This window comes from Cajanus cajan, chromosome 1 (assembly GCF_000230855.2).
Source record: "Cajanus cajan strain Asha chromosome 1, NIPB_CcT2T_4, whole genome shotgun sequence".
In the NCBI taxonomy this organism is placed as follows: Eukaryota; Viridiplantae; Streptophyta; class Magnoliopsida; order Fabales; family Fabaceae; genus Cajanus; species Cajanus cajan.
In genome coordinates this window covers 11357807-11429895 of record NC_138517.1, presented here as the reverse complement: position 1 = coordinate 11429895, position 72089 = coordinate 11357807, and the positions used below count along the sequence as shown (strand labels likewise).

The 72089-nt window shown below is 30.0% G+C and overlaps 6 protein-coding genes across 8 annotated transcripts in view; 4 read left to right on the top strand and 2 right to left on the bottom strand.

Moving 5' to 3' along the window:
• Positions 1–433: 433 nt before the first annotated feature.
• Positions 434–3751, top strand: LOC109801458 (WUSCHEL-related homeobox 1). The gene is made up of 4 exons (XM_020362531.3): positions 434–1618; positions 1734–2006; positions 2179–2255; positions 3011–3751. The coding sequence occupies exons 1-4, from the start codon at positions 1423–1425 to the stop codon at positions 3518–3520; spliced, it is 1056 nt and encodes a 351-aa protein (XP_020218120.1). The 5' UTR covers positions 434–1422; the 3' UTR covers positions 3521–3751.
• An 11681-nt stretch (positions 3752–15432) lies between these two features.
• Positions 15433–16616, top strand: LOC109801332 (putative calcium-binding protein CML18). Its single transcript, XM_020362379.3, has one exon. It carries the CDS (start codon positions 15701–15703, stop codon positions 16235–16237), a length of 537 nt encoding a protein of 178 aa, XP_020217968.1. The 5' UTR covers positions 15433–15700; the 3' UTR covers positions 16238–16616.
• A 7609-nt stretch (positions 16617–24225) lies between these two features.
• LOC109800844 (ras-related protein RABA6b) lies at positions 24226–28894 on the top strand. The gene is made up of 2 exons (XM_020361746.3): positions 24226–24542; positions 28389–28894. The coding sequence occupies exons 1-2, from the start codon at positions 24319–24321 to the stop codon at positions 28822–28824; spliced, it is 660 nt and encodes a 219-aa protein (XP_020217335.1). The 5' UTR covers positions 24226–24318; the 3' UTR covers positions 28825–28894.
• A 2393-nt stretch (positions 28895–31287) lies between these two features.
• On the bottom strand, positions 31288–41493 carry LOC109800300 (putative serine/threonine-protein kinase SIS8). Of its 3 annotated transcripts, none has more exons than XM_083074912.1 (13): positions 40298–41491; positions 38048–38491; positions 37546–37649; positions 35943–37153; positions 35808–35848; positions 35363–35431; positions 34640–34740; positions 34153–34231; positions 33948–34046; positions 33789–33857; positions 33163–33212; positions 32704–32880; positions 31288–31820 (listed from the first exon to the last, which is right to left on the bottom strand). In XM_083074912.1, the coding sequence occupies exons 1-13, from the start codon at positions 40790–40792 to the stop codon at positions 31667–31669; spliced, it is 3093 nt and encodes a 1030-aa protein (XP_082931038.1). In that variant the 5' UTR covers positions 40793–41491; the 3' UTR covers positions 31288–31666. The 3 variants fall into 3 exon arrangements, with proteins under 3 accessions (XP_082931038.1, XP_082931044.1, XP_082931043.1); XM_083074918.1 differs by having other exon boundaries at positions 38048–38510; positions 40298–40439; XM_083074917.1 differs by having other exon boundaries at positions 31702–31842; positions 40298–41493.
• Positions 41494–55572: 14079 nt separating this feature from the next.
• On the top strand, positions 55573–57960 carry LOC145958420 (uncharacterized). The gene is made up of 5 exons (XM_083075669.1): positions 55573–55701; positions 56011–56256; positions 56413–56573; positions 56873–57156; positions 57893–57960. The coding sequence occupies exons 1-5, from the start codon at positions 55573–55575 to the stop codon at positions 57958–57960; spliced, it is 888 nt and encodes a 295-aa protein (XP_082931795.1).
• An 11457-nt stretch (positions 57961–69417) lies between these two features.
• Positions 69418–72089, bottom strand: part of LOC109800218 (uncharacterized) — a 4834-nt gene continuing 2162 nt past the window's right edge. The window contains exons 3-4 of the mRNA XM_083074910.1: positions 70239–70307; positions 69418–70145 (exon numbers count right to left, since the gene is read on the bottom strand). Of these exons, the coding sequence (XP_082931036.1) occupies positions 69720–70145; positions 70239–70307 (495 nt within the window). The 3' untranslated portion in view covers positions 69418–69719. The remainder of the gene's footprint in view (positions 70146–70238; positions 70308–72089) is intronic.

Genomic DNA, 72089 nt, shown 5'->3' with positions numbered 1-72089 from the left:
TCATCAAACTTGAGAAAAGCCATCAAATTTGAGAAAAGAGACGCAAAAGCTAGTTAGTTATTCTAGCTTCAACGTAACAACATCATTCCTCTTGTCGTGACGAGTAATCGTGAAGAGTTCATCACAAAAATAACTATTTGTTGTTTTCATAGATGATGGTGAGTCATGCAAACACATCTTCCACCTTTCAAACATGATTTCTCATTTGTTAACCTCCACATTTCCATAGACGTTATAATAGAACATGTTTGCAAACTCTTTGGACATGTATTGATGTAGATCAGTGGAATGTTTCAATTTAACTGATTTTCATCAATTTTGATATGATTCTTACTAAAAACATGCACCATAGATATAAAGCAAAACATAGCGTATTAACAACTTCCCTAAACACATGAGTATAGTATATAAAATGGTGGAGAATGGAGATGCATGTGAGTGTGAAGGTGAGAGACAAAAATCCGTACAGTGTATGTGCAGATGAGAGAGAGAGAGAGCATATTAGACAAAGAAAAGGGTAAGGATAAGCAGAGAGGGAGAGAGGGGCAGTTTGGATTGAGAATTAGTGTGAAAAGCACGAGACATGAGGAGACCAATCAATAAATGAGAAGAAGGGTCAAGGTTGATGAGCCTCATCATAACCCTCATCATCGTTACGTCGTTTTACATTCTCTTCTCCCCAAAATATACCAGAATTTCACGCTTTCTCCTCTTCTTCCACACCCCTCTTTTTCCTTTTCTTTTTATTTACCTTCACTTTTGTCCCATGTTGCACCAACACCATCCTCAACCTTTTGCTTTATTACCATTCATCTATGCCAAATATATACACAATTAATAGGTCGATCAACTAGTATAAAATTATTTTAGTTTAACAGTGATCATGAATTTAAATCCTGTTAATTATATTAAATACTAATTAATAGAGAATTTTGTCGATCATGTTCGTTTCAACTGTATAGAATTGTCTACATTTTTGTAATGTATATATAAACATTGCGTACTTTTCATTTGAAATAGCTAGGACTTGCCATTTTCTATATGGTCCACCCTCTCTTCACATATTAACTTGCTTGCATGCTACCTCTACTCTTTCACACTTTTTTTACTTTCTATGTTCTTGCTTTTTTGATTTTTTCAACTTCAACACCATTCTTGTATGCTTTATCATTCCAATTCCCATTACCAAGTGACAAGGCAAGATAGAGACAGACAAACAAATCTATTTAAAGCACTCCCACTTTATATCCATATATCACACCTCTTTCATTGTTTTAGTGTATATATATATAACCTGGTAAAGGTAGTAGTACCTTGTAGCTTCATTCGGTGATATATTTATAACCTTTTTTCTACCATCAGTTCACCCTTGTCACTACACAAAAAGGAGAGACCAAAACCCTAGCCTTTTTACTCTCCAAAATGTGGATGGTGGGTTACAATGAAGGTGGAGAGTTCAACAATATGGTTGATCATTCACTCAGTGGAAGGAAACTCAGGCCTCTCATGCCAAGGCCAATGACTTCTCTTAACAACGCAACAACAACAACAACCACTCCTGGCTTAACTCACATCCATGGCAATGATTTCCTTTCACAATATCATTATCACCATCTTGGTAATATACATGCTCTTTCCTTAGTTGTTGTTTATATGCATTTGATGCTTTGCCTTTTATATGTTTATGTTATGTGTACAAAGAAAAAACTGCTTATTCTTTTAGAAACTGGCAGAACAAAACAAGAGAGAGCAATTGCCAGTTGTGGTGAGTTCAAGGTGGAATCCTACCCCAGAGCAACTAAGAGTCCTTGAAGAGTTGTATAGAAGAGGAACAAGGACACCATCTGCTGAGCAAATCCAACACATTACTGCACAACTTAGAAGGTTTGGTAGCATTGAAGGGAAGAATGTGTTCTATTGGTTTCAGAATCACAAAGCCAGAGAAAGGCAAAAGCGCCGCCGCCAAATGGAATCAGATGCTGAAACTCCAGAGAAGAAAGATTTAGGTAACACACCCCCATGCCATGTTTCTTAATTAGTTCATAATCATAACCATTCAGTTAACTTTGTTTGTTAGAGATCTGTGTTATATATTATTTGTAGCTTTGCTTTTTTACATATTCTGATTGTTGCTTGAGATGTCAAGTTGTGTTGATTTGTTTTTCTTTTTGTCTACAGCTGCAAGTAGGACAGTGTTTGAAGCTGAATGGACCAAGAACTGGACACCCTCAACAAACTGCAGTACCATTGCAGAGGTCTTATATTCCATGTCTAATATACTGCTTTTGTATTTGTTCTAGTTCATGGACTAATTAATAATTAATAATATTTACACTAGACTACTTGTTTTTTTTTCAATTTGGGATTTGTTTAATAGCTAAAAAGTTCATAATCTTATCCATCAAGTGGTGATTACTGGCATATGATTACTAGAGATCAAGTCGATGTTGGAAACATGTATATTATGGAAAGATCTGCACTAGGTATAGGGAAAAGACCCAACAAAAGCTTCGTTTGTTGGGAAATGAAAAGGGCCTAAAAGCTGAATTCCTTCCTTTCTGTCGGCTCTGCTGTTATGCTACTTAACTTTGCTTTTGGGGTTTGTGCTTATTCATGTCATTTAGGTCAGTAGTTTTAAGGGCATCCCAATACAATATTCTACGCAACTGAGCACCCTTGATGAATGAAAAGACAACCTTAACCCTACTTTTATTTGACTTCTCTTATCTTAGACCATGCATGCACCTTTTAATTCAATGAATAGGAATTTCAAATTTGAACAATCTTTATTGATAAAGTTGACATTTAAATTCGTTCAAAAATTACTTTAACCTTTTTTTTTTTTTGGTTATTGATTGTGTCTAGCTATACAAGTATTTTTCTAGGAACTACTTGTGCCCAATTGAAATATATGCTATCCAATACTTTTCTCTCCTTTAGTTTTCTGATTTTACTACATGTTGCGGTCTTCAATTTCATGTGTTTGCATGGCTGCAATTCAAACCCACAGGAATCTGTTTCAACACAAAGGACAGCAAAAGCAGTGTATGCAGAGAGTAGAACAGATGGATGGCTCCTATTCCATGAAGGGGAATTACAACAAAGAAGAAACCTTTTGGAAAGGAATGCAACGTGGCATGTGATGCAGTTACCATGTCCTTCTCCTGCACCTGTCACCCACCTCATAAACACCCCTCCTAATGCATCTGCAGCCACTACTACAACCACAGTAATAGCAACAACAAAAATGGACCCAAACCTCATTAAGGCACATGATCTCAGCTTTTTTTTTACACCCCAGAGAGAAAACAGTGTTATTCACTTGAGTAGTAGCAGTAGTACTAGTGAAGATGATAACTGTGTGGAGTCTCAAACCCTTCAACTTTTCCCTTTAAGGAGTGGTGATGATGGAAGCAGTGACAACATTAAGGATAAGGACACAGAGATATCAACTTCAGCAATGAATGCCAATAACTTAACCCCAGGCCAGTTTTTTGAGTTCCTTCCTATGAAGGACTGATAATATTATCAGAAACACGTATATGTGCGATGTTTGTAAGATGATGGGAACGTGTTTTGGTGTTGTTTTGTTGGAAAATGGCACTGCTTTTATTGTTAGTTGTTAGTGATGTTATGTTTCAAGGAATTGGTGTTGTAATAGGACGCTGACTCTGAAAGAAGGTATTGTATTTTACCTTAAAATGCATTTACTATGTTGGTTGAATCAAAAGAAGAATTATTTACATTTGAAGGGTTAGGTAAGTAATTGGCCTTATTTAAGTAATTTGATGGTTGATATATATGTGTGTGTCTGCAAGTGGTTCTGATAGAAGAGTGAAATAGGAAAGATAGTGGAGGAAGGTGGACTTTAATGAAGAATATTGTGTTAGGAATTTGATTTTTTAAGACATGAAAATGGAATAAGAAGTGACAGACTTGGATGTTGAAATAGCTATGAGTTTGGATTGGAGTGTTCTTTTGTTCTTCTGTTACATACATCGAAACAGTTCTGCGTTATGCATATGCATGCAGTGCATTAATTTAATTATAGGGGAGTAAGTAAACTTGGAAGTGCAGTTTATGACAATGATCACATCAATGCATGGGAAGGGTAAAGTGTAAAGACTAAAGAGGCAGGTGCATTTAAAGTAAAATTCATGTATTCAATTGAAAGATGCTTTGAATTGAATTTGATACAATAAGATGTTAAAATACAGATATACGTAAATATCATGTGAAAACTATCCTCGTGCATGGTCAAGATTAGTTTTATTCAATTCTAATCTTAATTAATTATCCACATTCATGTAATTGTAATTCACTAATTGATATTATTTATTCAAGTGCAATTTTCACAAACATGTAGTTCTCCTCAAGAACTATTCTGAAAACAATATGCCCACACAAATTTTTGTTTGTTTAAAAACACTGTTTTCTTATATATTCCATAAACAATATGACAAAAAATAATAATAACTAAAAGGGCTTTGGTCAAGGTTTTTCTTGTCAAATTGCATTGTCAAAGGTTGCAGTAAAATAAAGAATCCGCGACAAATTAATATTTTATTTATAGAATTGATAACAATATGTTTTAAAATTCATAGTTCTCACCAATATTACAAGTGTCTTAATATTCCTGGAACTTTAATTACATGCACAACTGATATATATATTTCCCAACCTTATATGGCGCTGGGTAAGAAACCAGATGATAAATACAACATTGATAACAATATGTTTTAGAATCCATTATTCTTACCTACATTCCTAGTGTCTAAACTTTAATTCCCAGAACTTTAATTACATACACACGATATATATTTCTCAACTGTATCGTATATGACGCTAGGTAAGAAATTAAACCAAATGATAAATAACAGTACAGCATATATATATATAGAGAGAGAAAGAGAGAGAGAGAAAAGAAAGGAAACTAATTAAAAATTGAAGGGGTCTTTATAGATATGTGAATAATTTTATTATGTATAAAATTTGATATCATTTTAATATCCCATAGATTACATTACATTTATTGATTGCATTATTGCATAGTATAGTAATTAAAGTATGTTTAGAAAGTGATCGATCACGGGTGGCAGTAATATTATATTTGTAAAAATGGTTCACCAGATGAGCAATATTTGTAAAGTGGTTAATTATGTTGATCTGTTACGTTACTGAGCTATGATTCCGTACGAGTTCAGTCTCTGTTGCATGTGTACCCAATGTCTGATCGCTGGCTAGCTTTCAAAGGTAACTGAACTCAACAAAACAATCAGAAGAATCATGTGCTACTTTCGGAAACTATAGGATAAAAAACTTTTTCATTTTTTTACTATACTTGTTACTTGTCGCCACCACTCACAACATTATATTATTATTATGTCTAACCCGTTTTTAGTGACAAACAAGACAAAATACTTCCAACCTTAAACCGCACTTGTTGGTTGAACAACACTCATGGGATTGCAAATTTGCAAGGGCATTCACTTGGTATAGTTCTCCAAGTACACATGAAGTTGCCAGGGTTTCGCTTCGCTAGCTTTTGGTCTCTTTCTAAGTTGGTGAGAGTGACATTTTAGAATATTTCTAATAATTTTTTGTGGGTTTTAATGGATTAATATTGCTTTTGGGATTCTGAAAAATGGATTATTATAATCGTCATTTAATATTGAAGTCCATTAATATAGTGATTATTTGATAATGAGATCTAAATATTTAATATAGACTCATGGAATATCAATGCATGTCTTAACCTTGAGACTTATGATGAGAAGTATCTAGATTTAATATAGACTCGTAGCTATATTTTTTTTAATGTGATGACTTTCTTTGCTCGTTGTAGGACTTGTTTCATTAATAGATGCGTCTTGAGTTGTGATAATAAAGTAAAACTTGACATGTTATCTACATTTTTTTTGTAATATCATAAACAAGTAGAAATTTATTTTGTCCTATTTTCAAATAATACCATAGTTGTTTTGTGCTTGTTTTTTTTTTTCTTTTTTAAATTTGGTATCAAAGAGCCTATATATGCTATGATTTAGGATCAATTTTGTGTTTTTTTTCTTACCATTTAGGGTTTGTTATATGAATTAATCACTCATACACTCGTAGTGTAAATTTTTTTTTTACACTGACAATCAATCATATTTTTTAATAGTGTTATGTCATTTGCTTATTTAATCAAATAAAAATAAAATAAAATAATTTAAAAGATATGATTAATTGTCTTTGTAATTATATTGGTAGTGTAATTATATTGGCAGTGTATAGATAATTAACTCTTGTTATATTATTATAAAATTTATTTTGAAGTATATATTAGTAAGTAAAGTATGTTTTACAAATCCAATTATTTTAATAGTGTATTTGTTAAAATTTAAGCTTAGAGCCCACCTCAATTCCATCTAATTAGCTTTAAAAGTGAAGACATCGTCTAAGGCTCATAAAAACTGTAATCGTCTTAAGTAAATATGTTAGTCTAAAATGGCTTATTAGTAATTACGCATTTTAATTATGTTTTTACATGAATTATATATAGTATAATATAAATAGTTCAAAATATTAAACATGTAAATAACTTCTATTTAAAGCCTTAAGGACCTATTTAATTTATCTAAACAAATTTCAAGATTGTAGTAGTGCTGCATTGCATGTATTTGAAATTTTGTTTATCTTAGAAATTTAGAGGAAAACTAATGCAACCTATCAAAAACTTTAGTCACTAAAGAAACCTAAGGCTCACTCTGGTCGGGCTGCGGTGCGTGAGGGACCTAAATGCCATGTGCCCGTGGACCTGCATGTGCGGTCACGTGATCTGAGGCACATGGTCGCGTGCTTACCTTCAACTCCCCGGGCCCGAGTTACTGTTGCGCATGGGCAGTTACGGAAGCCCACGGGCCTGTGCCCACCGCTTATTTCAGAATCTTCAACGGTCGTCAGTCCTAGGGCCTACTCCTATGCCTATGATGACCCCATCTGCCTCCTTATTTGCTCTAAGGATAACTATTTCCTCACTTTGTTGCCCTAATTAACAATCCTATCATTTAGTTTGATTTATTTAATGTTTTTCACTTTATAATATGTGTCAACTATTTTCTAATGTTTAAAAATTCATTCATCAGATAAATTTTTCTTAAATTTTTTTCCCTCATATATAAGTAAAAAAAATGTTTTATACTTGTTGAGAAAGTAAGTTAATATGTTATTTAATTACATAAATTTTGTTAAAAATAAATAGTCTTTCTTAATTATTTTTGATTAAAATTTGATATCAAAAATAAAAATGAGTACTTAGAAATAAACCCGCAATTAAATTATATTTGGATATATTAACATTATATTTTGTTTATATTTAATACCAATAATAACCATGTTTTTTTTTGTTGCTTAATTATTTTAATATATATTGGATGATGTGTTTCTTTTTTTTTTTTAAGCTACTCCTAACTTTAATGATACTTACTTCAACAACTATTTATTGAATTTAGAAAAATAAATTTAATTAGGAATTCTTTTTTGTAAAAAGTAATATATAATTAATTAATACAAAAGATATTTTACATTAGTTTTTATAAATAAATAAAAAACTAAAGAACACTTTTTAGTTGAGTCTTTAAAAAAAGAGGTGGGGAAGTACTGTTTAGTTCTTACATATAATTTCTTTTTATGTTTTAGTTGTTGTATTTAGTTTTCTGAAAGTATAATTAAAATCACTACGAAAATAGAGATATATAAAGACTTAAACACAAAAGAAAACTATTTGTTTGTCTATATTTACTTTAGATATAGGGACTCAAACAAAAACTAGTACATGGAGTGAAATATATAAGGAAATCTTAATTTAATTTAATTTTTTTGAATATATATTTACATATTTATAGTAAAGTTTATTCAAACTAAACATGTTAATCTTTTAGTATTTTAATATTAAAATTTTCTAGTGCCAATTTCCAAATTGGTCGTATTCTCTCTCTCTCTCTCTTCGTATATATATATATATATATATATATATATACTAGTTGTTGAGCTTTTATTTATTTGAACTTTCATCATTGAGTTCTATTTGGGTGGGTAAGGTTATATTATACTACTACACTTTAATTATTTTATTCATAACCACCTTTCCCTTTTACTATTTTTTCATTTGGTTGGTTGAGAGTGCCTCGCGTTTTGGAATGGTATTTCCTACTTGATAATAATGGGTATCAACCGTCTCTTTCTTGTAGTGTATATATCGCAATATATACTCTACGGTGGTTGTGCTTTAATTTGCTTCTTAATTTATTAGGCCATAGGCTTAAATGAGGCTGTGCTAGCTGCTAGTTTTGGTTTTGTGGTAGTTGTCACAGTATACTTCTACATCCATGGAAGAAATATTATAGTTTGAAATTAGGTAATCTTAACTAATCTTAAGTTTTGATTTTCACAAATTTTTAAAATTTTTTTTGAAGTAAAGTGCTTTGCGTTGATTAATTAAGATTACACGATTATATATATATATAGCTACTCTCTCACCAAATCAACCATAATTTATTCATTAAAAGTGTCTAATTGTGTAGAATTTTTTTGGAAACTTTTTTATAAACACTGATTAAAAAAAATATAAAATAAAATAAAATATTTTTTATAAAATAAAATAAACTTATGAATATATAAGTTAAAAATAAAATTTTAAAAAATAATATGAAAGAATTTTTATAAACTAACTTATATATGCATAGTTAAGAGAGTTTAACTTGGTTGGCTAAATAAAATATGTGAGTAGTTGTAATCCTTTTTTTTTTTTTGAAACGGCCAAATAAAATTATATTGTGGCACTAGGAGTGCCATAATCTCATATTTACAAGGTATTGGTTAGGGGTAATTTAGATTAACTATCCAAATTACGAACTAACCAAACAAAATCTTAGTATCCCACTTAAAAGTAATTTGACCCAACATTGCAAAGCAAAAAAGTGAATCCCGAATTCGCCCTTAAGATAAGAGTAGTTGACATTCACTCTCATTTGTTTTCTACCAATCATTTAATGCCCTGTATAGAACCCTTTTTTACACTCAACCACTCAGATTATTATTACCTCTTGTGTCATCCCTGGTGTCCCCTTGTAAGTCTTCCTATCTTTATCCTTCATCTTCTGTAATGCATACCCCTGGTGCTGACTCCCACTGCACATAGTTGAACGGAAAATCCTTATCCATTTTCAACCATAACCAAGTTGTAAATTTGATTTTCTGCTCCAATTGTTGTATATCAACTCCCTGCCCTCTGAAGATATTATTCTTTATTGTCATCCAAATATTGTAAACAGCTGCCGTCCACATTATTTTCCATCTTGATGCTTGCTTGTCTTTGTAGCTGTGTCCTGGAAGTTGTTGGAAGTGTTGAATTGCATTTGCTGGTAAAACTGTATTAAAATTAGCCCACTTGTAACATAATTTTCAAACCTGATCAACCTTACTACAGTGAAAAAATAAGTGTGTTGTTGTTTTTGTTTCATCAAGACAGAACTTGCATCTTTCCTCATTCTGAGCTATCTGTATGTTTCTCTTTTTCAAGTTATCTATAGTTGGTAGGCCCCCAAAGTACATTCTCCATGTTAGTATTTTTGCCTTAGGGGGGATTTTAAGTGACCACAACTCTTTTAGGAAAGGTACCTCTTCTGACCCAACTTTCCAAGATAGTAATTCACCATAGGTGGACTTCACTGTATATGCTTGAGTATTCCCCGACAACCATTTCCAGTAGTCCTTTTTATGACTGTCAAATTGTAACCCTTGTAGTCTCCTTTATAGATCCTCCCACTGCTCAGAGTCCCTCCCTAACCAGTTTCTTCTCCACCCGAAATCCCAGTTTCACTCCCCATCATTCCAATGTCCCATTGAATGTATTCTGGTTTGTTTTTTAGTAGAATTCAAATAGATTCTAGGATAGATTACTGCTAGTGGTTCCTGATCCAACCATGGGTCTTCCCAAAATAGAGTCTTTTGACCATCCATAACATTTCATTGGCATAGTCTTTCAAACCATTGTTCCTCATCCTTATTTTCACACACTTTTCTTAAGTCCTTCCACACCAGTATGATTGGAAGTTATTATCCTCTCCACTCGTTAGATCCCTCCACCCTCCGTATTTAGATTCTAGTATGTCTCCCCATAGGGTTTTTTCGTTGTGGAACATATTCCAACGCCATTTCCCCAATAGTGCCTTGTTGAACAGATTGATATCCTTTATTCCTAGTCCACCTTGTGCGTTTGAACGACATATTTTATCTCAACTGATCCAAGCAATTTTGTTGTGTTGATTGTCCTCTCCCCGCAGAAATTTACGTTGTATCTTCACTATCTTATGATCCACCTTCTCGGGTATTTTGAAAAATGATATGTAAAATAGTGGAAGTGATGAGAGAACAGAGTTGATTAAACAAACTCTGCCAGCAAGGGATAGTAGTTGTAATCCTTTGTTATCGTATTTGATTTATACTGATTAGTGAATAAAAGACACTCTGTGTCCTTGCTATAAAAATTAAGGAAAAAATTTGCTCAATTAACTTTAAAAGAGTGGATTTGTAATATTGTGAGTCTTTTAGAATTGATGTTGTTTTCAAATTATATGTTGTTGTGATTGATAAGTTGTTTAGTGCTCAAAAACTCTAGAGTTAACTAATTTCTCATGAGTTTTATGTTAATTAAAGGTTTCTTTGAGTAGAGGTTTAATTGGACCTTGAGGAATGAAGTATATAAGGTTTCTATTTAGAATAGGATCTCATAAGTTTTGTTCTCCAAAAATCTTAAAGAGATAAGACCTTAGAGAGAGAAGCTTTGAGTTCTAACTTCTTCTTCTTATTTAATGAAAGTTGAAATTCTTATTTAATGAAGTTGTTGAGTTGTTAATTGGATTATGAGTTGAATGTTGTAAGAATCTTTGATATTTTGTAGTTGTATGGATTGATTTCAGGGTGGGTTGTATGTTAAAATTGGGGTTTTGGGTGTTCTCTTACATAAGTTGAGCAAAAGTGGATAATCTTAATACTTTGATGGTTGCATGTGTTATTTTTGGTAATTAGAAATGAGCTGAGAATGTTGCATATATATGAAATTTGATGTTGCATGTGATTGATTTCTAAGTTCCATGTGTGAATTCAAAGTTTTGGAGTTGAATGACATGGTGATTGTTCTTATTTTGGAGAATTATGCATGTTTTCTGGGTTTGCTCTCTCAAAGTGTTGATGTAGTCGCTTACAGAGAGTAGGTACGATCAAGTCAAGTATGCTCTCTGACTTGGCTTGCTTTGAGCGAGGTGTAGAGGCTCAGAGTGAGGACTTGCTCACTCAGAGCAAGTTGACATGATGTTACAAGGGTAGTCTCCATCATTGTTGCTTAAAGCAAATTCTTGAATGCTTTGAGCGAATTATGCTTTCTTAGAGTAGGGATTGACCAGCTTAAAGCTACCAAATTTAAGACTCCCGATGGTGTTCTCTATTTGGGCTTGCTCCAAGAAAATTCTGGGCATTTAGAGCGAGTTTCTATTGCTCAAAGCGAGCCCAAGAGCACTTCAAGCGCTAGTTCATTACATATTTTGGAGTTGATTGGCTATATGTTGTATGATGAGAAATTAAGGTAATTTGTTGTGTGTTAATTGATGAACACAAATAGAGTAGACGATCTATTTCATGTGTTGAGATAAAATTCTTGCTCATGTCATACATGTTGATCTATGTAAATGATGGTTAGACTCTCGAGGGTGTTCTCTATCTAGGCTCACTCCAAGCAAATTTTGGGCATTTAGAGCAAGTTTCTGTCACTTAGAGTGAGCCCAAAGGCTCTTTAAGCGTTGGTTCACTATTTATTTTGGATTTGATTAGCTATATGTTGTATAATGAGAATTAAGGTAGTTTTTTGTGTGTTAATTGATGAACATGAATAAAGTAGATAGATCTATTTCATGTGTTAAGATAAAATTGTTGCTCATGTATCATACATGTTGATTTGTGTAAATGATGGTTAGGTGCATATGATGCTAGATGAAAGTGGAGTTGAATTGTATGAAGTATAAATGTGTAGCTGTGTTGAAGATGTACGATGTATATTGTGAGTTGTGAGTTGTGTGTTGGTTGTGCATATGTGATGAATTTGCAATATGTTATTGTGTTGTTGAGATGATAAATGTTAGGAATGTTTTAAGCATTGAAACATGGTGTTGTTGAGTTGTGTTGATCAACCTAAGACTAGAGTAGATGTTGTTTTAAAGTCATATTCTATTGTGTAAATATTGTATTGTGGTATTCCGAGAGTCCTAACTGAATATCAAAAAGGCATAGTATTTAGGGAGTAGTTGATGGGCTAATTCCATAGGAGGCTAGCTAATGTCGTGGTGGACTCATACCCAACTGTCCTACCCTGATAATGACACTAGACTTCCTTGCTTAAGTGGTGACATCCGAGAAACCAAGTTGGTATATTGTGGATTGATATTCAATTTGTTTTTGATCTAGCAAGCCAAAAAGATCATCCTGTGTTGTTAGTTCAATAAGGTCAAGCCACTTAAACTGTTCAACATCAACTTAAACTAGGAGGTCTCTTAATTGAAGTGTGTGACGACACACGTAGTTACTATGTTGCATAAATTGAGCTGAATTTTCTGTGTTGTATATATACCATGTTGAAAATGTTGTGTATATGTTGTGTTGTTTTGTTGAAAACCTAAGTTGTTGATGTAAAGATGTGCATGTTGATAAAGATGGTGGTGTTGTAGTGATGTATGTTGATAGGGCCAGATGTGAAGGTAGAATTATGATTTTAAGATGTGGTGATACAGGTGTTGTCTTTAATATGTTATTCATATTATATGTGTTGTATATATGTTTTCTTTTAACTCTAGCTTACCTTTACATATTTTCATGTAGTTTGGATTGCAATAATCATACGTGGTATGAGAATAGAACAAGGATAGGCTCAAGGAGAGAGGTAGTGGAGGCCACTAGTGGTGCTGGAGTTGATGTTTTGAGGCTACTCCTGTGTAGTCATTGTTTATATAGTAGAAGTTGTTTCATCGACAACTTATGTTGTATATTTTACTTTTACTGGATTATTTTCACATATATGATTCATAGTATATCCTCAAATATCAATAAACTATGACTCTAAGTGATTGGTTATTATCTGCTACTAGTAGTTATGTCATTAAGTGTAGAAATTATGACAAATCGTTATAGAAATAGTTGAGTAAATTAGTTAAAAGAGTAAAAATGTCTAAAAGAATGTGGACATCAAATTATATACATGAACACATAGAACTGTTTTTATATATAAATAAAAAATGTAATTTATACATAAATTAATTTTTAGCTTATATCTTTTTTAGCTTATAAATGTTAAGGAAAAATCATTACCCAAAAAAAAATCTTTAGAGAAAATTACGTAAAGAGGGCCTAAATAGGTTTGGTAATAATTGTTAGACTGCTGGTGGGTACGTTTTTCATATCGCCCCTGTGAATTTGAACTAATAGTTTGTTAATTTCTTTGAAAATATGCTAAAGTAATTAATTACGTTTTCTTGACTTAATAGTTGGTTTTAATTGCATCTAATGCTTGGAATTAATTACGATCTTGGCAGAAAACGATTATTGCAATTAAACAACGAATCAAGGAACTTCCGGAATTGGAGACATTTACGTGTCCTAAACACTTCGAAAACTGAAGTTACGCTTTTTTTTTTCTTTCTTTTAATCGGCAACAATTGTAATGACACTTAAAAACTATTTAGAGTTTAAATCTTATGTTACAGTTTTCAATAAAAATTAGTTATTATTTTTAATAATAAATACTTATATTTATATCATAATTAAAAAAAATACAAAATGGATCTTTAATGTTCCATCTCCTCTCCCAACCGTCCCTTACTATGTTCATCTCTAAATTCTAAACACTCCAACTCTTGTGTCCCTTACACTTTTTCTTTTAATTTTATTTTCATTTTTTATGACTTACCTTTTTACATCAGTTATACACTAAATTAATGTAAAAAAATTTTGATATCAGTTAAATTTATATCTGATATAAAAAAGTACTTATGATAGTCTCACATATAGAGAAACTAAAATCACAAAGTAAACAATTTTGCTCTTTTCTATCTCTTTCTTTCTCCAAATAACATCTGGTCTGCATAAAGCATTTTTCTATTAGCTATAAAACTTAATTTATGCTCAAATCACGTGTACATACGTTGAATATGCAAAATTGATCAATAACAAACACATTTCTATTACATATACATTTTTATTGTAATTAATTTATGTAAGCTAGCTTTATTGCACAACTATATATATATTTCTCCAAGGGGAAACCCTACTACTAAGTAATGGATCCTCAAGCATCGCAGCTGAACCACATGTAGTTATGAACAATAGCAGACACATGCATGCGATTTATTAATCATTGAGTGGGGACACTAAATTCCAATTGGTGAAGCAAGGAATTAAGGTTTTTGGCATGAGAATGAGAATGATGAATAGGGTTCCATTCTTGTTCTATCAGCAATCTCCTCTTTTGGGTTACATACGTGTCACACACGACAACAAAAATGTCATCGCATGCATGCATTTGCATATGCATGCCTCTGAGTTTGACTCCTCACACAAAAAAATCTTTAACACCCCATGTCGCCACATGAAAGCACCCCTTTATTTTCTGACACTCATTATTGCAAGAAATAATAAAGATTTATATCACATCTCCCATTTTTTTTCTTTCTTTTTTAAGAGTTCATATCATTATTATAATTAGCCAATAATTTTGTTCAAATTGAATAAAATTGTTATTAATATATATTTTTACAATGATAAGAAAAAATTATAAAATAACAAAATTCAAACTTAAAATCTTATATATAAAACTAATTTCTTATTATTAAAACAACTCTGAATGTAACTTTAAATTATAAGAATAACGATAAAATTTTATTAATATTTTGATTTTATATAAGAATTATCTAGTCTTTATAAAATTTTACTTATTTCTCTTTTTTACATGTATGATAGTATTTGGTTAGAAAGAAGTTGAAAAAAAATAATTTTTTTTTATTTGATTATGTTTAGAAAAGAGAAGAAATGAATAGGATGGAGAGAAATTTTAGCCTCTAAGTATAGAGGATAATTTTTTTCCTAATTACTTAAGGATTGTGTAATTAAAGAAAAATAAAACTAAACAAAACCGAATCATATCATAAAAATGAATTGTTTTGAAAAAAAAAAAAAACTGAACATAGTCAATATGTAAAGTGGTATATACGAGTGTAAAATGGATCATCAAAATACAGTAGAATGAACATTTAAAAAAAAAAACCCGATCATTTTTTTTAAAATTAAACCGATTCACTTCATTAAATAAAATAATAAAAAAAAATTCTTCACCAACCCCCTAATTTATTTATTATTTATTTTAAAATGTACGCATTGGATTTTTTATTTTTTTTTCTGTTTTTCAATTTTGACAAAGCACATGAACATTGACCTTCTTCCCAAATCACACACATGACACATGACACATGACACAACGTGCCATTTGGCGAATCTGTATTAAGGACCAGGACCCACTCCAAACACGAGAACTACCACAATCCAAACAGGTATAAATAAAACCCCAACCATACCAAAACCCGTTCATCCAAACGCCACTTTTCTCTTTCAATAAATAACGATGGCAAACAACCCACCCGCGCTTTCAGGATCCGACCCGAACCCAAACCCTAACCCGAATCCAGAATCCTCGCCGTTCTTCCAAGACATCAACGAACTCCAGAGAGTCTTCAACCGCTTCGACGCCAACGGCGACGGCAAGATCTCCGTCGACGAGCTCGACGCCGTCCTCCGCTCGCTAGGATCCGGCGTGCCGCCGGAGGACCTCCGCCGAGTCATGGACGACCTCGACACCGACCGCGACGGCTTCATCAGCCTCCCGGAGTTCGCCGCTTTCTGCCGCTCCGACTCTGCGGACGACGACGCCGCCGCCACCGCATGCGAGTTCCGCGACGCCTTCGATCTCTACGACCGCGACCGGAACGGCCTCATCTCCGCGGCGGAGCTCCACTCCGCGCTCAACCGCCTCGGCCTCAAGTGCTCCGTCGACGAATGCCGCGACATGATCCGGTCCGTGGACGCCGACGGCGACGGATGCGTGAACTTCGAGGAGTTCAAGACGATGATGACTGCCTCCAAGAATCGCTGCGTCCACTAGTCTTCGCCGCCGGTTGAGGTTCCGGCGCGTCTCCGGTGGCCGCTTCCGTCGGAGTACGATTTCTCCTTGGCTTTGGCTGGAACTTTGGGCGTAGATTGAGTTCGAATCATGATGGAAATGAAAGTTTTCGTATGGTTCTTGAATTATGTTGCGCATTCGTGAACGTGTGTTCTTCATGTTTTCTCTTGATTGTGGAATTTTTTTTTTTCCGCTTAGATTTCAATGTGTCGTGATCAACGTTGACGCCTTGAAGGTTTATAGGGTTGAAAACTTGAAATGATGAATTGAGGTAGAAAGCTGAGAGAAATGTAAAGGAGAAAATAGAAATCAAAGATAAATATTAATAAGTGATATGATAAATTGCTTCTTCATTTTTTAACATATGTTATTATTATTTTTTTTATATATATTTTAAAGTTAATATCTATTTTTTTTTATGACGTTACCATATTTTAAATTAAATATTATACATTTTTTTCTAAAGAAATTTTTGGAAAAGAAGAGTTGGAGTATATTTTACCAATGGATTCTAGCTCACATGATTGTAAAGCATGCTAAGTTATTATTAAACTATTAACGTGTAATATATTCTTTTATGTAATTAAAATTTTTATAATAAATACTTTTTAAAATACAAATTATATTATAATTAAATTTTTTTAATAAATGAATATTTTTGAAGTTAATAAATTACAATATATATTTTTATTTTTGATATACTATTTATATATTATAATACAAAGTTATTTTTAATTGTTAATAATTTCTTTTAAAAATATTGAAGTTTAATTAAAAAAATGAAAATTTATAATTAAAAAAATATATGAATAAAAAGATAAACGGAGATGTAACCAAAATAATAATAATAATAATAATAATAATAATAAACAATGATTTAAGATCAGTGACGGATCCAGAAACTTTAGATAGTGGGGGCAATATTTATTTATATATTTGTAATATTAAAAATTTTACATATAACTTTTTAAAATATAAATATATCATAATTATTTTTACAAACTTTTATATCTACGATTACAATTAAAGATGAAAATAAATTAGGTCAAACTAGATTATATTATAATTTAGTAGGTTTGAACCTAATTTTTTTTTAAAATTTCTTATCCTAAATATAACTTATTTATCTATCATAAACATTTTTTTTAAATGTTTGGTTAGAAATACAATTCACTACAAAAATGTTGTAGTTTAGAGTCGGCCAAAAGCTGACTCTAAATCATAAAAATCGATGTAATATTGTCGGTTATTCGTCGATTTTTGGCTGATGCTAAATAAGTCGACACAATTTTTTTTGTGTGTCAGCTAAGCCGTCGATAACAAATTTATTTATTTTAATTTTTTATTATCGGTTAAGCCGACACTACGTCGATACAAAATTTATTTTATTTTTTTCTTTATCTTCTTTTTCTAGTTTATCATTTATTCGTTCGTAATTTTAACATTCGTTAGTAATTTTAACATTCTCGGGACTCGATCTGTGAACCTTGAAGTCTTAAGTGAACTTGATAACCAAGTGATTCCAAAGAATAGCGTCGACTTTGAATAGCGTCGAGTTTTCCGACACTAAACTTAATTTAAATTTAGTTTCACAAAAGTCGGCGCTACATCTTAAAATAGCGTCGACTTTCCAACAGTATTTGCGTCCGCTATTAGTCGACACTTATTTTTCGCAGCTATTTCAGCGTTTTCTTGTAGTGATTCTAAAAACCCACTTTATAATAATTTAACACTAATAAAAGCATAAAAATAAATATGTTAAATTTTATAAAAATCAAGTTTAATTTATTTATGATATAAACATATTTTTAATATCTAATATAAATTTTTAGATGATAACTTATTTTAAAATATATTTTATATTAAAAATTCTAAATAGAACATAAATCTTCCAATATTTTTTATTTTAATTTTTTTAATTAACGTATACAATAAATAAAAAATACATAAGATAAACATGTATGCTATAAATTTTATTTTATAAAAAATTTATTTTTTCAATATATTATATTATATATATGAGTCTTAATATATATATATATATATATTATAATTAAACTTTTTGATTTTTTTTGACAAATATCAAATATATAAATATTTTTTTCAAATTTATATTTTATACATATGATAATTTAAATATATATTTATTTTATTAAAATATAATTTTTATTTTTAAAAATATATTAATTTTTTAATAAAAAAATTATATGTGTCAAATGATAGTGGGGCAAGTGCCCCCACTATCCTATATGTGGATCCGTCAATGTTTAAGATGACTTATAAATATTTTCTATTGGGTTAATTATGAAATCAAATTAATTTAAACTTAAAATTTATATATTGGAAAGAAATAAAAAAAAATTACTCTTTTATTCAATCCTGCAAAATATATTTACCTCAATCCTTTATTTTTGACTCGACTTTAATTCGAGTATTTTCACTTTAATTTTGGTTAAATTAATTTTTATCTCATCCTTATTTACAACATTTTCAATTTGGTCATTGATATTCAAAATGATAAGAGGCCCATCTAAAGGATTATGGCATATAGGTTCAACCTATAAGTAGTTCCACCTATTACAATTGTTCACATAACCCTAGGCACTAGGGAGTTTATCTGGCAAGGGTTTCCTACAAAGAGGAGAAAATAATGTCAATGAGATTTGAACCTCCAACTATGAAGAAGGTGAAAGTTTGGTGTGGAATCTTAATATATTGTATCCTCATTTTAGTTTCAATCACACCATCTTCAATTTAGTCTTCACTATAATATCTTCAACTCTACCTTCAATATAATATATTTGTCTTGACCTTGATTACAATCTCAACAATTCTAGTCAATTATAATATTCTTAGTTACTACATTAAAAAAATGAATTTTAAAAATTTGAAATAGGTTATGGGTTATAACCAGTTATATAAATAGTTTTTAAAAATTAAAACTGATTTTATAAAAAAAAAATGACAATGGAAAACTTGTTATGGTTTGGTTATTATATGCATTTTTCATGTATGGTTTTTAAAATTTTATGGCTGGGTTATTCAAATAACCTAACTATGAGCACTCTTACATTTCTTTTTGTATCAATTTTTTGTTCCCACTTTTAAATTAGGAGATTTTCACAATATATTCTTGGATTCTTTAGGCAGGGGTATTGTGTTGAAGTTTTGTATCAATTAATTTTATTAACTTAATCTAGAATATATATATATATATATATATATATATATATATATATATATATATATGAGTTAATCATCTATACATTGTTAGTGTAAAGTTTTTTACATTAGGAACCAATTATATCTTTTAAATTATTTTTTTATTATTTTTATTTGATTAAATAAGTAAATGACATAACACTATTAAAAGATATGATTGATTGTCAGTGCAAAAAAAACTTTACACTGACAGTGTATTGGTGATTAACTCTCTCTCTCTCTATATATATATATATATATATGAGTTAATCATCTATTCACTGCCAGTATAAAGTTTTTTACACTGACAACCAATCATATCTTTTAAAGTTACTTATTTTATTATTATTTCATTAAATAAGCAACTGACATGACACAATTAAAAGATATAATTGATTGCCAGTATCAAAAAACTTTACACTAGCAGTGTGTAGGTGATTAACTATATATATATATATATATATATTCTTTTTCAGTTACTAACATACAGTTTAAAAGTTTTAGTTAACTTACAGTTTTGAACTAACTTATTAAATTAATTTTATCAGATAATAGACTTTAACTTTTGATATAATATTAATTATTTTTTAATTATATTAATTATTTTTTAATTATATTAATTATTTTTTAATTATATTAATTATTTTTTTAATTATATTCTTAATGTTGTTGTGTTGCTTAGTTCCCAATAATGTAGATTAATTTCCTATAAAATAAACCATTGAAATAAGAAAAATAAATTTATAAAAATAAGATTAATTTCGTAATATTGCTACAGTCTTTAATTTATATATTTTTTTTTTATCAATCTCTTTATTTATTTACTTCTTTTTTTATTTGTGCAAAAGAAAATTCCTAATACGATACTTATGATAACACACGTAGAATATTACATATTTTTTACGTAGAGAGAATGTTAACAAGCTTTCTTTAAACACTAAAATTAAAGAATGTAACTAACAGTTTACTATCATTTTGAGAATAAGACATTAATACTATAGCAGCTGGTCACCAAATTGATGCAACTCAATTATTAAAAATAAAATAATAATAATAATAATAATAATAATAATAATAATAATAATAAGGCAGATGATAAACACACCTCCACTCTCGTATAGACACACCTCCTTTTTAAAAAAAATATATATAATGTCTAAATTATCCTAAAAAAAAAATGAAACTCCTAAATTTACACCTCCTTCTCCCCACCCCCCCTTCTTCCTTCTTCTTAAAGCCTCGTTCAATGTCATTAAATAACTTTAAAGATAGTAAGGGGTTCTCCGGCGCCGCCTCGTCCCGGGATGCCCGCTCCGCCACTGCCTCGCCCCGGCATGCCACCACCACCTGGAGGTGGTGTTCAGGTGTATGGTCCTCCTCGACCTGGGATGCCTCGTCCAAGCCCAGCCCAGCCTTGCCGGCCCCGTCTGCAGCGTCGGTGGCCCCGCTCCCGGCATGGTGCAGCCTCAGATCTCGCGCCCATAGAGCCACTTTAGTGAAATCTTTTCTTGTTACTTTAGCAATATTGTTTCTCATTCTGTCCCTCTTCATACTTGCAGCTTCAACATCGTCCTCCAATGAGGCCAAAGCAAAGAGTAATAATATTAGCCGCCAATTCAAAGAAGCCCCCGAATTCTACAACTCCCCGAAGTGCGCCTGGATGAGCGAGAGTTTGATATGTTCGGAGGAGGCAGTACAGGTGGCAATGACTCTGGACACGACATACATCCGAGGATCGATGGCGGCGATCCTTTCGGTCCTCCAACACTCGTCATGCCCGCAAAACATATTCTTCCACTTCGTGTGAGCAGAAAGAGGCTTTAGCAAGAAGGAAGAAGGGGGGTGTGGGGGTGCGGGGAAGGAGGGTGCGGGGAAGGGGGTATGGAGAAGGAGGTGTAAATCTAGGAGTTTCATTTTTTTTAAGGGTAATTTAGATATTTTATATATATTTTTTTAAAAAGGAGGTGTCTCTATACGAGAGTGGAGGTGTGTTTATCATCTGCCTAATAATAATAAAAGTTAATGCCACTGGCACGCGTGTCGTGGTAGATTAAATGGGCTAAATGGATTACAAGGCCCAACGAAGTTGAAGCATATTGGCCCATTGCTACTGATACTTTAACCGCTGGCCCAATTATCCACTTTGTGTGCGTTTCGGTTTTCAATTGGAAAATTCTAAAGTTTGAATAAATATTCCATTGTATAAAAGTAAAAAATAAAAAATTTCTTGTATTTTTATACCGTATCATAATCGTAAATAATTATAAACGATAAATTTATTAATTTTACAATAATTATATTAATAACAGATTCTAATTAATTCACTGTGAAACTTTTTACACTGCATGAAAATTAAACACACTTTTTGTACATATAATTTTTTTCCCCCCATTTCTAGATTAGGAAATTGTTTACTGTCTATTCTCGGATTCTTTAAATAAGATATCGTGCAGTGCTCAAGTCTTGTAAATAAATAAATGTAGGTGATTAAGAAAAGAAATTTCAATAAAAGTGATAAATAATATTTTTTAGTATAAATTAATTATTAACAAAGTTAATATATATTTTATAATTTTGAGTTTGAATCCTTATTATATAACTACATAAAATATTTGGAGAGAAAACTTTATTTTATTTGACTCAAGTAAAATTATTTTGAATAGTTTAAATAAATTAAAAAAAATAGTCACATAGATATGATTAAATATACAGTAACTATATTTTTCAAAGGGGAAATAATATTAGGAATCATTACCCTTGTAAATTCTACCACCATATGATATAATTAACCAGCAAGCATGAACCGATTAATCTGTTGGCCAAGATAGGCACAAATGAATGAGCAACCAATGAGTGAATGCCACGCAAGCACAATGGCATGGGCCCTTCTTTGCTAATGGGCTGGGCAACCACATGGTTGGCCCTTTCAATAGGTTTATGACATCCACGGGTCAGAAAAATCATAGGACCATTCATAATGTCTTTATCAATGGTTTCACATGTAACTTTTAAAACAATTTATATACTACTATAAAATTAAATGTTTCCCTTTTGTTCTTCGATTTTTTTTAATGCTAGTGGAGACCATGCTAGGTGATAGACATTGATTGGGATAAAACTTTATCTTCAAAATAATTAATTTAATTATCTACTTCATTATCAATTTGCGTCATTCACTATTTAAAATTAACGGAATACATAAATGATCTGATTACTCTGTTTTTCCTATTAATATTGTTTGTATGATTAGTATTAAATCTGAAAAGAAAAAATAGATTCGTAATATATTATGGATTGCTTTTCATGGTACGTCAATGGTGATACATTAACATTATTTTATCTATCTATAATCATTGATGAAATTTTGCACCTATACTTTTATTCTGATGTATCTTCACAAGTTTTAGTGCGTATTTGGTTTCACATTTGAAACGTGAAACCAAACACAAGCTTAATTTTTCTAGATCCACTATAGGAGCTAATTATTGGTTCGAGACTCGATTACACTTAAATCTCCTCATCCTTTCCTGAAGATTGTTCTTCTATGATATTTCCGCTTTTAATCATATTTTGAAATATTAACTTCTCCTATTTGGTGTGAATACTAAATAATATGTTAAAATTAATTAATAAAAAGAACTTTCTAATATATTTTTATCTTAAGGGCGTGCCTTCGAAAGTATGTCAATTTAAATTATTAAAAATATATTTTTGATAAGGTTTTTGTGAGCATTTTAAGAACATACATTAAGAAACAAAAAGTAAAAGTGTTACATAAAAATACTAAGTTGTACTTTTGGTTAATTCGCTATTTTGATCATTCAATTTTTAATTTCATAAATTTAATTTTCTAGTTTTATAAAATCTGGAAATTTTGTTTCTTTATTGAATGTTTGTCTATTAATTGTTAAAAGTTTAACTTTTTTCGAGATTTAGCAATTAGTATCCTATGTTTGATCTTCATTGTATGTGAAAACCTTTTGAATCAATGACAACTATAATATGAAAGAAAAAAATAAAATACCCGATATAGTACTAACATGAATTGACACAAGTGATTAAAGATACAATATGAACTCCTGACTTCCTATGGGTATGAGTCAAAATTTCAAATCTCCTGTATATCATTTTTCTTGAATGGTGGATAACTCTTTCTCAAATGATCTCTTGACTTAAATACTAGTTAAATAGTTATAATTGAATAAAACTGCTTATGATTTGAATTTATATTTAATTAACCCACTCAATAATAAGCATGTGCTAGCTAGTAGCCTCAAATTGTCATTAACTATTTACCCAATAGTATTGGAACATCTCTCCTTTCTACCAATTTTTCTCTCACACAAAAATTCAATATGCATGTTGTCTGGATATTAACAATTTTTGAATAAAAAAATGAAAATAATCATTTTACATTAATATTATTTTGGTATTAATTATTTATATTTTTATGTGTTTTAATTTCAAAAAGTTCAAGTTTAAGTTAAATTTCATTCATACATACTTATATTTTATTTAAGTGATAATAAAATATAATTTACTTTTCTATTAGACTAATTCAAATATAAATTATTAAAATTGTCCTAAAATAGTATACTCGATCTTAAATTTGAATATTATTATTGTTGTGATCATTATAATTATATATATATATATATATATATATAATTAAAGTAGGTGATGTATTAATTATTAGAATCGCTTTTATGTTATTCCCTTTCTTGAGTGCATGGTAAGTTATTAATAGGACATAATTGGAGAGTGGTTTGTAACCGTGTATAAATATATGATGATGAGTCTTGCCATATAAAATGTTGGTTGCTTACTAATTCTTTCTCACCTCACCTCTTCAACCTAGGTAGATGGCTGTGGCTGATGCATTTGATGAGCAGTGTGATTACCTGTTCAAGGCTGTTCTTGTTGGAGACTCAGGTGTTGGGAAGACAAATCTGATATCAAGGTTTGCAAAAGATGAGTTCAGGTTGGATTCCAAGCCCACCATAGGTGTTGAATTTGCCTACAGAAACATCAAAGTCAGAGACAAGCTCATCAAGACACAGATATGGGACACTGCCGGCCAAGAGAGGTATCTCATCTTTCCTTTTTTCCTTCTCTCTTCATCCATTCTTTATTCATCAATTTTGTCCATCCATGCTTATTTTATGTTCATTTTATCCATCATTAATCTCTACTAAAATTGAAATTATTCATCAACTAATATATCTAAACTTAACAAATTAAAATATTTATTGAATTTTTTAATGATTCGTTTTTTATGGACTTTCTTCTCTTAACTACACACTTTCATTTAGAGTTCTCTAACCTAAAACTTTGTTTAAAAGATTTGAGTTTAACTCAGTAAGACCAATGACTTGCTGGTAGTTAGATTTTGCTTATTAATTCGGTCATGAGAACAAATTAATTTAGAATTTGCCATGGGAAACCCTTTAGACTACATTAAAGAAGTGCATGATTATTATTTTTTGAATCTAATACAATATTAAATAATAAACAAATTGGCAAATTCACGAGCTAAGAAATACGTGAGAGAAAACCCTTTTGAGCCTGCAGAATGCAGAGCAGAACTCAGTTGCATGGTACTTTGGTATTTTTGTCTTCTTGTTGGTGTTGGTTTCATTTTTTCTTTTTTTTTCTCAATGAAAAGTTGGATGCTTTTGCAACTAGCTTTTTCAATTTCAAAGTAGGTATTCTTTGGGCTTGGGTTTGCTTAGTCTAGAAGAATTTAATGAATTTAAATTAATTTGACTTAATTATTATTAGACTTTCAATATTGTACTACTTTTCATCCCTTATCTACTTCCCCACAATATCATGTCCCACCACCTTTTCTTTTGGCTGCATTTTGTTAGCATCCTATAAAAGGTAAAGAAAATTATAAAAATTAAATTCAATACCAATAAATTTACAATAACTCACTCATTCTGTTATATCACATCGGTAGTTTTTTTTTATTTTTTTATTTACGAACAATAAAATTTGTTATAAATTATCTAAACTTTTATTTATCTCATCATGTACGGTATCAACATAGTTAGTTAATTGACATTATATATCATGAGATTTGGTTTCGGATAAAAGCATTAATATATTTAGAAATCCTTTGAGGTGGGACCAAAAGACACTTGATAACACTGAGATTATATCATGCATTGAATTTGAAGCATAGCATAGGATTTATATCTGTTTATGGTTAATAACAATAAAAGAAGAAAAAAGATGCTCATAAAATGAACATTGTAGATCATTGAGTTGTACAAGACTTGATTACCTTTTTCTAAAGTAAACGTTTAGTTATACATAAAAATAAATAAATAAAAAAGTAGACGCGGTTTGTTTGTGATCTCACCCAATTTAAGACAATTCAATGTCCATAAAACGTTTTAAATAAACTTCAGAAAATTTCAGCTTTTCGTTTTACTTTTGATAGAAGAAAACTTAAGTTAAAGAAAAGTAAACGCACTTTGCAGGGAGATTCTCACACTCTATGTTCATTTTAACGTTTTAAATTGAGGTTTTTTTTTGGATAAGTTATATTTTATAAATATTTATAGAAAACAAAAGTTTTTTTTTATAAATTAAAATTACTTTATGTATAAAGTAAAATTATTTTAGTAGAGAAGTTAAAATCATTTGTAATTTTAAAAAAATTAATTTAACATATGCATAAGTTAATTTTAGTTTATAGGAGAAACTTATTTTATTTTATAATTAAGTTGATTCTCTCCATTTTAAAAATTTCATAAGTTTGGGTAATTTCTCAACTTTCTTTTATATAAAACCTTCAAATGAATTCTTATCTTTGACTCAAGGTTTATATAAATTAAATCGATTAGTTTGCTTTTTATTTAAAGTTCACTAATCAAAAATATCAAATTTCATCCAAAAATATAACATTTTCCTCATTTTTCAAATCTTAATCTCACATCGTACGTAATCTATTAAGCTTTATTAAACTTTTGTGTAAAAAAAAAAGCTTATTAAACTTTCAATAAATTTCTTACTTTTATAGTTTTAAAATTATTTTATAATTGAATTCCATCATAAACCCTCAAATATTTGGATTAAAAATGAGAATTTGAATGTTTTAGATAAAAATAAGAGAAAAATTCACGGAAGATTAGGTATATAACTAACTACTAGGATTAGTCTAATGATTGAGTGAGTGGAGAGAAATTGGAGTAATTATAAACATGTGAATCTAAGTTTCATCTTCATTATGATCATCTTTATAATTTTTTTACTTTAAGAAAAAGGTATATAATTAACTTGAGGAAAAAAAATGAGAGAATAAAATACGTAGAATCCAAATTAGAGAAACTAACAGGGAAATTAGTATTTAACCACAAAAATGCTTTGACCTAATTCTTACCGACTTCCCTGATTTTCTACTATGATAAAATAATGTGAGGATATGTGGACATGCATTTTGGCTCACTTTAATATATTACATTAATATTTGAATAGACCACTACCAACCTCCATGTGACTTACAAAACATATTTGCGTCAAATTTTATATAGAGTTGGAATAAGAAACCTTAAGGGAGACTCTAAGAGAAGCTAAAAATACGTACTTTTGTAAGATGTAAATGATGAAATTGTTACAATACAAATAAGATTTTATATTGATAAAATAAAAATAAAAAGAAATAATAATGTATAAAATTATACATATTTTATTGGTCGATAAGTTTTTAGGTGATAATTAAATAAAATTGTGAGAACTTATATTCAAAGTAGATAATATCTCTTAATTATAAAATTATGTGTAAAATAAACTAATAAAAATAAGACATAATTCTTTCCTGTTTGATAGAAATATATAATCTCAAACAAATTGGTAAAAATAACTCTCACAGAAATAGAGTTGAAATTAAACTTGATATTACCAAATATGTTGATAGACAAAAAAAATGATATATAAAAAAAATTACTTATAAATTTATTTCAATTGATAACTTATGTCAAATTTTAATAATTTAATTTAATTTTTAATATAAAAATTAAATTTATAAGTTTAAAAAAAATTAAAAATTTATTTAATATTTTATTTTTATTAATTTAAATTGATATTATTGAGTGAAAGGTAAGACAAGATTTTTGTACATCAACTAATTTGAATATTCATTCTACCTCTACAGTCAAAGTAAAAAAGTACCGAGTTATAAGTAAGACATAGAACAATGTTTTGGTACTAGTACGGGTCCATGATAAAGATTGGACACATTCAGGGATGAAAATGATGGCGAGTAAGAACAAAATTAAAGTGACAAATTGACAATCAAATGCATGTGAGACGGTGAAGGTTTTGGTCACCAACCCCATCATCAATATTTTGTTTCTAATTCTCCTACCACACCACCCAGTCACTCACCTACACCCAAATCCATCATTCACCACCATAATCTTGTTCTCTTCCTAGTGTAAAGATCCAAAACAAATACTTTACAATATTTTTTCGTTATTAGAATAAAATATAAAATATTTATGTTAGTCAATGTTTTGTTTCAATTAATGTACAGTGTTTATAAAAAAGAGAAAATGGACTATCAATTCATCAAATTACAAACTTTCATGTGTGATAATTTTTTCAATGACTTTTATAATAACTAACTAAATAAGTCATCAATAGTAATCACAACATTCTATCATCTATTTTTACTTTTCAAATGGATAATGTTTGAAAGGAGTGTATTTTTAAGCTATATAAATATTGATTTTACAATATTGGTTGGTTATGTATCAACTGTGGCCATTGCTAAATTTGGAGTCCAAAAAAGCACTAGTAAATAGTAACAGAATCTCAAAGATTTTTGTTTTGTTTTAAGGATTTTGAGAGTGAATTTACATACATAGTAATGTATCTTGATCTTGAATTTCATCCTAAAACACAATGAACAATTTCATGGCAGGTTTAGGGCTATCACAAGCTCATACTACAGAGGAGCCTTGGGGGCAATGCTAGTGTATGACATAACCAAGCTAGCAACTTTTGTGAATGTGAGCAAATGGTTACATGAGTTAAGAGAGTTTGGAGGAGAAGACATGGTGGTTGTTCTGGTGGGAAACAAATCTGATTTGGGGCAATCAAGGGAAGTTGAGAGAGAAGAAGGAAAAGGGTTTGCAGAAAGAGAAGGGTTATGTTTCATGGAAACCTCTGCTCTGCAGAATCTGAATGTTGAGGAAGCATTCTTAGAAATGATCACTAAGATCCATGACATTATAAGCCACAAAAGTTTGGAAACCAAAATGAATGGTACAGCATTGAGTCTTCCTAATGGGAAGGAGATCCATATAGCTGATGAAGTCACTGCTACTAAACAACCTAATTGTTGTTCATCACTATAGCTTGCATCATCAATTTTTGCTATTTTGCAAGTATATTTCATCAACTAAGTTCTTGATTCTTCCTATTTCACTGCTTCTCTTTCATTTCCTCTCTTTATTTGGGCTTTTTTTCTTCTTCTTATTTTTGGGGTTTTTTTCTTTGACATATGATATAAGAAGGGTTATAATTACACCGATGTAACTTTTACTAAGTATTATACCGTTCAATAACTTTATATTAATTGTGAATTTTGTAAACCCAACCGTTAGATTGAAAGTTCATATCACTTTATACGTGTATATTAAATTTTGTTAAAATTGAACAACAACTTGAAGGTAATCAAAGTACTCATATTTTATTGTATTTTGAAATGAATATATTACATCAACTTTGTTTTATAAAAATGAAATATCAAATCATCTTGGATTAATATAAAATTTTGTATATATGATCTAAGAGATATGAACTTTCAATCTAACAGTTGGATTTATAAAATTCGTATTTAATATAAAGTTATTGAACGGTGTAATACTTAGTAAAAATTACACCGGTGTAATTATAACTTCCGCTCATGATATAGTTGTAATTTTTCATAAATGATGGAATTATATTATTTTTCCATTTTCTAAAATTAATAGAGATCTTTATTAAATAAATAACTAATTTAGTCCCTAAAATTAAAATAATTAGTTAAATTAGTTCTCGAAAAATTAATAAAAGGAGAAAATGGTACTTGAAATTATACATTATTAATCAATTTAGTCTCTAAATTGTAATGGATGGACAAATTGGTCTCTAAAGTATATAAAATAATAATTGTATTCATAAAATTATAAAATATCATTCAATTTAATCATTAAAATTTTAATGATTGGTCAAATTGTTCTCTAAAATTAAAAAGATTTAATTGTAATTTTGAACCCTAATTTTTAAAATTTCACAAATCATTATTTAAATTTTTTTCTCATACATTATAACCCTAAACTTATATGATTGTACCTTTTGTCTCTTTCAAAATCAAAACTTCACACGTTTTATCTCCAAAGTAAAAATTAAATTTTTTAAGAAATGGTAAAAATATTGGAAGTAGGATTTTAGTACCAAAATTACTAATGAAATCATTTGGGTTATTTAGATTATATATAAAAATATATTATATATTATTATTGCATTTGATAATTGAACTTTTGATTCTTTAAGTACATATTTTTATATTTGTATGAAAAAATGTTAAAAAAATTAACACGATAAGTTTATTTATTATTTTTATTTAATTTTACAAATTTATATATTATAATGTAAAAAAATCATTCGAATTCTTTGTGGCAAATTTGACTTTAGGCTTATCATTCTTACGAGGTCGTCAACTGAATACTTCATCTTCTCTCTCTTCCATTTTTTTTTTGTGTTTGAAGCTTTGGGTCCTTGAATGTGCTTAAATGGAGATATTGTGAATTGTTTTGGATAAATCCCTCTTTTTTTATTTATAATCCTATGCAGAGAATTACATCGTCTTTCTTTTTTTATTTTTTTTTATTTTTTTTTAATAAGATCATCTCCAATATTAAAATTTGATTTGAGATCTCCAATACATTATTTATACCAATAATTACTATGATAAACTTTAATTCTATCTAAAAATGATAAATTATAGACATAAATCAACTTTACAAAATTGTCTTGTAAAATAAAAAGACATTCTTCATTTATATATACTATTATAATCATATCGTTAGCTGATATAAAATTTTGAACACATTCCACTTATATTGAGATTATAATAAAATAAGTGTCAATTTTCATGACATGAAATATCAATATTATTGAAAAGTTATACTAATTTTTGGAATTTATTGTCCCTAGATGATTAATACTAATTTTGTATGTTTAAATATAATTTTAATCTCTTAAATTTAAAATAAATTTATTTTTAATTTTTTAAATTAAAATTAATATTTTTAGTCCTTGTAATTTCAAAAATCTTATTTCAGTCTTATACATTAATTTTGTTAAAAAATTCATCAAATACTGTTATAAAAAATCTGGTAATTTGTATCCTTATTAATAAAAATATCACATTAAACTCAATTGATGATAATAATTATTTCAATTTATTATTTTCAAATATATTATTAATAACTTAAGAGACTAAAATAAATTTTTTAAAATTACAAAAATTAAAAATAATTTTAAATTTTAAGAATTAAAAAATAAATTTATCTTAAATTTAAAATATTAAAAATATATTCAAACTATGTTCACATATTAGCCAAACAGTGGGAGGGAGAACTGCTGGCACAGTCCAACATCAAAATCTTTACTATGTTAAAGTCAGTTACATGAAATGCACGATGTCATTTGACTCGATTGAAAGACCAAAATATCAAATGTTATTTATTATAAGATATCTCTTGACAATATGTTGGAACAATCTAACTAAGCACAAAAAATTTGAGGTTATTGCACCATTTAAATGGTCAGTATTTTACAGCAACAAACATTTTTCATTCATTGTCCATCTTACTTCAACCGTTCAAGTTACAGCTGCAAAATTTTATAACTATTTATGGACATCAAAATTTAGAATTGATTACAACAATTACAAAAGAATTGTGTACAAACAAATGGTACAACCTGACAATGACTGCACTTCAGATTGCAAAAGGAAAACCAACAGCAAAAGAGAAAACAAAGGAAAGGAACAAGAGTGGAAAGAATCACAACTTGGATGAGAATATAAGTTAGGTGATGGCTTCAACCACTCACTTTTTTCATTCCAAAAATACTATACAACTTGACAACTTGTTCTCCACCTTTCAGCAGCAAAATGAACAAAGATTTGGTTAGTTGTATAATTGTTTCCTATATTGCTGAGTCTTCTACAGCACGTGATGACTGAGCCTTCTCATGCTTCCCTGAAGCGCTTGGCCGAGGCACCTGAGCTCCGATAACCGACTTCTGTAACGGCTTTAGAGCCGCCAATATTTCAGCAAATGTAGGTCTCAACTTTGGATCTCTATAATACAAAAGACAAACGCCTAGTTATGCAAAAAGAAAAATTTTCACAATAACATCCTTTGCAAAATCACTTGGTTGTGTTCTATAAGTACTTGAACAGAAACATTTGAATCATATCGTGCCTTCTACTGTTTTACCATAACCTTATACAGTGATGAACCTCTCAATAGTACATATAGGGCCAAAAAGTGTGATGAGAAATATAATTTGTGTTTGGCACCAGTAGAATGTTCAATTAAATAATCTAACATAGTGACATTCAGGTAGTTCTATTATAATTGTTGGATGAGACAAGGGAAATTGACAGACTAGTCATATTAGAGTGCTAGTTTTAAGTATGCAATTAAGGTTTAAGAAGAATGATGATGATGATGCATTTAAGGAGGGACACAATTATGGAATTAACATAAATTGTTGCTCCACTCTTGCTTTTTTTTTTCTTTTTCAAATAATAAAAGCTCATTAATGTGAATATTAATAGCTCACACTTCTACAGACGTACTACAATTTGACCTAATTTTTAGGCAACCAAGGATAATGCTCATGTTTGTCTTTTTCTCCCCATTTTTCAGTACTTTGTGATTTCAAAGTAAGACAAATTACCCATGATAATGCAAAATAGCCAACTTTAATGATTCCTACACCAGCTGGTTGCAGTCCCTTGTCAATAAGTTATTAAGAACCACGCTCTAGTTCATAGTATACTATCATTAACAAATTTTCCTACTAGGAGGATCAGACTATTTTATTTCAAACAAAGGCCTTTCGGCTATCCAAAATACATTGCAAATGCTGTCATGAAAAAAAAATGCACCAAAATGAACATATTTAACAGACATTTTATAAATGCAAGAATAAAATAATGAAAAAGGTATACTCACGTTTGCCAGCATTTCCTGATAATATCAGCAATGGCAGGGTCCATGTTATCTGGAATGTCCAGACGGCGATGCTGGAAGCCCACCGCACCAACAACTTGCATCGGATTCATTCCTCCCCATGGTTGCCGCAAAGTAGAGAGCTCCCATAATATGACTCCAAAGCTATAAACATCACACCTAGGTAATGGATCACAACTTATTAGCATCATAAACCATGAAAAATGGAAAGTGGCAAAGCCAATGTGGACATAAGTATGAGATGGGGGATCAAGCCAAAGAACAATATTTCACATGAAAAACAAAACCCAATTTGTTTAAATTCCCTGAAACTGCAGATGATTTAGCAAGTAAACAAGATCCATATTTTTCTTGATGAAAGATGATGATAATAAATAATAAGCTCCATATTTTTCTTGATGAAAGATGATGATAATGACAACCAAGAGTAAGAAAGATTACTTCTCATTTGAAGGTTCATTTCTCAACACCTCGGGAGCCATCCACTCGGCCTGAAACATAATATACAAAATGAATTAACTAATATATTTAGTTGCAGTGGGAAGCTTTTATTTACAAGTGCAGACACAGAAAGATACTGGACGAGAATGCGTATGAAATGCCCAAATAAAGAACAAGCTTACAACTGAGAATATAACCAATGACAAAAAAGAAAAAGAGGTGGAACAAGAGACATCCAAAACCATGTATATAGTTGCACAATTATCATCAGCTGAAATATTAAGCAGCATTTACCATCACTTGAATAAAGTGTATTACCTGCCTTATACTGTGATTGGTACTGACAGTATAATCACGCAATTTTTCAGTTTTTTTTTTCTTTAAATAATTGAATTTATGCACACTTTATCCACATTCCACACACTTGTTTGGACCATGTTTCAAATTGATACTATAGCATGTGCAAAAATAATCCTTGGCTTGAAGATAGTCATTGCCAGACCCAAAGGCTCAACATACTACACCAAGCATATAATAGATGGTAAGGCCAAAAGTTCAAGGCCTTCCAAAACTGTTTTAATTAAAATAGCAAGTGTCTACATTTGTGTGTAGACTTCATGACTTACTGTTCCTGCAGTTGATCTGGAAGAAAGGAATGTGCTGTGCTTCATACGTGATAATCCAAAATCACATACCTGTTGAACAGACAAAAAAAAATGTCATCATGTCAACACATAGCATCCCCCATGCTATCAACAAATTTTGATCATGAGATTAGATTGCACCTTCACAACCCAATTTTTGTCAACAAGAAGATTTGGGGACTTCAAATCACGGTGCACTACCACTGGAGTGCAGTTGTGCAAATAGTTCATTCCTCGAGCCTGAAAATTCAAAGAAACAAGTTATACAGCAAATGGGATTCACTGGTTCACTGTAGCAATTACTTTCTCAATACAGCAGTGTTGCATTAAAAGACAATAAGCTCACAGCATCAAGAGCCATCTTCAAACGCCTTCGCTCGTCTAATTGACTGTTTGGTCTATGAAGTAATCTATACAAACTTCCTCTGCATAAGATGATCTACATCTCAGTATTTAAGAGTCAAAAAGGAAAAACAAAAAATCCTCCAAAAAATTATTGATTTATCAATATGAATCATCAATACTTCAATTTGCTTCATATATCCATATCCGATACCGATACACTTGGATACTTCATCAATTGTATCAGTGACATGTCCAAACCTTTAAAAAATTATGGAAATCTTTTTGGATAGCAATATTCTTGGATACTCTTCCAATAATTCACCGGTACGCATTGGTGAGATATCCAAGCCTTTAAAAAATTATGAAAAACCAATACAGGGACATGAGACATACAAACATGCATAGTATAAGAACATAGAAACATTGTTAATTCGCAATGAACAATCTCATAACTCATGAAGCACTGGGAAATGAAGATTTCATGTTACCTGGGAAGAAATTCGGTAACAATTGAAAGATTTGGAGGCCTTGTTACAGCTCCCATGAAGAGGACAACATTTGGATGCCTCAATCTTTTCATTATTTTGACCTATTGAAATTAATATCATAAGTTTTCTGGTCTTTAATCTATATGATAGATTAAAAAAGCTTTTCCATCATCTAAATTTATTAGTAAGCAGAAGTATATATGGCATTGACAACAAGAATTACTACACAGAATTTCAATAAGGAGCAATATAAATACAAAAATTAGATGGTGGGACAACAAAACAACATTTTTCAGAATTAAAATTTAAAACAAGAAGTACATCTGATAATATTTTGAAATAATAACTACAACACAATGAAAGCAGAAAAATGAAAACACAAATGATTGCTCTAATCTAATGCGTTGTGAAGTATCTAAATATATATTAATGACATAATTAAAAATTCTCAAAGTTCAAAGACCATATAATGTATTAAATAATTAAATAAAAAAAAAGATAAATATAACCCCCTCAATAGAAGTGTACAACAAATTTCAAATCCGACTAGAAAGAATAACACAGTAATCTAAACAAGAAAATTGCAGCCATATATATGAGATTGTGAAGAGAACACAGATCACATTAATGAAGGCAACAGAAAACATAAACCACGAGATTACACTACAATAATGAGTAAAATTTGCAAAAGAAATACAGCAGGGAAGTAGAGATAGTCTGTACCTCAGTTTTGAATTCCTCAAGTGATTCACCCGATATATCTTGATCTAGAAACCTCTTTACAGCAACTTCCTACAAACCAAAGAGCAGAAATGTGCAGTAAATTAAAGAATTCTATACAATATAACAGAAAATTACCTAAATAATACTGACAAGAATAAAATAAAGTGACCTAGCGGTGAAAATTATAATAACATGGATGACTATTTTGTTCAGATCAAGATGAAACTAAAGCCCAAGAATTCTTGGCCCACATTCAATTAATAAAAAAATTACATTTTATAATTTGTAGCACATACACAGGTGCAATTGCAGCCATTATAAGTTTTGACACTGTTCATTCCATTTCAACATAAAAAGATAACAACAAAATAAGGTTTCATAAGCATAACATACGACTCAGCAAGAATAAAATGATCAATTATGTTCAAGAATATAAGAAACTCACAGTTCCACGCCATTCACCATGGTACACCTCCCCATATGATCCTGCATTTCAAACATGTGCAAAACCAGATAAATAGTACCTACCATCTAAGAGAAGAATGTAACCCAATCTTGCAGAATAAAGTACAGTTAATACCAATTCCAATACGCTCACCGAGCGTGATTTCCTCCCATGGAATGTCAACCTCAGCAACATCTTGATCATCTAATGCAGAACCAGACTTCGTGCTATCATTACTTACTACTGATCTATCAGATCTTCGGTCGCCTTCGGAATTTGCTCCTAAAGCTATATTCTCTCCATCACCACTACCTTTCAGGTCATAACCGGCACTGTCGGTATCTTCATCACTTCGACTGCTCTGTTCGTACTGTCTATTGACAGCAGCAGTCGTTGCTACAACAGCTGCAGCAGTAGCAGTAGCAGCTGCTGCTACTGGAAGCTCTATGTTCGAGTCAATGCTAGATTTCGCCACAGCAACTACCATAGAAGATGCAACAACAGCAGCAGCGGCAGCGGCAGCAGCAACTGGGACATTTTGCCCATATTTTACCTGAGTTGGTAAATGCTGTCCGGCTGGTTCCCTTGTATGAAGAGGAAGGTTGATTCCTAAACCTTCAACAGGTTTAGAATGCTCCAGCTGACTGCTAGTACTTGCTTTGGGATGAACACTCTGGTGAGACAAAGGAGGCAAAATTTGAGGACTAGGATTACCATCAACCTCGGCCTCTTGCTGTTCATTTCCTTGTTTTTGTTCATCTTTTTCTTCGCTTGAGGAACCTAAATCTTCGTCATAAATTTCAGAAAATAGATTTGGAGGAGCAACCACACCACTTTCAAGTAAAACATCATGAAGTTTCTGGGCTAAGTGAGGGTTCTCCTTGGCAGCATCAATCATGTATAGAGAAACGTCTTTAACTTTCATCCTGCGTACTGCAGGAGAACTGATCCCTTTAGTCCAAGAAGGAGATCTTGCATGTACATGTGGATGATTAGGTCTTCCAGGAGCTTCCTGCCCTGCAATCTTCTGAACATTGTGAGGACTTTTGAACTCATTCAAGGGTCTCATTGATTCTTCCTTTCCAGTAGACTGTCTGCTTACATCAGATTCTTTTCCTGTATCGTAAAATTGTTTTGATCTGTTTCCTTTGTCCAATGTCCCCAAATCTGAAGTTTCTTCATATGAACTTCCAACACCACTGCTGGATGATGCTACATGAGAGGAATCAAGGTCTCTTGATGAAGGACTGGCCACGTATGAAGATTCGTCATACTCTATATGTGATCCAGTTGCATAAGATGGAATAAGAGTTCCAGGATTTGCCATTAGGTCAACAATGTACTCCCTGAAATTCAAATCATGCACATCTTATAGATACTAAACTAGCTTGCAACTCTTACTTTGAAGATACAAAAAGAAAGGGATAATGTATAACTACTAGCACTTTTAAAAAACTAATTGAAAATTTAACAAAAAGCTACAACAGCAAAGGCAAACCAATAACAAAGACACATTGAAATACAGCTTCTAACTTGGGACAATATGACACAAATGAAGAATTGACAAACACCATTTCGTGTGTACTCTACCCAATACAAAATTGATGACAGGGAACAAGTAAAACAATTAATATCTCAATGCCAATGCACAAAGAATTATAAACAAAGAAATTCTTCCTACTTGACAATATCATAAATAAATAAAAAACAAAAAAAAAAACACTTTAATGGAAGTTACCTTCCATCATCAATCTTGACAAAGTTAATGGCCACGTCATTGGAACCTGTATATTGCAGCCCCTTCACCAACCGACATGGGATGCCCAAACTATCAGCTAAAACCTACATTTATTATAAATCAATAATCTTTATTGCAAACTTGTACTTCTTGGAATCAGAATTGAAAAGGCTGACAAACATAAAAATTCAATGTTACTACTATACAATGGTGTGCTGGATCCATGTACACAACCCCACCCAACAGAAAAAGGCTTTAGTTGCTATATCTTAAATGCATAGTAAACTTTTGCAGTGAGAATTAAGAAAATACAACAAAAATATCAGAGCTTGTAGTAGTTCACCCGGAATTGATCTTTCTCTTGAATCTTGATATATTCTAACAGTTTTTTTTTTTGGTGTAAACCTAACAACAATTTTTCATCAGAGCCTTCTATCAACTAATATGTGGAATCATTCTTCATTGAAATTCAAACCACAAACAAAAATGGTGGCATAAATACCTTAAATAACAATGCACGATGCCGAGCCAATCCAATAGTTAAAGAACCAAGTGGCAAAATCATGCTACCAACGGTTGCTTTCAGACTGTAACTAAGACTCCTCCATGCTCTTGTCATGCTTTCAGGATCTCCAACAGGTCCTCCCATATAATCAGCAACAAATATTGCAAGCTTGTGCACCACATTGCTATCTATAACTACTTCAAAATCGGGGCTTGATTTTCCAGTCAAGTCCTGAGCCTTTTGCACAAGTTTCAACAAATTAGAATCAGCAACCCTATTGACCAAGACAGCTTCCCATCTGCCACTACCCGATATTGATGTTCCTTGCAGTTGCAGATCTACAAGGGAAGGCATTGTTGCAGGGGTTGACACAGTTAAGTTCCCGTACAGATCATAGAAGCCATCCAAGGTCTTGTCATCATAACCAAGAGCATTGTAATTCTGTGAAGCACGGATAAATCTACGATATGAGATAAGTTAGAAAGGAATATATGTAGGACAAAATGGGATCAAGTAACCAAATGACATACAGGAATTAGTTCATCTTATATCAAAACCATTTAATGCATGCATCATCTAAAACAATCCAAACCATAATCTAAGTTAATGCTAAATCCTAAACCCTCTATGTATAGAACCAAGCAAAAACTGCATTTAAGCCAAACATAGAAAAGCAAGAGCAAAAGAGACCCAGGATTATCTCTGTAAAGGGAAAACCATGACTACGAATCTACAACCAAAGATATCATAACAAGGTTACAGTAACACTTTAATAATAATTCCAAATGCATATGCTCTAAGGAAACCAGCCCAGCAAAGTATACGAGGTAGCAACATTACATTTCATATGACCAAATGATTTAAAGATTAGACCACTAAACGAGAAAAATAGGAGACCTTTTGAAGATAAGAACTTATATGTTATACATAAAGGGAAATAAGTGACAACCAGGAAATCCCCAACAGCAAACAAATCTCTTTAGAAAAAAACCTTCTGCCTAATTCAAATAAAAATTATTTTTTTCTGATTATGAACCAATTATCCCAAAAGCTTAAGTTAGAAGAAGATACATAAATGGTTTATTACATATCTATTGTGCCCCCTCACGCACGAAACCTCTGGGCTTGATGCATTGATAATTTGATAATGCACAAAGCCCACCTACTTTGAGCTGAATTTCATCTTATGGGGGCGGCAAATCAAACTAGACATATATAAGCTTTGGTACCATTACCATATCATGAATCAATTATCCTGAAAGTTTATGCTGTTAGATGAAGACCATAAATGGTTATATTACATTTATAACAATATATCCCATCATTTTATCAAAATGATTTCAGAATCTTAAAAGAATTAATTTCTCATTTTAAGTAAAAGAACATTTAAGGGCTAAAGACCTTAAACATCCATTCAAATAAAGAGCCATATTTTGATCTCAGTTTTTAAACATAACCTTAACTATAAAGCCCAAAGGAGAATTTCTCTTATCTTCATATCAAGAGGCCAATCAATTTGTTATATTTTAAACCACCGTTTATATCAAGGATGTATGTCAGATTAGTCCAAAATGCAAGGATGCAATGCATCTTGCCTTGACTTCAACGTTACTTCTCAATACATACATCTGAGTGCTGAATGATATTGGAATTTCCAACCCAAAAGCATAGTTCAGAGAGCTAATAATATATTTAGCAACGTCCAAATTCTACCAACTATCATACTTGCCATCCGTCATTCCACACGGGTAAGAAAGGTCAAAGGATAAAACCATGAATAAATGTATATCACACGTGATATAAATACAAGCCCACATCCTTCTTTCCATTTTTCTTTTCTCTTCATCTTCAGGCTACGATCTATACCATACCTAAAATCCATGCTCCAAACAAAACCAATGAAGAATGAAGCCAGTCTACACATCTGAAATTTCTTACATAATGCTAGAAGCCTCTAAGAATGACCTGATTATCAAACTCATGACATCCAATATCTTTTCTGATGGGTTGTATTTGTTTATTGGGAGAATTTTTTTTTCAAGAGGAGTATTATATCTTGTTGTGTATCAGGTATTCACACATCTGCACATCAGTATGGTATTGTACAGTTTGGTATTCAACCTTTGTACTAAATGAAACTTTGTGTGTTTTATAAATCTATGTTTCTCATCCTTTCCCAATGATGTGATACTTAGTTTGTATCAGCACTAACGTGATAACAAGAAGAATGTGAATAAAGTGACTTACCCAATAACGGTAGGCCACAACTTCAGCTGGTGTATAAGCAGGGTCACAAGGTCCCATACTGATCTGCTTAACAGCTTCAATCTGCATAGCCTCAGGATCCTCCTTTGCACTCAGTTCTAAAGCCAGCTGAATCTGATACTCTTCCTCCACTTCAGGGTCCCTGGAAGCAGTAGACCCTGAATCAAGCCTAGCTGAATCTGACACAACATCCAAACCACCACTGCTCACTGCATCAGATGGCTCCATTCTCTCTCCCCTTGCCTGACTCAAAGATGGAGGAGGACTAGCACTCTGCCTATTGGCAACTGAATTCAACCAACTTGAGAGCCCAGAAAAGGGCTTGTGCTCAGAACTCTGAGGGGACTTTGAACGCAAAACCTTCTTGGAAGATGAAGATGAGCCAAGATTTGACTTGTTGCCCTTGGATGAAGAAGACCCTTGTTCATTCTCTGATCGGTTAGACATGAAGCCAAGCTTCTTAAGAATGTTCTTCATATCTGACCACTGAGCAACAGTACTGAATGCTAGAGAAGTGGAAACACCTCCATAGTGATCTTGGACCAAGCATCAAATCCAAATCCAAATCACTCTCTCATAGCTAAAAATCCATTAAAAAAAAACCTTCTTTTTTTGGTTTGTTTGGCAAAAGCTCATAAAACACAAATAAATACCAAACCAATCAAGTTTGAATCGAGCAATAATACCCTTTTTCAATCTTTGCCCAATCCAGGCGATCCAGATGCCCTGGATTGAAATGGAGCAGTTTCCTTTAGCCCAGACAAGAACAGATGGACTCTGTTGAGAGACAACACAGAAATACACCAACCAACAGAAACAAACATGTGCAGCCTCAACTTCAGATGTTCTGTACTACACCACTTCACACATCATCATCATCACCTTTAGGAAGCAGAAAGAGGTAAAAACGAGAATCACTGAGCATCCAAGATTGAGAAAGAAGGATCTTTCAAAGCTGAGCACAAAAATAGAAGGAGCGTGGGGAGTGCTGAAGAAGTAGTAGGGGCCACAAAGGATGACCCACTTGAGTAGAGGGGTAGAAGGATTTCAAGGTCCTAGAAAAAAAGTGAACTTGGTGGGAAACACAACAACCAATGAAACACCCCACTTGTTCCTTCTTCTTTCTTCTTAGTTCTCAGTTATCACCCTCTAGTACCCCCAAATCAAAATAGGGGTAGCATCAATTTGAACACAAGTTGAGTTTTTTATTTTCTCTCTCTCTCTCTATCATGAGTATTTTTTAATTTATTGGATTAGAAAATTATTTTCTCTTGTAATCCTATGATTGTCACTAATTTAATTAATTTCTATACATAACAAAAATTAAACAAAGTAAATATAGTGTTTAATCATTATGTTAAACTATTATATCACATATTAAATTTGAGTTAAACTTGAGAGAAATATAATATATTAAATACATAAGTTTCAAATAAAAGGGAAAAAATATGTGAATACACACAAAAAAAACTACTAATATTATAAAAAAAATCCTAAATTTTAAAAATCCTGTAATTAGTTAATTTAAATATACTAATATCATAAAAAATCGTTTTTCATGCATGTTTTTATACTATCAACCAATTAAAATTTATGTTAGATTTATATTATAAAGTGTTTAAAAGATCAACAGATTTATTATATACAATTATTTATAATTAGATATAGAATGTACAAACATTTCCATTATATATTTTAATTAAATAAAAAGAAAAAACCATTCCTCTTGAATTATGCATCCTTTGGCTATTGAAGCAAACCTCATTTTTGTCCTTGGCGATAAATTCCACTTTTTTTTCCAACTAGAGGACAAATGGTTTTAAAGTGGAAGTGGCAAAAACTCACTTTCATGCTTAAGCTTGCATAAGGACTATCTCACTCACCAACTAAAATAATTCCCACTTTGTAGCCACCAGCTATCTTTCATGCTGTATACCATATTCAATTCAATTCAACACTACTCAATTTGGCTATGCAAATTATTTAATTTCCCAATTTCAGTGTTGATCAGTTTAAAAAGTAATAAGCCTTTTATAAACACTCACTTTTTAGTCACAACTGATTAATTTCTTTTTCAAATACACTAAAATGGTTTTTTAATAAAAATGCCTTTTTACTTGTTATTTTAATGTATTTTAATTTTTTATTAATTATATTTAATAGGTTCTGTATTCTGCTAAAATTGTTCAAAAAAATAATCCGAAAATTAACCAATTTGATTTGTCACCAAATTTTCTAGTTTACAATATTTATTTGTTAATACTTTATATATATATATATATATATATATATATATATATATATATCTTTACTCTTAATAGAAAAATAAAGATCTGAGAAGAGGCTCAATAATTTAATTAATTACTATCCTTTAATTAGTTTTGTTTAGAGATGTGAATAAACTAGAGTTATTTGTAAATTGTTTAGACTCGATTGGTAAAATGTTTGATCATGCTTATTTAAATAAAACAAAATATAATGATATTAAACTGATTATTTAAGTAAATCAATTTCATTTTTATAAAACTTGAGATTAGCTGTCGGTGAATAGTTTAGACTTTTAGATACACACACGCACACACGTCATAAAAAATTAAAATATTATATATACCACTATTTGTATGCAAACAATTTTTATAGACTTTCTAATTACAATTTTGAAAAAATACTTTTATTTGTTATTTTTAGTTTTAAAGTGAGAGTTAAAATTTAAAAGACAAAAGATTATATTTAAGTCTTTTTAACAAGCAAATAAAAGGGAAAAATCTATGAATGAAATATATTAATAAGAATTAATATCAATAATGTAAGTAAAGTTATATTATAAATGAGTTAAACTAGATAAATTTAAGTTCTATCTTTTTTAACAAGTTAAGTTTTATGTAAAAATAAAAATAAAAAGTTAAGTTCAAGTTTTTAGCTAAGCCCTAAATAAATGAAAAAGCTTGAACAACTCATGTTTTCTCAAGAGTCTCATGGAGTCTATTCATTTACACTCTAATTTTACCAATAGTTATTGTAATTAAATTTTTTCACCAAAAATTACTATATATATATAATGTATCGATAACATTAAATATCAAATTTTAATTAAATTTTTTATAATATTTTAACCATTAACAAACAATTAGTTAATTTTCACTGTACTAATTTAAAAAGCCAAGAGATAAAATAAAATAAAAATTAAAAAAAGTAAGAGAGACTTGTTCTATTTTTAATTACGATATTATATATCAAGTGTAAAACTGATTCACCTCTTTTTTTTTTCTTATGGGAATCTTTTTAAAATGAAAAGAATATGCCTTGACTTGCATGCGGATATTAAGGTTTCATATATTGTAATTGTTTTAAAGACCTCTCAGCACATTGAAGTGTTAATTTCTCTTTAAAAAAAACAAATTATTGTTCATAAATGATGTTGAATTATTTTTCATAGTTTTTTTTAGCACATTTTCATCCGAGACTAATTTCGAATATTGTTCTAATTATTAAAACTGCCCCTTCAGAAAATACTTTTATTTCTTATATCGCTAAAAAAATTAAATCATTTGAAATTCAAATTTATTTATTACTCGAGTCACTTCTTAAAAGTAATGAATTATTTCATGCAGTTGAATAACGATTTTTTTTTGTTGTTGATTTATTTTCTACCAAATCATGAAGTTACACTCCATTAATAAAGTTTCACTTTTTTTTATCAATAAATTAAGTTTTAATTTACAACCTATCCACCCAAAAGAAAAGGTTTCAATGTTACGAGTGAAGAAGAAGGGATTCCAATTATGTTATTATAATGTATATATAAAACTAATTCTTTATTTCAGTGTACATATTATTTAAGACAAGTTTAATTTTTCATAAATATTATATAAATTGTATGATAGAAAATCAAAAAGTCTTTTTGCAAAAAAAATATTTTTGCAACCGATGATAACCGCATACTATTTCACTAACGTATATTTAAAAGAAGTTATCACGAAATAATAAAATACCTTCTTTTTTATTAGTTAATATTAAGGTTTTATTCTTTTTACCAAACAGATATATAAATCTCTAAAGTTGAACCTGAATCCTAACTCCTAAGACTAAAGACATTTTATCATTAGACTAAAGTAAAAGAATTTTATCAACTAATAACATTAATCGCATGTAAAAGAAAATAGTAATAATAATTCTAAAAATAAGTAATCTTAATTTATTTAAAAAATTTCCTCCTCGGACTACCCTTAACCCGAGAGGGAGAGAGCCAAAGAAAAAGATTCAGATAAACCCCGCAGCAAAGGGCAACAAAAAGTGCATTAACTTAAAGAGAAAGAAAAAATTTGAATAGGAGATTGGAAGAAAAAGTCATAGGGGTAGATGCAAACTCTTGTTTTCATATTTAATAATATGCATTGATGCTTTAATGTTGACCATTGATTCTATTGGTTATGGCATGGCATGTCTGCATCTAACAAGTCTTTACTCATGAAGGACAATGACTTGTTGTAATCCTTGCCCCATACTTTTATTATATATAAAATATGATAGGGACCCAATACACAGCTTTTCTAGGGTTTACTTGTTCTGGATCACTAAAAATGATTACTCTCCTCAAATTCTTGAGTGTTGACAACAAGTTCTGGTTTGGGATGATGCATCCTTTTTTATCTAATACATGTAAAGTAGTTGATCAGGATAACATCAATACATGTAAAGGTGTGCCTTCTTGCTTTTCTCTAACTTATGGTTCCCTAATTAAGAGGGTTTATGAGAGCAGCTTCTCATCCTCTTAAACTATTTGTTAATTTCTATCAAAATAATAATTCAATTTTAGTTCAAGGCCGAAATTGATGACATGTTGAAAATATCTCTTTCAATAAAATTTAGATGACTTAAATTTAATTTTTACTCTTTAAAATGGATTCCTATAATCTCATCAAATTTTATCTTAATCCTTTAAAATTATTAATAACATTGTTGGTATAGATATATTGAGTTGGATATACAACATTATTTATATTTAATATATTAATAAGTAAATTTTGTGTGATAAACTTTATTTAATAAACTTATTAACGATATTGGAATAAAAAACTGAAATAATTTTTTTTCATATTACATGACTAAAAAATTATTCTATATTTAAAAAATTAAAGGTATATTAAAGTCAATTCAAATTTTATTTATGAGATATGGAGTTGTTTCTTGTTTTAATCGGAAAAAAAAAAAAAGAAACATTGTTTTAAAAGAAATATTTATTTCCTTTTTCTTATATTTAGAATCCAATGAATATGTTACTATTTTTGAAAAGTCAAACCAAGCAACATGTTACCCTCTACCCTCTCAGGAGATCATACATGTCTTGTTTTGGTGAGTAAGAAATAGGATAGAGAGAATGGAAGTAAGAGAATTAAAATGAGATAAATTATTTAGTTGAGAAAAAAATGAAGAAAAGAGAAATTAAAAGATAGTAGATCTCATTTTTTTAATTTATTTTTTTTCTCTTATATATACTTTATTTATCACATATTTTTTTATATATTTTTCTTCAACTAAAAAAATTAAATTTCTATTTTATTTTTTACATATTTCTTTTCATTTTTTTATTTTTTTTACTTTATTTTTCATTTATTTATTTCCTCTCTACCAAAAACATTCCCAATATTAAATTAAATATAGAAATCCACACCCATATTGGGCTCTTTTTCTTGTACGAGTATGATTGTTTAAATAATCAATTTTTTCCTTTTGCTTTTCAAGTTGAAAGAATTTTATTTTTTTAGTGAAGATTCCTGTCCTTAACAAACCAATAAAGAGTTCCAGTTTTGATGATTTTTTGTTTTCTAAAATTAGACATTACGTGCCCATTCATCTAAACATTGTACAATGAAAAGAAAGGAAGAGTTAGCTCATGTCTTTAATTTCGAAATATTCAACTTTGCAACAATATCATATTTATCTTCAAAATTAAAGTAATCGTGTGAGTTCTAGAGCTTTGTGTTTATATGGCTGATGATGATGTTATGACAGACTAATAACAGTAAATTTGGCAAGAAGAGGATGATGAATAATAAATTATTTGCCTATATGTCAGCAATTTCATTATTCATTTATTTAAAACTAAAGATGTTGTTTACTTCCTCTTTGGTAGAAACCCTAATTCTAGAACTTGTCATGGCATATGTTCCTTTCAAGCCAAACTATAATTCGTGCAGAAAATTTAAAATGTAAATTTAGCCACTAATTGCCCGTAACAGGAACCTAACTAAAAATTCTACTATTATTTGAAATTAATTTAGTTACTTATAATAATATTATTTATTTATTTTTCACATCACTAACTTTGGTAGTATGATTTATATATATTCGTTAATATTTTATTTAATGACATAGAAATGGGATAAGATTAGGACAAATTTTTCTCTTCTAATCCTTATTAGAGTAAAAGACAAGATAGATTTAGATTTGAGTTTAAAAGAGATAGACTTATATTTTAAAAGTTTATCCTCATTCTTTTGAATTTTACTGACTTTAGATACACTTACGGAAAGCAAAAAAAATAAAATTAATTTGCTTATATATTTTAAATAAATTAAATTTTTAGTTATTAATTATATTAAATATAAATAATATATACAAAAATAATAAAAAGAAAAAACTAACAAATAAAAAAATTAAGAATCAAATTACATTTTTAGTTGAATGTATAATTTTAAATTTGTTATTTATTATTGTTATGATTTGAATTATTTAACCATTAAAATAATTAATTTATATTTTAATAATTATAGAAAACAAAAAATAAAATATGAACTTTTTTTTTGTAATAAAAAAGTGTAAAATAATATAGTGGATTTTATTCGTCTAATATTGGATCTAAGAGAACAAATATCCATATGTGTGAGTTTAGTTGTCATGTTTAAGGAGGACCAACATTACTTAATTAATTTTAAAAATTAAAAATTTAAATTTATAATAAACAAAAACTAAGAAACTAAAATTACAAACAAGGTATAGAAATCAAAAATAAATTTAAATCTATTAAAAATCACATAACTTTGTGAGTACATATCTTATTTAATAAATATCTCTTTTAATTTTGTAATTTTTAATAATTTTGAACCATAATAAAAATAAAATTAAATATATATTTAATCTTCATAAAAGTAAGTTTTGATATTAGTCATTATAAAATAATTTTTTTTAATATTTTCTGTCTCTTTAAATTTTGAAACAACTTCTAATCTAAATTAAAAAAAAATAGATTTTGATTTTAGTCCTAAAAAATATTTTCTTAGATTCTCATTTTTATAAAATTTGAAATCAAATTTTTTTTTTTGTATCATCTTAAGGTAGATAAATAATAATCTTATTTTAGAAATTCAAATAGTTTTTTTAGATAATGTATTAATATGATACTATAAATACTACTAAGTGTCACTTAAAATAATCACTTAACTTTTAGCTAAACACAAAAGTAGTTAATAAGTATCTCACAATAGATATTAATATAATAGTAATTTCATATTTTAAGAAACGAAATTCAAAGATTTTTTTTTTTTTAAGAACTAAAAATAAAACTACCTGAATGTGTAAGAAAAAACTATTTAAACCTAACAAAATATCAGTGTGTAAAATAAAATAACTATGCTTTTCAATATTCCTTTCCCTATTATATTTTCCTTAACATAATTAATTTAATGATCCATAATTTTCAAGTAGCTTTCGAATCCTATTACATAACACCCCAATTAAGTTGGGATTGAATCAAGCACGTGATTTTTTATTTTATAAATCTCAAAGACTTTGGAATCGTGACATCGACTTGATCCCATTACTTATTTCAAGCTGTAACTCAACTTCTATTATTATTATTTTATTTATTTATTTATTGGTGCAAAATAACCCATCGCATTAATTTTCTTTCTTAATTTTTTTATATGATATGCACAACAATTGAAACATCTCACATTCTTCATTAAAATGCTTAAATTCCATGCTTAAAACTTGTATCCGTTCTTTCTCTTCAGCACCAAGCCACGCAGAAGTAAATTTGCATTCTAAGCAATTGAAGAAGTTGACTCCACAAATTGAGAATTTGAGATTATACGCAACTGCTTAGAAAATTTCTTAATAATATTATTATATATTTTCGTAATAGTTGACTTTTAGCACACACCATTAAATTCAAATTGAAAAAAACCATTGAGGTATTTGGTCCATTCCCACTACAGCCATGGCTAGATGCAGAAAAAGTTCATAGTTTATGAGTTATGACTCATCTCGAGTTTAATGGCTCCCTTTTTTTCAATCATTATCTGCATCTATCCAAATGTTTTTTTGATACATATCTATCCATAGGTTAAATATGCTCATGTGATTTAAATGTTACATCAAATTAAATTTGATTTTTTTATCAAAAAAAATTACAATAATAACAATAAAATTTAAATATAAAATCTTGTATATACTATTTAATTCGATCTCAAATCTAAAATTGATCTTAATGCATCAAATTATAAAATTTATTATTTATTAAATGATATTATTTAATTAAATTTAATGCAGAATTTTTATGTTCACATTTGAGACTTTTAATTTCTTAAGATTGTGAAAACTTGTAATGTGTCTGAATTCGCGTTCAAAAACCACGTTAACGCAGAAGTAAGAAATTTTTACTTCTTATTTTCACGTTTTTGACATGAATTAAGTGTGACGGAGGTGAAACCAAACACGCCATTGGATCTCATGTGCTTCTTTTTAAAATTGAATAGAAAAACTGAACATTAGTGTTTTTTCTTGGATGAGCGAGGTTTGAATGTCGAAACCTAATTTATTGACGTCAGAAAGTAGTTAGTCACAAAATTCACGTGGTCTTTGAAGGAGGAACCTCTTAAAATGTGAAATGAAAAACAGCATTAATTGCTATATATTCTGAACGAAATTCCGAATTAGCGTCCGAATAAATAAAATATTAATATTTTTAAATAAATTTATTATAAAATAATTATTTAATTTAATATTTTATTATTTAAATTAATTTTTTATTCATTCGGAACAAGTTTTTGGAAGATGAAGCATTTTTCAATGAGAAATTGTTTAATACTAAAAACATTAGTTGACATGGTATTGGTAGGGTGGTACAGCACATGTTTATAACAAGACGGTTGACATATTAGGAGTGGGATGATTGACGGTTAAAACAATGGTTTTTTTTGAAGGGGCGATTAAAACAGCTTAAAACAAGTTGCGTCCCAAAGAAAATAAGGTGTTTTATGTAGCCATTTAGTTCAAATTTTTTCACTCAGACTAAATAAAAAAAAATTAAGTAGAATTTAATTTGAATAAATTATGAAATTTAAACAAAATTAAATCAATCTTGTGTGATTTGATATGGTTTGATTTTTATGGTTTTTAAAATTTATTATTTAAAAATAAACTAAAAATATATAATTTTGTATTATTTATTTAAGGATGTATGTTAAAAATAAAATTAAGAGTGTCACAATATTAAAATATTTTGGTCCTTTAATATATTTAGCATTAACTTTTATCTTATTATTTTAGTAAAAATATTTCTTTAATACAATTTTAGCTATCAAACTAATTTTAATTTTCAATGATATAATTTCTTACTTAAAAAAATATATTTTTGAACGTTATAAATATTTCATAATTTTTCACTCTAAAATTCAGTTTGGTATTTAGAATTTTATAAAATACTTTTTTAAATATTATGACATATATTTGAAGAGAAAAATACTTTTAGTAGCTTATAATTTTATAAAAGCATCTTTTATGTTATTGTCAATTATGTATACATGTATTATATGCATTTGAAAAAAGATATTTACAAATAAGTGTGTTTTGGTTTAGTTTTGAAAAGTTTCACATTCCAATCCAAAAATCGAACAAAATTACATAATTTTAGAAATTTAAAAATCAAACTAAATTGTTAATTTGTAGCTTTCCATCTATTTTTAATTATTTTTTTTATCAATTTGTAGTTTTTTTTTTGTTTGGATTAGTTGGATTTTGCCACTTTTAGCATGAAATATTGTAACGTATAAAAAAAATATGGCTGATTTAGTAGTCCAGAACGGGCCGTTCCCAATCTGGAACGGGCCGTTCCAAGCTATTAAATTGACTTGAAAATCGTAGTTGAGAACGGGCCGTTCTGGAGGGAGAACGGGCCATTCTGGATGGAGAACGGGCCGTTCTGGAGGGGAGTACGGGCCGTTCTGGATGAGTTCCAGAACAGGCTGTTCTGATTTCAGAATGGGCCGTTCTGCATGTGGTTTTTGTACGTGTTAAGGGAGTGCAGAACGGGCCGTTCTGGTTTTGGTACAGGCCGTTCTGGCCACTCCGGAATGTCTATAAATAGGGGTTAGGGGCAGTTGAGGAGAATGAGTTTTTAGAGAGAAGTTTTAGAGAGAAGGACTCTAGGTCTGTGAGCTCCTTTCTCTCCCAAATTTCTCTGTATAATTCCTTTTCTCCTCTAGATCACTAACACCTTCTGGCTTTTCTTGAAATTCAGATTAAGAAGCTTGTTTTGGGAGGATTGAAGTTCTGGTTTGAGCTTCGGAAAGGAATTCTACTTCTTCTCAGTTATTGGCTATTTTGAGCCAATCTTCAGGTGAGGGAAGCTAGAATGTTTGTTATTTAAGTTGCATGTGAGTTTAGAAACTCAATTGATGCATGAAAGTTGAGGATCCATGGCTGGATCGGAGAATTCACTCATTTTTCGAGGTTTTGGGAAAAATGAGGTTTTTGGGTGGAATTGATGCATCGGATGGGTGCATGTAGATTTTGAGTTTGTTTTTGTATTGTATGGAGCCTATGCATTGTGTTTTTGTGTTTGCATGTGGCTGGATTTGTTGGTTTGGATGAGAGTTTTCGAACTCTCTGACTGGGATTAGGCTAGGCGCAGGTTGAGCGCGCCAGGCGTGGAAGAGCTTAGGGCTCTCGGGTTGGATTTTGGGCCAGACGTGATTTGGTTCCGCCAGGCGTGGATACTCTTAGGAGTCTCTGTTTCAAGGACACTGAGCGTGAATTGAACGCGATGGGCGTGGATGAGTCTTAGGACTCTCAGGTTGGGATTAGGTTGGGCGAGCTCAGGCTATGCCGGGCGCGAATATGTTTATGAATGAATTGATGCTTATGCATGTTTAAAGTTGAAGTTTTAGATCATGTATGTATGATATATGATGTACGGTGAGGGGTGATTCATATGTATGCTTTGTGATGATACTTATGAATGTTTGAATATGATTATGTTTATTAATCATAATGGTGGTAGACCATGTATGATGTATGATGCATTATTGCATGTGATGCTTTATGGCATGAGTATGTTTATTGATCATGATGGTGGGTAGACCATGTATGATGCATAATTGCATGTGATGTCTTATGACATGTGTATGATTGTTGATCATGATGGTGGGCAGACCATGTATGATGTATGATGCATAATTGCATGTGATGCCTTATGGCATGAGTCTAGCCTAGGACTTGAGAAGAGGAAAAATATTTTCGAACTGGAAGAGCTCACATAGAGTCTCTTGAGAGTGGTGCTTGGATAAGCCACTGATATATGAGAGTGGTGCTCAGGGAGGCCACTGGATTTGGGAGAGTGGTGCTCAGATAGGTCACTAGGTTGGGTGAGTCTCCTCTAAGTCCTTAGCTAGTGTTGGAGCGGGGTATGAGTTCGAGGGTTATTCCCTTAACCAAGTACTCGAGAAGGTGCGTGGATCCTTGCGGATATTCGTTGGGCGAACTCCATAATTGACTTGGTTATGAATGCCAAGGTCGTGGTAAGCCCATACCCAGTTGTGTTCTACCTGACGGTGGATCTGGACTTCCAATTGTGTAAGTGACATCATCCAAGTAAATCCGAGTGAGGATTATATCATGTTTAGCTGTGACCGAGCGGGCGCATTGGGCGTGAAAACGGTTGAGATGGTTTCGGTAGGATGGAATGTCACTTATACAACTCTATTGTTATGGAGATCTCCTAGGTGTATGCGTGACGACACATTAGATGATTGATATGCATGGATATCTGTCATGAGATGCATTTATTGCATGATTATTAATATGATGAAGTGTGGTGTTGGACTTCATGATTGGTGGATTGTATTTTATGCATGAGTAGTGTTGGATAGAGTGTATGGTGTGACTCTATGAACATGATTGATAGTTGAATGACGTGTAGTATAGATTTTATTCTGTACTTGTATGATTGGTTTTGAACTCTAGCTTACCCTTTTGTTTCCATGTGGTGGAACTGCGATGATCATACTTGGTATGGGAGCAAGTCAGGGCTAGCTTGGAGTTGAGGTGACCGCTGCGAGACGGGGAGTTTGATCCTCGTATTAGGGTTACCATTTTGGGTAACGGTTTTGTCTGTGCTTGACCGGCACTAGGAAATATTATTTTTGGGATGACTGTACATATATGGCGTTCTATTTTGTATTTAAGAAATTTAGTTATTTTTATTCTTATCTATACCTGTATGTATGAGTTATCCAACTTAATATTTCTCTTAGTTCACTAGTAGTAGTGCAATTCCACTAAGTGTAGAGATCATGGCAGGTCGTTACAAATATGTTGTTAGACTGTTTTGTTTCAAGGCAAGAAGAATAATTCTTATTTACATGGTTGAAAGTAGGATTGTAATAGTTTTTGGACATGAGCGCCATGTTCCTAAAAAAAGAGTAGTAAACAATTATTTATTTAACCTAATAGCTAGGAAAAAGGATATTATAAACGGTAAAAGAAAAGTTGTAGATGAGATCAATGACTAATTGAAAGAAAATTGTCTTATTTTCTATCTTTAGTAGCTTTATTTATTATTTTTTAGCTTAAGCTTTCTCTATTAATTTTTTATTGTTTCTTTTACTTTTAATCATTTATGATTTTAGATATTTTGCTTTTAGACCTTTGTAAATCATGATTGATAGGAAGCTTTTTGGAGTGAACTAGGAATCCAATTAAGTAGCTAAACTCCTCCCTCAAGAAATTGTTTGCTTGGGAATTGATTTGGTGTTATCCAACACGATAACTCATAAATTTTCATATAATGATCTGTTAGTTCACCATACTTAGCATAAACAACTCCTAAAAAATACATGTAATAATATATATATATATATATATAGGGAGCATATCAAGTGAGAGGAAATTTATTACGAGAGATGAGAGGGTTAAAATATAACCTTAGATTAATCAAGTGAGAGAAAATTTGAGGTTCAATCAAGTGAGAGAAAATTAATCTAAGGGTTATATTTTAACCCTCTCATCTCTCATAATAAATTTCCTCTCACTTGATATGCTCCTTATATATATATATATATATATATATATATATATATATATATATATATATATATATATATATAAGTATATGTATAGGAGTAAAGGTAGTTGAAAGTGTAAATGTTCTTATGTAGAATTGCAACAAACATGTACACATATATGTATATACAGTAATCCAAAAACTGGAAAAAAATGTAACTTAGACTGTTGGTCAAACAATACTACAAAACAACTATCGAAAAGGTAGCATTAAGCTACACCGTCAATCCAGCATGGCTCTTGACACAATCTTTGCCTTTGGCCTAATCTTGCCCTACTCCCATATAAATATAATCATTGTAGTCCATCCATAAGAAAACATGCAAGGGTAAGCTAATATTTGAAAGAATAGTTATAAAATAAGTATAGAAGTAAATAAATCTATTCTACCAACATTATCATGCAAACCACACAACATATAAAATATACATTTAACATATACATATTCACCTTTTTATCAACCAAACAACATAATTTCATAAGACAACCCACATCGACATCATTCTTCTCCCACTTGACGTCATTAAGGCAAAGAGCTCCCAGGCTCGCCTAAGCCCAAGGCCGCTTAACTTGCGCCCAATGTGAATAAGGCAAAGAACCCTTGTGACAACCATGTCTAGCATGGCTAAACCCACGCCTAATCTCATTTTAGGCAAAGAGCCTTTGTTTGACTTACATTTGACGTCATTAAACTAGTGCCCGACGTTGTCTAGGTAGAAAGACTCCATCTTGATCATGCTTGGCGCCTCTCAACTAAGGTCCGATGTCACCAAGTCAGAGAGCTCCAAAGTCTTTCATGCCCGACACCATTCAACCCACGCTTGACGTGACCAAGTCAAAGAACTCTCCTTTAACTTACGCCTAATGTTACCAATCCCACATTAGCGTCAATGAGGCAAAAAGTCTCTAACCCATGTCATGTTCAGCGCCTTGAAGTTGCACTCAACGTGATGATGAAATTTGCACTTGGTAGAATCGCAAAATTGCTCGATCTACCTGAAACTTAGAAGATTTCAAATATGTAATGCACTCAAACATACATAGGCACCATAAACAACTCGGATTCAACTATATTGTCAACGTGCAACCATAATTATGAAAACCATTAAATTGTACTCAACATACTTCAAAATACCAAAACTTACCATACACCATTTCCAATCTCAACAATCAAAACAACCACAGATTCGAAGAATTTCCAACAATATATACACCATAGATCAATAATGAAATGAGTTCTAGCTTTCTTTATCTTCGAATCAAATAGAAATAAGAGAGAAGGAGAAGAAAGAAATGAGCTTCAAGCTAACTCCACACTAACTATGATTCTTAGCCTGAAGGTTGAATCACACAACTAGAATTCACTCAGCTTTGAGGGAAGAATTAGAGGTCACCATAGAATCAGAAGGAAGTAAAGTACTTATGGTTCTATAGTTCCTCTCTCTAGACTATCTCTCTAAGATTTTATAAGAATGAACTTATGAAGTTCAAGTCTTAAAAGAAACTTTATATACCTTTCCCTGTAGGTCAAATTGGAACTCTTCCCAAAGAAATCCTTAAATGTCTAAAACTCACAAGAATTTATAAATTCTTGGAGTTTTTCAACAATGAACAACAAATCACTACAACATAGATTTAAATAAAATCAAAGATTATTAACAAAAATGTACCATGTTACATTTCACACCAATGGAACTATTAATAACAAATTTTACATTACAAATAAAAATAATTAATTGTTAAAATTAAACTCAATTATAAACATTGTTTATGAGATAATTATTATCATCACTTCTTAGAGAATCACTATCACTATCACTACCACTAACCATCATTGTTGTCGTTATTATTGTTGTACCATCATTGTTGTCGTTATTATTGTTGTCACCATAATTACTATTATCATCACCATTGTCATGTTCAACTTGTCATCATCTCCATCATTGTTTTTGTCACGTGTTGGAGATAATAATGGTGGTTCTAGTGGCATGAGGATGATAGTGAAGGCGATAGTAATGGTAGCAGTTGTGGTAGTAATGACTGTGGTAGTAGTGAAGTATTGAAGCTTGGTGAAACTAATAGTGAATTCATGTAGGATATTTATGTCAAAAAGTGTTTTTAGTAATGTGAAAGTCAAGCAACATGTTCTATGGGGTGGCACTGAAAGGGTAGTTGGCTTTAAGTTAGGCGGAGATGAGATTTTGAGGTTCAAGGATAGAATTTTCCTACCTCAAGATTCTGAGCTTAAGAAAACAATGTTGGAAGAGGGCCACTAAAACAAACTTAACATACATCTTGATATGACTAAGATGTATTAGAACATCAAAAGAAATTTTTGGTGTTCTGGTATGAAGAGAGATGTGACAAAGTATGTTGCAGCTTGTCTAACCTGTCAAAAAACTAAAGTTGAGCACCAAAAGCCAATAAGGTTGTTGCAGTTGATGGAGATCCCAACATGGAAATGGGATGACATCACTATGAATTTCACAATTGGGTTACCTAGGTCTACTAGCAATAGTGGTGTTATTTGGGTAATTGTTGATAGGTTGATTAAATGTGCACATTTTTTTCCTGTCAACATGAAGTTGTCATTGGAGAAGGTTACATAGTTGTGCATTGGAGAGATAGTACGGTTACATGGGGTGTCTTCCAATATTATCTCTAACAAGGATTTAAGATTCACTTTTAGGTTCTGACAGAGTATACACTAAACTCTAGAAACAAGGTTGAAGCTGAGTTTTGTCTATCACCCATAGATGGATGGACAATCAAAGAGAACTATTCAGTCATTAGAGGACTTGTTGAAAGCTTCCATTCTGGATCATTTGGGTGGTTGGGAGGAGGTGTTACCTTTGGTGGAGTTCACTTATAACAATAGTTTTCATGATAGTATTGGCATAACACCTTTTGAGGCATTGTATGAAAAAAGATGTAGGACCCCTTTGTGCTAGTGGTATATGGAGGGTGAGTCAATTGTAGTGAGACTGAAGCTAGTTTTGTAGACTATAGAAAAGGTGAAGATGATTCAGGAGAGAATGAAGATTACCCAAAGTAGGTAAAAATCATAAGTTGATTGGAGGAAAAATCCTTTGGAGTTTTATGAAAAGGAGCATGCATTTCTAAAGGTGACAATCACTTCCGAAATGGGAAGGGCAATAATGTCCAAGAACTTGATGCTAAGATTTATTGGGTTTTATCAAATCTTTTGTCACATAGGTTTGATGACTTATCATTCTTGTCTAACTTGGATAATGTATTTTATGTCTCTGAGTTGAAGAAGTACATTCATGACCTAAGTTATGTGGTGGAGAGTGATGTGGTACAGGTGAGGGAGAATCTGATCTATGAGAAGCAACCAACTACAGTTGTGGATCATGAGGTGAAACAGTTGAGGGGCAAAACCATCAACCTTGTCAAGGTTGCTTGGGATGTAACCACCAATAAGACTACATGGGATTTGAAGGACAAGATGAGAGATCAATATTTGTTTCTTTTTCCAAGTAAGTCAATTTTTTGGGACGAAAATATTTCTTGTTAGTGAGAATTGTAACATTGTTCATTTTGGGATGTTTAAGTTAATTATATGTATGATATATAATTTAAATTGTAAATTGTTATTAGTGTTGTTATTTTATAACTCTAAGGTCCAAGGGACCCTTAAGAGTCAAGTTGTCTCTAAGGTAGCTTACTCAGAGTTAAATGGTTCAACTCAATGAAGGTTATTTAAAGTTTTTCTTAAGACATGAACCTCATAATTCATGTTTTAAGAAATTCTATAAAGAAGTTAAAGAGAAATTCTTTGGATCCAAAATCTTCTTCTCCCTCTTTTATATCGAAAGTTCTTCCTTTTCTCTTCCATATAGTTGATCCAAGGTGATTATTGGTGATTCGAAGCCTGTAGAGCCAAGAATACCAAGTCTAGGTCATGAGATTTTCTTCCTTCTCTTTTCCTCTTCTTGATTAATTGAATAGAGGTAAGGGAAGCTTTGTGCTTAAATTATTATTGAATTGTGATGTTGAATGGTTGCTTAAATTCATCAATTATTGGCTGTTTGATTATATTTTTTTTGGAGATGTTGAGTTGTTGAGTTTTGGGTCATTGAAGGTGGCTTTGAGTAGTATATGGTGATTTTTGTATTTTGATGGATGCATGTTATTTATGATGATGAAATTATGTTTTTCATGTTGTTTATATGTTGTATGTTGCAATACATGTTGGTTGTTGCTGGATTTTAGGTGGATTGGGTGAAAATGAGTTTTTGCCAAGTGTAGAACTCATCATCATGCCGAGTGCATCTTCATAGTGTCGGGCGTGACTCAAATTAGGGGTGTTCTGTCTCACTCGTGTTGGCCATAAGATTAGTGACATCGAACGTGGGGAGAGAGAATTACCTTTGGCTTGGTCATGCTGAGCGTGGGTTTGAATGACATCGAGCATGATGAGAGAGAATCGTCTCTACCTAAATTGATGTCAGGCGCCAATGGAATAACGTCAGGTATGAGTTAGATAAAGATCCTCTACCACATATGGGTTAAACGTGGATTTTGTCATGCTAGGCATGAGAGAGTAGTAGGCTCTCTACCTCATCCACACCAAGCATAGGGAGTTTGACAATGAATGTGGGCGAGACAAGAAACCATTATCTCAATAGCGTTGGGAATGACATCGAGCATGAGTTGTATGATTAAAATGTAATGTACAAGTTGATTTAATAATTGAAAGGTGATGAATTGTTTATATGATGAATGTTGTATGAAGGCAGTTCATTGTGCATTGAGTTGGGATAATAAATAGTGATATTTATATTATTAATTTGTGTGATAATTGTATTATTTAAGTAGCTTATGTTGTTGATTTTACTTTGTTGATGCATGTTGATTTTTTTTTTCACAAGCTTACCTTTTCTTTTCTTTGTGGTTGGAACTTCAATAATATATATCATACTTAATATAAAAGTAGGACAAGATTAGCAGGATAACTTGTCTAAGTCGTGGAGAGTCATGTTATTGATGGCCATTTTGATGGTGTAACATAGTAGTTGTGTAGATACTTGACCAAAGATTAGAGATCTTTTATGTACAGTTATGTAGTTAATGTAGACTATATACCTATGTAAAGTGTGTATATGATCCCATGAAAGGATTTTATATTTTAATTTTTTGGTCATATAGATATATAAATTGCATAAATGACCAAATAACGGTTACCTAATAATCCTAAAACAATTTATTGTTTATAATTTTCGCTACATAATAAATAAATTATATTAAGTATAATAATCTATTAAATCGTGACAATCTCATGATTTATTAAGTAAAACAAAATAGATATATATTTTTTTCATCTAATTGATCCTATCTTTGTAGCGAATCACCATACATCCAACAAGAACAGACCATTACTTATGGACTAGTTTGGAATACCTATGATCATTGTTAGAGCTCAAAGACTGATTCAAGGCATGTGATTAGATTTTCTTTTTTCTTTTCTCCACTGATAATCAAATTTGATGACAAAAAAAAAAGTTTACATCAACTCACACTTTATTCAAACAAATGACCTAATCTAGATTCAATTAATGTGATCTGATTTTCTCAAACTCCCGCAGAATATACCATCATTTAGTTTTCTATCTTCCTCTCCTTTGCATTTTGCAACGGTCAACACTGGCAAAAAGGTATAGTTATATATACAAGAAATATAAAAAATAATTAAAGAAAACATGTTAATGTCATGAAAATATTTTATGTTTTGTTTGTCGGCAAGCATTGATTGAGCTGGGGAATGGGCACGAATCATCGAATCAACAATAAATAATTAAAGCAACTTCGTCATTTTGAATACAATATTATTATACTCTACACTCTACACTTTACACTTCAGTGTTTTACCGTTATCCAAAAAAACAGAGGAGCCTAGAACGTATCTCTTATTTTTTTATATTAATAATGCCATTGTTACCATTCGATGGTTAATTTAAATATAATATATTTCATTACTGTTCTAAATTCAATTCTATCGTGTTACTAGATGTATTGTTACAATTTTACTTATAGAAAAACATTTTTTTTTCAAAGATAGTTACGATAGCGTGATAAATGTTAAAGGAAATAATACATCAAATTTTCTATTAATCAGTTGATTGATCCGTATGATCCACGAGGTTATTTACTTTTTTTTTTAAGATGATTAATAACTTTATGTTGGTATATCATATTCGAATTTATTTATGAGACACATGTTACATCAAATAGATTAACATTTATTTATTTATATTTTTTATAGAGATTAATGAAATATTTATTTATCTATTTTATTAGACCTACTAAATTTAAACTTTAAATATAGAGAAAATAATAAAGATGTTTACTTCTATTTTTTATTTTTATAATTAATAAAGAGTAATAATATAATTTTTTAAATTAATTTTTTCATGAATTTTAAAAAGTTATCCAACCAACATTTTTGCAGTTATTTACTAGTGTTTTATAAAAAAGAAGAATATTATTTGATAATTATTATTATTACTATATTATGAACATAGTAAAATACATTATAATATATGCAATTACTTAAATTATATTATAATTATACATAAGTAGTATTAAGATAAAAAAAAAATGTTTGAATTTATCATATATTATGACATGATTATGTCTATAAAAGGGTTAGAAAAAAAAAATGGAGACTATTCTAGATTTAGTAGTTTTAAGATATGATTAAGATTTTTTATCTGCGTTAAAAAAAATATGTTTGATAAAAAAATTAAGATTTAATGAAAATGAGAAAATGTAGTAAAGTTAAGAATTTATTTTTGTGGAGTCTTTGTGTTTTTTGATTTCTTTGAAATATCTACATTTTGTGATTTTGCAATTTATTGTGCCCATGGAAATTGTCATATGTCAAAAGGTGGAAATAGATTATTGGAAATTTCACATTTAATAAAAAAAAGTAAACACTCAATTGAATCCCTAAAAGATGGTAGATGTGGTTGATATATTCTAAAATATTTTTTTTTTGTAACATATGAGTTTCCAAATTTTTAACTCTATTTTTCAAGTTAGTCCTTCCGTTATATTTAGTTACTAACCCTATTAATATCATGATCAATCAACACTTAATTATCATATTGGTAAGTATTATTTCTCATTTGGCATGCAAAAATTACAAATTAAGTAGATTTAAACATATGAAAAAATAAAGTTTAATTTTTAATTTAATTTAAAAATAATTGAAGTGCTCTTTAAATGACTTATTTCTTCCCACCCACTCTCATTCTTGTATTTCATTTCACCCATGAAACTGATTTGTGAGAGACACGAAACTCATTTTTACAAGACAAAAGTTTGAGACATTATTAAAGAGAAACATCAGCCAACAACACTGAAGTAGTAGAGGACAAGTGGGAAAAAAATCCTTGGGTTTTTGGTGAAACCCTCGATAGAGTCCCATTTCTATAGTAACACAAAGGACCATTACCACTAAGCTCTTTCTGATTTCTACTACAAAAGTTTTGTGATTCATTAAACATAACAGAAGCACTCATATTCGATTGAAGCATCGTTGCTTTAGATTTTTTAGAAGTATCTCATTTTTCTAAATCTCAAATTCAATAATCGTAAACTTGTAACTGGAAGAGATGAAGAAATTAAGAATAACTTAGACAAAAAAAAAATCAACTATAGAAAATCCTATGAAACTCAATAACAACATTCTATTTTAATCAAAACACCCATTACCAAAATATTTAAATATGACTAAAGTGTCCGTTGTTGGTTGAAAAGTATCAGAATTTTGCATTACGATCCATATTAAGAGATTAGGAGAGAGAACAACTAACTGAGAAAGAGATTAGGTGTTAATCTAGCACTTCATTGCTTATTGTTCAACAAATTAACAAAGTTGGTAACTGAGTATAACAAAATGATTACTTGCATAACAAAATTAAAGTTTAGGGACCTAGATTCCATAAAAAAAAAAAATTTCAAAGACCTATCAACTACTTCTATCATCTTTCAGGGATCAAATTAGGTGTTTACTCATAAAAAAAATATTACAATTTAGATGCACGTTTCTTATAATCATAACAAATTGAATTTGAATGTCCATGGTCAGAAGAACATTATATTGCAAATAATCAGTAAAGATTATTTGTGTGTTTAATTAGCGTAATTGAATATATTGATTAAATATTAATAAATATATTTTAAATTAATAAGAAATGGTTGAATTTAACATGTTTAATGACATGATTATAACTATAAAAGAGAGAAAGAAAAAAAAATATTTAAGATTTAGATAAGATTAAAATTTTTCATTTGTTTTAAAAATAAACATGTTTGATAGAAAAATTAATATTTTAATAAAAAGGAGAAAAATGTAGAAAGGTGAAGAATTCACGTTTATGAAGTCTTTTTTTTTAGTATTTACTTTGTGATTCCATAATTCTTGGTATCAATGAAAATTGTAATATGTCAAAAGGTGGAAATAGATTGTTGGAAATTCCAGGATTAATAAGAAAAATATTACAAATTAAATGCATATTTTTTATAATCATAGAAAATTGAATTAAAATTTAAATGTTCATGATAAGAACATCATTATATTGTAAATAATTAATAAATATTATTTGTGTGTTTAATTATCATAACTAAGTTTATTAAATGTTCATAAATATGTTTTATAATTAATAAGAAATGATTGACTTTAACATGTATAATAACATGATTATACCTATAAAAGAGTGAGAAGAAGTTAAATAAACATTTAGTTCAATAAGTAAAGTCTTGAGTCAAATTAGACACTACTGAGTTTTAGGTAACCACTAATTCAACAATAGTATTTGATCTGAGGATTTCCAACATATCATTAGCCCCTATTCGAATAGAGATGTCATTTTTTATTTACTTTTTTTAAGCATAAAGAAAAGAGTAGAAAAAAATTAAATACTATCTGAAATTTAGTAGTATTTAGTTGCTAACATACTTGAGATAGAAAGGATTACTTAAAAAAAAAAAAAATACTAACATCATCATCTGTAAATGTTCACAACTCTAAAATTATATTTTGCAAAACATACATGTTTCTAGATATAAAAGAATGTTGTTATAATGAAATAGGTTGCATTTGATGATTGATGCATAAGAGAGCCTTCACGATATTAACAAATGATTATCAAATTTATTTATTGAGATAACGATTTAAATTTTAAGCTTCAACCTACTCAACTAAGAATACATGTGCAAATTAAACTAATTAATAAGAAATAAAATATTACATGGTATGAAAATACATTTGTTGTCATTTTATTTGTTCAATTTGAAAACTTTAAGTGACTATTTGTCAAGACAATTACGTAGTTTATAAGTTACTTAACTAATTTATGCAACTAAAATTAAGCTACCACAAGTTTTTTTATTTATTTTTATTTTTAAAAAAAGAAGGCTTGTAGCTTAAAAACTTCTATCGATAAAGCTAATAAAAGTAACACATAACTTATAAGTTAGGATCGGAATTGCATGACTTTTCTTAACAATTGAGCGATCGTCTCAAAGTATTTTCTTTCCCCTATTTTTCTATTCACTTGCAATATTTATTTATCTATTTCAAAAGGTTAATTTTTCTCTTGCCATGTTCATCATTTTATTTTCATGTTGTTTTCTTAAGTAGTTTGAATTACTATTTCCAGCCCTTTTCACTCATTTGCATTATTTGTTTTTTCACAGTACTTTTTCTCATTCCCATAGTTTTTTTTATAAGTTATTTTTGTCCCTCTTTATTTTTTAGGATTCGATTTTGGTCTAATTATTTTTTAAATTATTCGATTTAACTTTCTAATTTTTTTAAATACTCAATGTTATCCTTTTATTTTAAATTGATACTAATAACATTAATAAAATTAAACAAAAATATAATATTAAATATTTTAAAAGTAGATTGACGGGATTGAATAATAATTAACAAAATAGAAAAAAGAAAATATTAAATAGACAAAATAATTTAAATTTATCTAGACAAGAAAGTTATATAAATTATTATTCAATTTGATTTATATTATTAGTACGAAATATTCATCGATGACTAATTTAAAAAAAAAAAAAACTTAATTAACTCATTTTAAGTACAATCTTCAAATTGACCACTTATGATTCATATTTATAATCAAATATAAAGAACACTCTACAAGTATCCTCATCTAATCAATTAAAAATATAAAACTATATAATATTTTATTATCATCCTATTAATTTGATTGACTTTTCTTCTTTTCAGTCTTTATGGCCTATCACTAGAATGCAAAAAAATAAAATAAAAATTAAAGCACAACATAGACCCATTTGATATCTAGACAACTGTCCATGGTCCAGTGAACAACTTCTAAATGTCTTACTTCTTTTCTGCAAATGTTAGCCCAACTAGCCATGGTTGGACATTTTAAAAATCCTAATTCTTGATTTTGCAAATAACATTGATATTTTATTTTACAAAATTATAGTGAAAAATGAAGTAAAAACGACTAAAGTTTCTTAATTTGACTTCTTAACCAAATAAATATTAGGGTGGGGTGGTTAGCTAGCTGCTCACACAATCAATGAATGTTTGAGCCAACATGTTTGTTTTACTAAGTTTGGGCCTAGATGTTAATCCATGATAGGCCCAATATGTGAGTTCAACACACTTATAATTATTCATTGATGTAGTAGAATCTTGAGTTTTGATCACCATAAAACATGTTGCCATGCCATGGATTTTAGATCCACCTTGCTAATTGCTACCCAATGCATGCCACTTTCAATTTGCCCTAGATTCTGAAATATACCACTTAATTTCATGGTCAACCTTTTATTTTCCCCTCCCTCACAATTCAATCATCATATAATTATTTTCTTTTCACTAATTTATTTATCTCTTATATATAATATATATATATATATATATATATATATATATATATATATTTATTGTATTCCATCTAACCAAAAAGGCATATGTTATCTAGGATTTTTTCTTCTAAAGACAAAATATTCTACTGAAAACACTTTTGTTCGAGCTAAGCCACAAATTATATAAATGTACTTATTTGTTTAATTCATTTAATTTTGTTTAAATTAATACTTCATTTTTTAAAAGGGAAATTAAATATAAAAAAATAGAATAAAAGATACAAAACAACACTCATATAGTAACAAGATGAGCTGAAACACATTCACGTGCCTATACAGTTTTCCTTATTTGTTTAATTCATGAATCTTGTATATAGTAACAAAAAAAAAATAACCCTCCTTATATATATATATATATATATATATATAATTTTATTTTATTTATTTGGAAAAAAAAAACTATAACTTTTTAATAAGCAAATATTTAAACGAGAACAATGTTATTTATTTCCTATTAATTAACGTTGCAAAAATTTTAGAATGTTACCAAACTAAAATTCAAAACTATTGTTAAAACATTTTAATAGTTGACTTGTCTGAATGTTTAAAATGGCCCAATTTAGAGACTAATTTAGTGTGGAAGCGTCCTTTATTTGTCTCTATTTTTTTTAAATTTTTAATTTAATCTCACTGTGTTTAAATAATTTAATTTTGTCTTTTAATTTTTTAAAAGTTTAATATTGTCTTTCTGTTTAATTTTATTAATGTTATTAGTGTTAATTTGGACAAAAGGACAATATTAAACACTTTTAAAAAAATTAGGCAATAAAATTGAATTATTAAAAATAATGGGATCAAATTAAATTCTAAAAATAAAAAAATAATCAAAAAATATAATTCAATTTTTTTTTATTCATTATGTTTTTCTTCCATTTGCATGATTTTCTCCCAACACCCCCCGGCCCATTTCAACTCAATATTCCTCCATTCAAAATATTTTGAATTTTACTTTTTTTAAGTTATTAGACTCACCATATTCATTAATATTGGTTGACACAAGTGCGAATAAGTTGTATCTTTAATCAAATTATCTAAAATTTGAGTCTTAGTTTTAAATATAGAATAAATTATATTACGAAAGAAATATTCACCTTATGTACACTCATAATTTTCAACAAAAATTAGTCACTATTTCTTATCGTAAATATTTCGTATTAATATAATAATTAAAAAAAATAAATACTCACTGCATTTAGATCATTTCAAGCATATGCAACCCAAGCTCTTCATTCAGAATGTTTAGAATTCTACTCTTGTATTACTAAGCTCACCGCGTTCAGGTTGACCCAAGCATTAGGTAACTCAAGTTTTAGGCCCAAATTTATTTAATTTTTGTGTTTATAAAACTTGTAGTGTAGTAGTAACCAATATTTTTTTTTCTTACTAACTTGTAGTGTGTTGAACTAGCATATTGGGCCTATTATGGATTAACATTTAGGCCCAAATTTAATAGAATAAACTTGCTGACTCAAACATTGATTGTATGAACAGCTAGCTAATCACCCCACCCTAATACTTTGTTTGGATAATAAGTGAAATTAAGAGGACAAAGTTAGAGAAGTGAAATCAATAAGTCAAACATGTTAACATCAATCATTTTTTACTTTATTTTTCACTATCATTTTGTAAATAAATAAATAAAAAAAACAATGGCATTTGAAAAATCAAGAATTAGGATTTTTAAAATGTTCGACCATGGCTAGTAGGGCTAACATTTGCAGAAAAGAAATAAGACATTTAGACTTTGTTCACTGGATCATGGACAGTAGCCTACAGATATCAAATGGGCCTATATTGTGCTTTTATTTTTATTTTTATTTTTTCATTCTACTTATAGGATGGACCTTACATGCCCAAAAGAAGAAAAGTCACGTAGGCATAACAATCTAACCCGTCATCGTGAGTACCCGCTCGAACCCGTCCCGATTTGGACGGGAAAAATTCGTGTTTATCGATTTCGGGTTTGGGTTCGGGTTTTCTCCAATTGATAAAATCGGGGGCAGGGACGGGGACGGGGATGTTAATACCTACCCCGCCCCCGCTCCGGTTAATAATATAATTAAAAATTGTTTTTATATATATAAACCAAAATTAGAAATATTTGTAAAAATTTATATTATTTTTCTTTTATTTTATTTTTTTAAAATTGTTCATATTTATTTAAAAGAAAAAAAGAAGAAAAAAAGGAAAAAAAAAAAAAAAATAGGAGCGGGGGCGGGGAGGGGCGGGGAAACCCGAACCCCGCCGGGGGCGGGGATGGAGACCTAGATTTTACTCCCGGCGGGTATCGAGGGCGGGGGCGGGGGCGGTTTAAATTTGCGGAGGCGGGAGCAGGGAACGTAAAACCCGCCCCCGCCCCCACCCCGCTCCGCCCCCACCCCGCTCCGCCCCGTTGCCATGCCTAAAGTCAAGTATATTAATAGGATGATATTAAAATATTATGTAGCTTATATTTTTAATTAATTTCTTAAATACTAGATGATATATTTAAAGGGTCACTTTTGTAGTTATTTAGTTATAAATATATATTCCCTTAACCCTTGGAAGTATGAATGAAAATATCTCAATTTATGGGTGTGTTTGATAAAATTAGTTTATAAGCTATAAGTTAGGAGTGGAAAAATCGAAAATTTATAAATTAATTGATTGAATCAATAAACTAACTAATTATAAATGACATTTTTTTTATAGAGAGTAAAAGAGTAACATGTAGACAAAATAGTTTCTAAATTAAAAGGAGCAGAAACGATTTCAACTAAATTAATGATGATAAAAAAAATTAACAATTTATAAGTTATAAATTACTTCAACTTACAAAAATAAACTATAGGTTCTAAAATAAGTTCCTATATCAAATAAACTTATTTTGGCAAAAAAAAAAAAAAAAAGCTTATAACTTCGTAAAAAAAAATTATAAACTTTTCAAAGTCTCTTCCCAAACAATGTTTATCTTCTCTATAATTTTTAATGATAGATTTTTAATATAAAAATAGTTTTTTAGCTTCTTAAAAAAAAAAATAGACTTTTAACTTTGGCTGGAAAAAAACGTAGGATCATGTAGAAAATGCTCTGCAATGAGACACCAGTTACTCTGTTTTTTTCTACCAAAACCCGCTACTTTTTTTTTATATATTTTTTGTTGTAAAAAGTATCCCTTTACAGAAAGAATCCTGTTCCAATAAGATTATTTAATATGATTTCATCATTCAAAATCTAATATAATAGAATTTCATAAAACTAGCATCATCGAAAATCAAATTTATAAAAATCATCCAAAACATTAAAAAAAACGTGCTAAATCAATTTTTTTATAAGGATTTTTAGCTTTTATTTCTTCGTTCGGGCCATCGTTGTGGCAAGATCGTTGAGGAAGATGAAATAGGAGTAGGAAAATAAATTAAAAACTATTGTTATATGGACGATTGACAACCTTATTCTCAATATCTAGTTTTTTTTTTTTTTTTTTTAAATGAACACCAGCATTTATAGTATAAAAACCAGCTATTGATGAAAAAATTTAGGTAGATATTATGTACGCTCTTTAAAAATATAAATGAACTAAAATTTAACCTACCCTTTTCTTCGATTATTAAGAATGTTTGTAAATCAGTTGAATTGAACTTAACTGAAGTTAAAAAATAAAAAATTTTACTTCTTTTTTTATCACGGTATGTGTTTTTTGGTTGAACGTAGTTTTAAACTAATATTCAAACTCTAAATTTAGAAAAAGTTAGATTCAATACAACCAACGTTTATTTTTTCTAATGTATAAATATATTTACTTTGTCATTTAGAACATTGAAACACGTAAATATCCATTTTGTAGTTTTTCAAAGTGAATTCAAACATATACCATGTGTGTTTCTTTTGTTGTTAACACACTTTCCTATAACAATTCAAACTACTCCTTACATTCTATTTTGTTTGACGATTTATCTATTATATTTTTTAATTTGATTGTTATTTTACAATAACAATACATTAAAAAAAAGTCTATTATACTCTTAACTATTATTAATACATTCTTTAATTATTGACGAAAATTCAAAAGGTTTAAAAAAAATATTAAAAACTCACGTAAAGAACTTAAGTAATTTATTTTATAACATCGGATGTATTAATTATATTTTTTCAAGTCTTATAAAAATAGTAAGAACTCACGTAATTTATTTTATGAAATCAAATGTTTTGATTATATTTTTTTAAGGTTTTATGCCAAAATTTTAAATGTAAGCTAAATGAAACAAAAGAGTAATTCATATCTAAATTCAACGGGCATTTGGGACTTCATAACGTTAAAAGAAACACCTTAAGATTATTTACTTTTTCAGAGTAGCCAAATCTCCGAATTGTGACTAGACAGAAATGTCATAAATCAAGTGAGGAAGAAAACGCCAAGAATAATGGCTTCCTATTGGCTGAACGTCCCATTGAAGGAGCAACTATCTGCTAAACAAACAAGTCAAATCGCAGAAATTGCAAGAAGAATCTACAAATGCAACCATTCTACTGCAAAAACTAACAATCATTACGTGCTTTCAATTTAACGCATCCAATGTTTTGCATTTCCATCGCACCATCCTTCATTAAAAAGATTTGACTTTAACTTTAAATTTAACCTTAACCTTGACAAGCATATATTTCTAAGTTTACCAATCTAGGCATATTTTGCTCCTCGGCTAATAGTCTCAGCATAAGCATGAATGCTACAGAAATAGAAGCCCGAGAATTTGCACAAAAAAACAAAAAAACAAAAAACAAAAAACCGATGGGGAAAAACTTGAAAGAAGCCAACATGGACAATGTGACTAAAAATCTAAAGCTGGCAAAGTCAAACAAATATTACTTGAATAACAGAATCATCAGTACTCTAAAATCTAAAAATTACTTGAGGGGTCAATCTAAAACAGTGTTCAACAACAAACTAAATGGACAATCAATTCACTCAACGAAAAATCAGTTCTGCTACTGTCTACTCGCTTTACAAATCTGTTACCTCATGTGCCTTGTTAAAACACTTGTTCAGATTGTTCATGATCAAATTGAAGACCATGTAATTCTTCCTAGCTTCATAATCAAATTGAGGACCATGTAATTCTTCCTAGTGTGGGCCTGATTCCTAAGGATGAAACTGTTGGTGGTGCTGAGGCGGTGGCTGGAATAGCTGTGGTGGCTGTGGCTGCTGCTGTTGCTGGAACTGCAGATGCTGCTGGAATGGCTGCAGATGGAACGCAGGAAAATCTTGTGGAAATATAGGTGCCTGTGGTGGCAGTTGTTGTGGTGGTAGATTTTGCTGTGGTGGCTGCTGCTGCTGTTGTGGTGGTGGTGGAAGCTGTTGCCGTGGTAGCTGCAGCTGCTGTGGCTGCACGGGTGGCTGTGGTGGTGGCAGCTCCTCTTGGTGTGGAAGTGTTTCATCCCTCAGTGGTGCATTGAGGTCCATGATTCCAAGTTCTTCCAAATCTTGAATAGCTGCAATTGCAGTGGCTGGACTTTCATGGTTAAAATGAGGCTTAAGCACTGCCAAAGATTCCTTCACTTTTGATTGCTGCAAATAAATTAATATAGGGTCAAATACGACAAATTCTAAAATACGATAAATAATTGAGAAAATTCAAAACTAAACACTATTTCAACTTACGAAGTGTTCAAGTTTCCTCCTCAGATCATCATTAGCAGCATTTTGTGAAGTACTAGCATAAGTTGAGCCCTGTCCCACCAAAAAATCAATGCAATAGATTATGCAAATAAGAACAGAGTATATAAATTTGCAAAGTAAAAAAGAGAAAAAAGTATATATTTGGTTCTTATTTGTGATGCTTATTTTCAATTAGATTTTTACACAAATAAAGAATATTTTAATTTAATCCCTGTAAAAAATCAGTTTCCTATTCAATCCTCCCTGCCCGTTGCTATATTATAGCATTGTCGGTGATGAGTTGTAACAGTGATGTGTGTAGACTAAATTAATTAATAACAATTGCTATCTATAGAGAATATATATATATATATATATATATATATATATGTAAGCCAAAAGAAGTAGGAAATCTAAAAGAAAATTCAAATACTTTATTCGAAATACAAAAGTAGTAACACAATAACTATTATTTGGAACAACAGAAAAAATTTATTTGGAACAAAAAGGAAGCTATAAATTATACCAAAAAAAATGATATAAAACTTTTAACATATTTTTCTGTAATCAATAAAGTTCCTTTTCTGTAAAACTTAGAAAGCAAACCAGAAAAGGCAGGGTATCTAAAAATAATAAAGTAAATCAAACATTTAAACTTAAAATACAACAGTAACTGCATTAAGTATCAAGTCTATAATTGAGAACAAAAACAATTTTAAACATGAACAAACTCAGATATATAATTTCTAAATACTTTTCCATTCTATAATCCATTAAGTCCTTTTACGGTAGGGCATAATTCACTCGTTAAATTCTGCATGACATATTATTCCTACATAATCAACTTGCAGTTTTAACATAAAGTTTACATGTGCACAACAGACATTACTACAAAATAACTTCGGTTATTAAATTACTAGTGTCATTTTCAAAAACCAAAGTTCACTGAAGAAATTTTCCCAAGAAAAAAAAACGAATTTCTTTATAAAATTTTAGGTGAAAAATGCCACAGTTCAAAAACATAACTTCAATTTCTTTAAAACTTGTGGTGAATAAAGCCACACTATTTTATTCATATGGTCCATTGGCAATGCAGGGAAGCTATACCTAAACAGTTAAAAAAAATGAAAATAAGAACCATTTCTATAAAATATAAAAGGTAAAAAAAAATAATAATAAGGGGCATGCAAAAAAATCAGGTAATTTAAAAGTTCAACCAAAAACAGAGGAATACATGTAATAGCTTTAAAAACTTTATTACATAAAAAATATCTTAGTAACAAAAACAATTTTAAATTAAAAAATTTAGAGCTTGTACTAAAATTCTATATAATCCATAAATAAACTTTTTCAGACGCTCAAATTCTTAATGTCAAAGTAGTCTTTCAAAGTATACTTGCAATTTAAACATAAACTCAGCTTCTTCGACAGACATGACAGCAAAAGTTCCTATTTCCTAAGTGCCCATTATTCACTCATGTTAAACTCGACATGTCACAACAGGTCTACAAATTAAACTTAAAGTTTAAAAATAAAATTCAGATTTCCAACAAAAATTATTACAAAATACTCAGTTATTAACTTATTACTTATTACTTATCAACACCTCAAACCAAAGATACCCCAAAACATCAAATAAAACCATTATCTTCGAAAGAAAAAATAACCCTGGCACATAAAGCCACGATTTTTAATCGAGTATGGTCCACGGGAATGCAGTAAGCAATATTACAACAGACACAGAGATTCAAAAATAAAAAGTTTGAAAAAAAAAAATGAAACCAGCATAGCCATTATTTACAAAGCATTATAATTCATTTCCAGTTAAATTTCACCCAACTAAAATGAAAAAAG

Coding starts and splice junctions, on each gene's coding strand:
- LOC109800844 (XM_020361746.3), top strand. CDS start 24,319: ATGGCTGTGGCTGATGCATTTGATGAGCAGTGTGATTACCTGTTCAAG. Junction 24,543..28,388: donor GACACTGCCGGCCAAGAGAG/GTATCTCATCTT, acceptor ATTTCATGGCAG/GTTTAGGGCTATCACAAGCT.
- LOC109801458 (XM_020362531.3), top strand. CDS start 1,423: ATGTGGATGGTGGGTTACAATGAAGGTGGAGAGTTCAACAATATGGTT. Junction 1,619..1,733: donor ATATCATTATCACCATCTTG/GTAATATACATG, acceptor AGAAACTGGCAG/AACAAAACAAGAGAGAGCAA. Junction 2,007..2,178: donor TCCAGAGAAGAAAGATTTAG/GTAACACACCCC, acceptor TTTTGTCTACAG/CTGCAAGTAGGACAGTGTTT.
- LOC145958420 (XM_083075669.1), top strand. CDS start 55,573: ATGTTCAACTTGTCATCATCTCCATCATTGTTTTTGTCACGTGTTGGA. Junction 55,702..56,010: donor TTGTGGTAGTAATGACTGTG/GTAGTAGTGAAG, acceptor TCTGGTATGAAG/AGAGATGTGACAAAGTATGT. Junction 56,574..56,872: donor ATAACACCTTTTGAGGCATT/GTATGAAAAAAG, acceptor TTTGTCACATAG/GTTTGATGACTTATCATTCT.
- LOC109801332 (XM_020362379.3), top strand. CDS start 15,701: ATGGCAAACAACCCACCCGCGCTTTCAGGATCCGACCCGAACCCAAAC.
- LOC109800300 (XM_083074912.1), bottom strand. CDS start 40,792: ATGAAGAACATTCTTAAGAAGCTTGGCTTCATGTCTAACCGATCAGAG. Junction 37,650..38,047: donor ATCGTGCATTGTTATTTAAG/GTATTTATGCCA, acceptor TAATAAATGTAG/GTTTTAGCTGATAGTTTGGG. Junction 31,821..32,703: donor ATCAGGAAATGCTGGCAAAC/GTGAGTATACCT, acceptor TTTGTATTATAG/AGATCCAAAGTTGAGACCTA.